Source organism: Glycine soja, chromosome 19 (genome assembly GCF_004193775.1).
Source record: "Glycine soja cultivar W05 chromosome 19, ASM419377v2, whole genome shotgun sequence".
In the NCBI taxonomy this organism is placed as follows: domain Eukaryota; kingdom Viridiplantae; phylum Streptophyta; class Magnoliopsida; order Fabales; family Fabaceae; genus Glycine; species Glycine soja.
In genome coordinates this window covers 4,911,324-4,983,412 of record NC_041020.1, presented here as the reverse complement: position 1 = coordinate 4,983,412, position 72,089 = coordinate 4,911,324, and the positions used below count along the sequence as shown (strand labels likewise).

The following is a 72,089-nucleotide window of genomic DNA, read 5'->3' as shown; positions in this document are numbered from 1 at the left end:
TAGTCTTTGAAAAGTAAAGGAGCAGATGACCTTGATTGTCTTTGCAAGACAAAAGACTATGATAGTCTTTGAAATGATAATTGCGAGGACTTTGAGCCCCCTAAAAGATGAAAGACGGGGACTTTGAGTCCTATAAAAGATAAAAGTGAGGACTTTGAGTCCTATGAAAGATAAAGGCGAGGACTTCGAGTCTTGTGAGATAAAAGCAAGGACTTTGAGTCCTATGAAAGATAAAGGTGAGGACTTTGAGTCCTACGAAAGCATAAAAGCGAGGACTTTTGAGTCTTTTAAAACAAGCCAATAGGTACAAGTACCAAAGGGCTTAGCAAGAGGTTGAGTCTTTGAGAGGGCCTCTCATCCTAGACTCAAAAGACTAGATTTGGGAAATTGGTATAAAGAGAAATCTATCCACTTATAGCCTAGTATGAGCATGATGTTTGGGATGCAGATGCATGCAATCTTCATCTTGAAATGCTAGTAATGACAAAAGGTTTTGAATCATGAAAAATGTGTAATGCTCATGACATTCTTTCTTATTTTTGTGATTTTGATTTTGATTTGATTTTTTTTGCTTTTTGTGGAAAACACAGATTGATTGTCTTTTTTTTTTTTGAAAGATGTGATAACTCATGCAACCTCATCCTATCTTTTTGCAAATCTCTTTGGGGACTCCTTCAAAGTGTATGTTCTGTTTGATTTAGCCACTTGAAAATTTTAGAGTGACGACAATGGAGCCATTTGACCTTTAATCAATAAATTAAAATACTAATCCTAGGGTTTTCCCCTATCTTTAATTTTTTTTTAAAAACTTCGACTGCTCTGCACAACAAGAAAACACAAGGCTTTGGGACCAATCGCATGCTCCATTGAAGGATGGCAATGGATTGTTACACTTTGATATACGACCAAGTGAAACTTTCTTGATTTAAGGTCATAGAGTGATGCCAAGGGTCTGTCGATCCCATCGAAACTTGATGACATAGGTTGATCCCCAAAGAATTTATACAACATAGACCACCCTTGGATTCAAAAGGAATCCTAAGGAGTCCGCATGAGCGACTAACATCAGATGTACCCTACTATCACAATGGTCTTTGGGTATTTTCCATGAGCTCCTGGCCGAATGAGTTTTCTTCTCAAGTGTGCAAGTGCTAACCTCAGGGGATTCTCTTTTTCTTTTTGTATATTTTTTTAACAATCACAACCGTGCGTGGGTTCCATTCCAGAATCCAAACTCAAAAGCGAAATTAGTCATTCCTCGATCCACATGGGCTTTATTGGGCTTTTAACATGGTCAAGGGTAAGAGGGCTATGAAAGAAAGGATTAGAGAGGCTCAAAGAGTGTTTAAGGGTTATATTGAGTAAGAACCCTAAGAGCCTTGCTTGTATTTTATTCATTTCAACTTTTGAGTTGGGCTCTACTCCTTTTGTCTTATACATTAATCTTTCATTGGACTTATGTGGCTTTCTTGTAAAATTTGGAGATCTTTTGTCTCTCTTTTTCTTCACTCACCTTTGGCGGATTTTATTTTCTTTTTCTTTTCATTGTTGCCCAACTTCATGCAAGAGTTGTTTGCATTGCCCTTCTCGCCGGTTTTAGCGGTGATTCCTACTCAGGGTTCCTATTTTGTTTTTGTTGTTTTTTAGAAAACGAATATGCTTTGGCTCAGAGGGGGTAGTAAGGGATAAATTAGTGTTTGGGAAGTTGAAACATGGCCATGTGTCATTTCAAATCTTGACTTAGATCCTCTTGTACTTTGGATTTTGGGACAAAACCTTGATAATACGCCCCTGATTGTTGTTTTTATTTTTATTTTTTTATTACCCTAATTGTTGCCTAGGTCGTTGATCGAGGCCGTACCCGAATCAAATAAACATTACAAATGCAGTATCTAGGAAGTGATCCTTGGTCGTCTCCCAACAAGCAATGGTCAACCAAACGTTCATAACAGATAGTAATAAAACAGTAACGAGTTGGGGGAGGGGGGGGAGGGGGTTGTTTGTTTTTGTAAATTAAACAGCAAGCAAATTTGAATTAGAAAATAACAGAATTAAAACATGTTGTTTCCCCCTGATTCACAAGAAAGTCTCTTATCATAGGTTACGAGAATTTATCCTTAATCAGTTCAACCACTTAATCCAACCCTAAATTAAATTACTAAGCAAAATTTAACATAAGGCTGTAATTATGTGATTAAGCAACACATACACCAATTAATCATGAACGAAATTGATCATTAAGCATGAACGTGAATTAAGCGCAGAGACAATTAATCAAGCACTAAGCATGCTAATAGCAACAAATCATAATAATTGGTGAAGAGGAAAAACTGATCAGAATTCAATAGTAATAACAAAACCTCAAAGAGAGTTGTGCTTGATCCTCAAGAGAAAACAATGCTGGAGACTTAGCCTTCCATTAATCAATAGAAAACGAAATTGCAATTGAAGCAAAAATGAAATTGCAGAAAATGAATTTTATTCTACGTGTACAGTGTGCATGAACAGTAAAAACTGGAATTCTAAAATCCTAGAATTATTCTCTCTTCCAAAAAACTCTCAAAACTAAAACCTTGGTGTTGTTATATAGATTCTCAGCCCCCAAAGCTTACAAATTTGTTTTAAGTCCAAGCCCATAAATAAAATAATATCTGGACAAGATAAGATAAGATTGGATGAAATAAAATCTAGATAAGATAAGATTTGATAAACTAAAATTGTCTGCTCTCTTCAAGTCCAAGCCCAATTCCGGATTCAAGCCCAATTGCTTATAATTCTCCTGAAATTAAATTAAAAACACAAAATTAGTCAAATAGGCCCAAATGATAAAACAACATAATTAATTTGACAATTAAGGTTAATCAGTAATTAAAATGGTGACAAAAAGGGTTAAGAAATAGGAGAAAATAATGACTCATCAAATCCCCCCACACTTAGCATTTTGCACTCCTGGGCAAAAGTAAAGCAAGGAACAAATCAAGAGACATTAAAGAGAAACAAACAAACACAAAAACAATTACATATTTCTCAATGAATCTCAAGGAATGGAAGGAATGAGCAACATCCAACACGTAGAGAGTTAAAGAATCAAGACAGTCATGAAAATCATCCAAGCATCTCAAACATGGCAAGATAGTCAATCAGCTCAAAAATGAAAAGTGATAAAGCCTCATAAGATATGCACTCTATCTCTCAAGTGTCTAGGCTATTGTTTACTCTCAGAGCACCCATGAAAACAAACACCACGTAGACTTGGCAAGACTCTAAAATTGACAACCACATCACAAACACATGCACATGAGGATCAAAAGGTCTTTTAAGGTTGTAATGGGGCCAAGGATAGCGTAGAGGAAAGTATGGGATAAGTGGCTAAAACCCAAAGGAACTCTGAGCAATGAGGAATAAGAGGGAAGTAAGAAAAAGTAGTAAACCCCAAAAACAAAATTAAAAATTAAGTATAAAAAGTAAACCCGAAACAAAGTCAACCAAGTCCTCAAACCAATCTAAGTCTTCAACCCAAGACCTCATGTATTCAACTTCATTCTTTTTCTGTGTTTTTTTTTTTTGCATTTTTATTTTATTTTTTTTAACGTGAACAGTAGCAATTGAAAGCATCTGAAAAATAAAGCAAAAATTAGGCAATATATGTATATACATCAAGCATGGCCAAAATACATCATCAAGCATGGCCAACAAAAACATATCATCCAATGAAACATACCCGCCCACACTTATTCCCAAAACAATTCCAAAGCTCCAAAATTACTTAAGGGTAGGGTGAGATCATGGTTTTTCACTTAAGGCTTGTAATGAGCTTCAAAACAAAGAAAGGGGAACATAGGCTCAAAGGGGCTATCAAAGGAATTAATTCAAGGTAGGCTCCTTTGGCTAGAGGCTTATAAGAACATAATGCCTAAATCATCTCCCAACATGCATGTGAAGCAAGAAGTATCAACAAGAGTCAAGCCAAGGCTATTGTGCAAGCAATCAATGGGGCAAAACACACCGAATAAAATAGATGATGATGGCTCAAATTCTCACCAAGGGTAAATCTATCACTTTCAATTTGAACTTTCAAAATTAACTTGACATGTAGAGAAAAACAAGGATTTCAATTCACAAAATGCCAAGAAACTCCTATTTCAAAAACAATTACCCATTACTTGTACATAACCTAAAATTCAAAGAGAAACATGCAATGTTGTACATAAAACATAAAACTAAAATAACAAAATTAACCTAGAAAACCTAACAAAATTAAACTAGAAAACCCCAAATAAAGAACAATCTCCCCCCCACACTTAAACAACACATTGTCCTCAATATAGCACAATCATAAGATCAAGAGCAATCAAAACAATCAATAAATTTGGACAAGTGCAATAAAAGTAAAGAAGGAGAAAGAAAACGAAAATTGCCTAAGTCATGGCGAAATAGAAATAGGGTGAAGTAAGGAGGTCTCCTCCACTACTACATCCACCAAGGAGGGATTTGGGAGGAATGGTTTCAGTCGGTGTCCATTGATCTTGAAGCTCTTATCTGTGGATTCACTTTTGATATCAACTGTACCATAAGGAAAAACATTAGTCACCACAAAAGGACCAATCCACTTTGACCTCAACTTACCACTCATGAGTCCGAGCCTAGAGTTATACAATAAAACTTTCTATCCAACCACGAAGTCCTTCTTAGCTATCAAGTTGTCATGGAACTTCTTGGTCTTCTCCTTGTAGAATTTGGAATTCTCATAGGCTTCTAAACGGATCTCATCTAGCTCACTTAGTTGCAACTTCCTTTCCTTTCCAGCCTGATCAATAGAGAAGTTGTAGGTCTTTACAGCCTAGTAGGCTTTGTGCTATATCTCTACAGGAAGATGACATGTCTTGCCAAAGACAACCCGATAAGGAGACATTCCTATGGGTGCTTTATTGGCAGTCCTATGCGCCCAAAGAGCATCACCAGCCTGGTGCTCCAATCTTTTCTATCCGGCTGCACAATCTTCTCCAAGATCCTTTTTATCTCCCTGTTTGAAATCTCAGCCTGCCCATTAGTTTGGGGTGGTAAGGTGTGGAAATTCTGTGCATGACCCCATACTTTTTGAGCAAGGCATACATGGATCTGTTACAAAAATGGGTGCCTTGATCACTAACAATGGCTCTAGGGACTCTAAACCTGGAAAACAGATTAGATCTAACAAAATCCACAACAACCTTAGCATCGTTAGTTCTGGTGGGTTTGGCTTCCACCCATTTTGAAACATAATCAACAGCAAAGAGAATATAAACAAAACCAAAAGAGATAGGGAAAGGCCTCATAAAATCTATACCCCAGACATCAAACACCTTACAGAACAACATGGGTTGTTGAGGCATTTGCTGTCTCCATGAAAGTGAGCCACCTACTCTCTGACAAGGCTCACAAGTGCTACAAATTCTCCACACATCCTTGAAGATGGCGGGCCAATAGAAACCGCAGTCAAACACCTTGCAAGTTGTCCTCTGTATGCCAAGATGGCCACCTGGTGCGAAAGAATGACAGAATTGCAGGACCGAGTCAATCTCATGCCCTGGTCACTACACAACTTCCACAAATAGGGGTCATCCCAAATATAATGCTTAGCATCGCTCTTAATTTTATCATTTTGAGCTTTATATGCTAAGGGAGGAAAAACAAAAGCAACCAAATAATTCACAATATTACCAAACCAAGGGGTGGGGAAGGAATCAGAAATACTATACAGAATGTACAAATGGTCATCCGAAAAATCATCCCAAATGGGTGAGTCCTCAAACGCACGCTCAATCTTACTCAGGTGGTCAACCACGAGGTTCTGCGCACTGCTCAGATCACGGATCTCCAAATCATACTCTTGGAGCCAAAGCATCCACCTGATCAATCTAGGCTTTGATTCAACCTTCTTCAACAGGTACTTCAGAGCTACATGGTCAGTATTAACAATAACACGAGTACCAAGTAAATATGAACAAAATTTCTCAAGAGCAAAAACTATCGCTAATAGCTCATTCTCTGTGGTAGTGTAATTTGCTTGAGCAGCATCCAAAGTTCTGGAAGCGTAGTAGATCACCCGAGGCAGCTTATCAATCTTTTGAGCAAGGACAGCCCCCAATGCGTAATTGGATGCATCGCACATTAGCTCAAATGGGGCTGTCCAATTAGGTGCCTGAATGATAGGAGTGGTAGTCACCGCACGCTTGAGGCAATCAAAAGCCTCCTTGCATCGATCATCAAAATCAAACTCCACCTCCTTTTGTAGCAGATTGGATAGTGAAAGGGCCACTTTGCTAAAATCCTTGATAAAGCGTCTATAAAACCCTGCATGACCAAGAAAAGAACGAACCTCTCGCACGCAAGAGGGGTAAGGCAGTTGTGAAATAACATCTATTTTTGCAGGGTCTACCTCTATGCCCCTACTGGAAATGATATGCCCTAAAACTATACCTTGTTCTACCATGAAGTGACATTTTTCAAAATTTAGCACAAGGTTAGTTTCAATGCATCTACTAAGAACTCTATCCAGACTATCCAAACATGTATCAAAAGAGGATCCATACACAGTAAAATCATCCATAAACACCTCTATGAAACTCTCTAAAAAAATCACTGAAAATGTTAAGCATACACCGCTGGAAGGTACCAGGGGCGTTGCATAGGCCAAAAGGCATCCTCCTATAGGCAAAAGTGCCAAAGGGACAGGTGAATGTGGTCTTTTCTTGATCCTCAAGAGTAATATGAATATGTAAATAACCAGAAAAACCATCAAGAAAACAGTAATGAGACTTACCTGCCAAGCAATCAAGCATTTGATCAATGAAAGGCAGGGGAAAATGATCTTTTATGGTTACCTGGTTCAGCCTCCTATAATCAATGCAGACTCGCCAACTGTGCTGCACTCTTGTGGGGATAAGCTCATCCTTTTCATTCTTAATCACCGTGAGGCCTGTCTTCTTAGGAACCACTTGGATTGGACTCACCCACTGGCTGTCAAAAATGGGGTAGATGATTCCAGCTTGTAAGAGCTTGGTCACTTCCTTTTTCACCACATCTAGAATGACAGGGTTGAGTCGCCGCTGTGGCTGCCTCACTAGCTTAGCTCCATCCTCTATGAGTATCCTATGCATGTAGGTAGATGGGCTAATACCAGGAATGTTTGCTAAAGTCTATCCAATGGCCTTCTTGTGCTTCTTGAGAACTAACAACAACTTCTCCTCTTGCTCAGTAGCAAGGGAGGCAGAGATGATCACTGGAAAATTTTCCTTGTCCTCCAAGTAAGCATATTTGAGGGTTGCTGGTAAAGGCTTCAACTATGGTGTGGGTGGTGGCTGAACAGTGGGAGGAACCAGGGTAGGAGAAGAAGAAGGTTCCTCAGCCTGTACCTCATAAAGCAAGTCAGAAGTATACGGACTTCCTGCAACATGGTTAGTTCATTCTGACTCTAAAAAATCAACATCAAGAGGTACAACACCAGACTCAAATTCAGATTCACTCTCAGCATAAAAGTCAGATACAGGATCAAATTCAAACTTAGATTCAGATTCAATGCATAAGGAATGAGAAGTATGCAGATCAGATAAAAATGGATGTTTCCTACCATGAAGAACAGAATCAAACATATAATCATCAACAATTTGATCAATTATCTCAGCATGAAAAACATAATGATCCTCAGATGGATGTTTCATGGCATCAAGAATGTTAAAGTGAACAATAATATCACCAAATTCCATAGACAATGTGCCAGCATAAACATCTATCTTGGTTCAGGCTATTTACATAAATGGTCTGCCTAAAATAATTGGAACTGAGCCATGGGAAAATCCCTCTTCCATATTAAGAACATAAAAATCAACAGGAAAAATAAGTTCACCAACCCGAACCAGCACATCCTCTATGAAACCTACAGGGTAAGCAACACTTCTATTTGCCAAATGAATCACCACATCTGTAGATTGCAAAGGTCCAAGAGATAAAGAATTGAAAATGGACAGAGGCATGACACTAACTGATGCTCCTAGATCTAGCATAGCATTCTCAAATTTACTGTTCCCAATAATGTAAGGTATACAGAAAGTACCTGGGTCCTTACATTTCTCAGGAATGTGAGGAACAGATTTACCTATCAATGCTGACACATTTCTGCCCATGCTAATCCTTTCATTGCCTTTGAGCTTCCTTTTATGGGTGCACAACTCCATTAGAAACTTGGCTTATCTTGGAATTCGCTTGATGGCATCTAGCAGAGGTATGTTCACCTCAACCTTCCTGAAGGTCTCCAAGATCTCCTTTTCCGTTTCTTCCATTTTTTTGTTTGGAATTGCTCTAGGTGGGAATGGAAGAGGGTTTGGAGGATGCTGTAAGTTAGAATTACTAGAAGAAGGTCCACCTGCATGAAAATTTTTTGAGGAAGCTTTCTCTTTTGTGCAACTATCTCATTATCTTTTGCAGGTGTAGAATGAGGCTTGACAGGTTCATGTGCAGGTGTTGCTACTGGTGGAAGCACTTGAATTTGGTTGTGAGACCTCAAGGTGATGGCACTCACATTTTTCGGATTCTGCACAGTTTGTGAAGGCAATTTGTCAGAATTTTGGGACTGAGCTTGGTTCAACTGAGTAGCCATCTGCCCCATCTGATTTGTCAGACTCTGAATAGAGGCTCCTATCTCTTGCTGAAATTGCATATTCTAGATGGCCATTTGCCTCACCAACTCTTCTAAGGAAGGTTGAGGAGGAGCCTCAGTTGCTTATTGTCTTTGTTGTGCCTACTGTTGTTGCTGCTGCTGTATTAAAGGAGGAACATATGGCTTGCTTGGACCAGCAACATTCTGGAAATGAGGGACAGGCTGTTGTTGTTGTGGAGGACTTGTCCATCTCAGATTTGGATGATTCCTCCAACCTAGATTGTATCTATTGCTTGAAAGGTCATAATTATTTTGTTGTTGTTGGTTTTGCCGCTACGGAGGTTTATCATAAATGTTTGCAGCATAAGCTTCAGGTTGCTCATTGACTCCATATTGTTGCAAAGAAGGACAAAGATCTGTATGGTGATCTGCAGAAGAACATAGACCACAAACTCTTGCAACAGGGGCAAATGCAGATTTCTGATTCATGGCAAGCTGAGTTACTAGGTTGACCCAGGCATCAAGTTTTCCCTCAAGCTTTTTACTTTCAGTAGATGAAGATGAATTTGTGGCCACCTCATGGATTCCTCTAAGGACAATAACATCATTTCTTGCACTGAATATTTGGGAGTTGGAAGTCATCTTCTCAATCAAATTCCTAGCCTCAGCAGGGGTCATATCACCAAGGGCTCCACCACAGGCAGCATCAATCATACTCCTACCCATGTTGCTAAGTCCCTTATAGAAATATTGAAGAAGGAGTTGCTCAGAAATCTGGTGGTGAGAACACCTTGCACATAATTTCTTGAATCTTTCCCAGTACTCATACAACCTCTCTCCATTAAGTTTCCTGATGCCTGAAATGTCTTTTTTGATGGCAGTGGTCCTAGATGCAGGGAAGAATTTCTCCAAGAACACCCTCTTAAGGTCATCCCAGCTGAAAATGGACTTGGGGGCAAGGTAGTATAGCCAATCTTTTGCCACTCCCTCCAGAGAATGAGGAAAAGCCTTTAGAAATATATGATCTTCTTGGACATCAGGGGGCTTCATGGTGGAACAAACAATATGGAACTCCTTAAGATGCTTATGAGGATCTTCACCTGCAAGACCATGCGACTTAGGCAACAAATGTATTAGTCCAGTCTTGAGAACATATGGAACACCCTCATTAGGATGTTGAATGCACAAGCTTTCATAAGTGAAATCAGGTGCAGCCATCTCCCTAAGAGTCCTCTCACGAGGTGGAGGTTAAGCCATGTTCTCAGTATGAAAATTAGTAGCTGAATGGTCAAAATCAGAATATTCAGAATCACCAGCAACAAAATACTCAGAATGCTCAAAATGCTCACAATGCTCAAAATGCATAGAATGATCAGAATGCACACTATGCTTAACTAATCTATGAAAGGTTCTATCTATTTCAGGACCAAAGGGTTGTAAATCTCCTGGATTGCCCCTAGTCATGCACTATATGCAGCAAATAATGTGTTTCTCAACAAGCACATAACAAGGGGGTAAAACTACAGCTATACTCAAATGATATCCAAATGAGCTGAAATTTTGTGATTAACACCCTAAAATGATAAAAAGATAGCACAAAAAATATTAAACAAAAATTCAAAGTCTAACTATGAAAAATACCTAAGCAAAGTTTAGAAAAATAGGAAATAATACTTGAAAAATAAAAAAAACTTAGTAAATGGCTGATTTTTGGAGTTTGGGAGACCCCAACCGGCTACGACAATATATCACAGTATGGGAAATTTTTTTCTACCCCAAATGTATATATAATAATAGTCATTCTAATACCCGGAACAAAAGTTATGACTGTTTTAAGTTTTGCTAAAAACAAGTTCGCAAAATTTTTGTCTCTCTCAAATACTGCCACACCAAGTGCTCCTGATATTTTTTACACAAAATATGGATCAAAATAAACTACCACCCAAAAAATCATCCAAAAATAACAACTCTAACTATCAAAACAAAAATCGCTAATTCCTAGTCGCTAATCACTATTCACAGCAAAATACAAAGCTGAAACAGTCGCAAGATCAATCGCTAAAAACAGTCGCTGAACAGGGGACACAACTAAAATGCAAAACAGAATGCTACACAAAACAAAACAACGAAACACTATTATGAACCTTTGGCTCACTGCTCCCCGGCAACGGCGCCAAATTTGATCGAGGTCGTACCCGAATTAAATAAACATTAAAAATGTAGTATCTAGGAAGTGATCCTAGGTCGTCTCCCAATGAGCAATGGTCAACCAAACATTCATAACAGATAGTAATAAAACAATAATGAATTGGGGGGGGGGGTTGTTTGTTTTTGTAAATTAAACAGCAAGCAAATTTGAATTAGAAAATAACAGAATTAAAACATGTTGTTTCCCCTTGATTCACAAGCAAGTCTCTTATCATAGGTTACAATAATTTATCCTTAATTAGTTCAACCACTTAATCCAACCCTAAATTAAATTACTAAGTGAAATTTATCATAAGGCTATCATTATGTGATTAAGCAACACATACACCAATTAATCATGAACGAAACTGATCATTAAGCATGAACGTGAGTTAGGTGCAGAGACAATTAATCAAGCACTAAGCATGCATGGATTAATAGCAACAAATACAAAATAATTGGTGAAGAAGAAAAAATGATCAGAATTCAATAGTAATAACAAAACCTCAAAGAGAGTTGTGCTTGATCCTCAAGAGAAAACAACGCTGGAGAAACGAAACTGCTGAAAATGAATTTTATTCTACGTTAACAGTGTGCATGAACAATAAAAACTGGAATTCTAAAATCCTAGAATTATTCTCTCTTCCAAAAAACTCCCAAAACTAAAACCTTGGTGCTGTTATATAGGTTCTCAGCCCCCAAAGCTTACAAATCTGTTTTAAGTCCAAGTCCATAAATAAAATAATATCTGGACAAGATAAGATAAGATTGAATGAAATAAAATCTAGATGAAATAAAATCTAGATAAGATAAGATTTGATAAACTAAAATTGTCTGCTCTCTTCAAGTCCAAGCCCAATTTCGGATTCAAGCCCAATTGCTTATAATTCTCCTTAAATTAAATTAAAAACACAAAATTAGTCAAACAAGCCCAAATGATAAAACTGCATAATTAATTTGACAATTAAGGTTAATCAATAATTAAATTGTTGACAAAAAGGGTTAAGAAATAGGAGAAAATAATGACTCATCAGCCGCCCTTTCAGGTTCTCGACCTATCGGGTAAGAACTTTTGATTTACCCCTAGGTTCGCTCGAGGCTCATGCATGGTGCCTCCCATTGCCCTAGTATAGGGCTCTGAGGTATCTATTGTTGTCCTTTTTCATGACCTTATAGTAAGGAAAAATGAAAGAAATTGTACAGGTTCTTGAAAATGAATTTTCAAGGACCATAAATATTTAAAGGATTTTCAATTGATAGATTAAGTCAAATGACTCTTGTTCTTGATAACTCACTTTTCTCTCAAAAGAAAAACTTTTAGGAATGATAAAATGAGGTCACATGAATGTCCATACTTTTTATTTGAAACACAATCAATCAAACATTTTTTTTTACATTTTACTCGTCATTTACGGCGCCCTCACTAAACGTATAGAGCGAGAAATTTCTGATTGAACAGACTTGGAAGTCAAACTCAGGAGCGTAGGTCACTTGAGAAAATAAACCAACGGCTTACATTCATATTCCAGTGGAAGTTAAATAAGCAAAGATGTAATCATGAGAGAATGAGAGACAAGGACCTCAAATTTATCCATATTATTAGCATTGTGACTGTTGTTTACAATAATGGCATAACTTGAAAATCCTAATGAGTCATTGGAGAAATATGGCAACAACCTTCACATTGCCCCATGCATAGTGTTGCTTCCCAATGTCAGAATTCACAAGCGATTACCCTCCTCAAATTTTAGCCAGCCTGCATCAATCAGATTTTGCACCTTATGTTTCAGGGTCATACAATGCTCAATGAAATGCCCCAGAACTCCTCCATGATAAGCACATGTTGTGTTTGAGTCGTGTCCTCGTAAAAATGGAGGTTGAGAAACATTGGATGGGGTTATGGATACCATTGCATTATTGAGTAGATATGAGAGTAAGTTAGCATAGGACACCAGAATTGGGGTGAATTCTACAAGCTTCTTTGCTAGAAAATTCCTTCCCTGGTTGGTGTTTTGGTTTATGTTAAGGGCGGTGTTTGGTATTGGATGTGTGATAGGTGAGCTTTGTGGCTGATTTGGGGTGGTCTTTGTTGATGATTGAGTGTTCTTGGTTGATAGGGTGGTGTTTGGTATTGAGAAAGGCTGATATTAGCGGAGTATTGATATTGTTGGGCTGGTGGAAAGTTTGGCCATGTAGGAATGACAATCATAGCATGGGTTCCTCCCTCCTTCTCATTCTCTCCATTTGTCCTAGTCTTCCCATTCATCAAAGCAAGATAATCAAGTTTTCCTCTTTTCAGACCCACTTCAATTCTTTTGCCGGTGAAAACTAAATTGACAAAGCTTGAAGGCATGTAACCCACCAACTTCTCATAGTAGAACACTGGTAATGTGTCTACTATCATTGTTTTCATCTCCTTCTCCATCATTGGGGGCACTACTTGAGCTGCTAGATCCCTCCACCTTTGGGCATATTCTTTGAACGACTCATGCTCCTTCTTGCACAAGTTCTGTAGTTGCATTCTATCCGGAGCCATATCAGAATTGTACTGATACTGCCTAATGAAAAAAATTATCAGGTCCTTCCAAGAATGGACATGGGAAGGTTCCACGTTAGTATACCAGGTGACAGTTGTCCCAGTAAGACTTTCATGGAAGAAATGCATCAACAGTTTCTCATCTTTCTCGTATGCCCCCATCTTCTGACAATACATTTTCTGGTGATTCTTGGGGCAAGTAGTCCCCTTGTACTTATCAAAGTCTGGCACTTTGAACTTTGGAGGATGACGATGTTAGGCACTAGGCACAACTCTGCCATGTCAGCGAAAGCATAATCTCTGCCTCCTTCAATGGCCTTCAACCTTTCCTCTATATGATCAAATTTTCCCCTTTCCACCATAGTAGGAGGGACTCTCCCCACTACGAAATGCAAGGGTTGTGGTTGTGGGTGATACTGAGGGCCCTCCAAAGTGTTTAGCAGGGGTACGCCACCAACTGCTTGCCCCTTAGTGGTGTATCTGAGGTGAGGTTTGAAGTCTGCTAGATTATGGTCTCGAGGTGTTTCACGTGTCTTCCACATGGGTTGAGAGACATGTGCGTGATCAAATTGAGGTTGTTGGCCCTCAATGGGCATGGGTGCAGAGTTGTTGACATTCTCATCGGGAGTATGTGCAATATTGGGTGGTGTGTAGTTGGGAGACAAGCCATATGGTGGGAAGGAATGCTTGTTCCGAACTTGCACAAAATGGGGGCCGCCCGTACTTCCTAATGCTTCTCCTCCCTGCCCTACCATATCCGAGATGGGAGGATTTACCGAATTGAGGCTCGATGGGTGAGTCGGGTCTACCTCAATGGTGGCACTCGCAGTGGCGACCGCAGCCGCATTGCTTTACATTATTTTCTTCATGCTCAACATGGCCTCCATCATGGCGACCATTTGGTCTTTCATGGCCTCCATGTCAGCCTCCATTTGTTCTTGCACCTCTTCTACCTCACTCATGACTCTAGCTCTGGCACGCGTTCGGTAAGGGCACCATAAAGTGCATTCTTTCCTTTTTATAAAAATGATTACAGTTCTGATTTCAAGGAAAGAATGCAATAAGCAATGCAACCAATGTGAAAAGCATGAATGTATATGAATGATGCATTGTTGAAGTATTGCGAATTTTACATTGGACATAGGGTTGAATCAATTCAGATTTTCATTAAAACAACATTGTTCGTCACATATTGTCAAAGTGAAACTGGAAATAAAACATGGATGTCAACAATCCTATTTTTTTTTTGTAAATTATTTAGCTCAATCGCGTGTTGGCAGTAGACAAAGAAACGATGTAACTCGATCCATCTTTTGCCCCAACTTTTGCAAGCTGGTTACTTCCATACTTGACCTTGACTTGATGAACCTTTCCTTAAAAGCATGTGCTTGGTTCAACCCCATAATCCCAGGAATAGAAATTTTGATCGTCAATACTTCGACAACATATCATAGAGATGAATGACTAGGGCATACTTATGCTATGCATGGCAAATGCAATTATGAGATTGACATGAGATGCCCTAAGAACCATCATTTCCTAGTTAACCATGCATTAGATACCATTGTTCACATGTTTTTCAAACATTTTTTAAGAGAAATGAGTGTATAATCCCAACATGGTTGGTTTATAGCCATCATCATGGTACCCAACACATGTAACTAAGAATGTGGTGTGAATCTTCATGCTTCATTGTGACCTTTTTTTTGTTCTTTGTTTTATTTTATTTTGCAGAGGAAAATGAAAGGATCATGCATAACATGCGAACGATGAAAATAAAATGCATGCAGTTTGTAGAACAAAAAGCATGTTAAATGAAGATGCATGTTAATGCAATGACTCAAGCAAAATGCAATGGATGACTATGAAAAATGCAGGAATGATATGCCCATTACAATGCTATGAAGAGATGTATGATGCAATCAAGGAACATGCCAGAGTAAGTTTCCTATGTGCCCCCCTAGTTTAGGAATCTAATGGAAAGGATCCAAAAGTCCACTTCTAGTGATAATTCCCAATTGTGGTTTCATGTAACCTTACTGGCTTCTAGAGATATCATCCTCTTAGGTAATACATTATGGTGATAGGGACTATCAGCAACAATGCATCACAAAAAGAAGAAAACTCTAGATGAGGCATCACTATTATCAAGCGAGTCCGAGACCCAGCATGACCACAGATCGACCTCCACTCCTTATGGCTCACATAGACCCGGGTATAGGGCCTAATATCTCAATGTGTGTGCGAGGTGTAGGTACCATGTGTGCGTAGAAAAAATATTTCTAACTATGAATGTAGTTGATAGACAAACACACACTAAACACAACAACATAGCAAAGTTTATATACAAATATGGACAAAACAAAAGAGAAAAGGGAAAATAAGTAAAGAAGTCATGATAAAAGCATTGCACACTGATTGAATGGCCTAACTCTCTAACAAGTCCCCAGTAGAGTCACCAACTGTTGCAACCTACCCTTCGACGGGAGGGCGAGCGAGACTCAATGATGCATCTTCCAAGAAAGGAAAACACGAGGGAGTCACCACCAACATTTATTCGAGAAAAATGTTAGAAAAACCAAAAAGGGGGGTCTATGAATTTTAAGAATAAGGCTTTGGGAGTTGTTTATGTGCGGGGAAGGTATTAGCATCCCACGTGTTTGTCACAAGGGATGGCATCCTTTAATCAAATGTGCAAAATCATGACTTCAATATTTGTTTATTTTTCCCTTTTATGTTTTATTGTCTTTTGGGGTCGACAAGAGCATGGTTCTTGCTCCTACGTATCCTCAAGTGCGGTGAGGAACTCAGACCCACGTAGTTCTTAAAAAGCAAGAAACTTACGCGTAGGGTTGATTTTAAACTTTTGAAAGTTTCATTTTAACCAATAAAAGTGAAAGAGACCATTAAGGCATTGGACCTTTGAACAGATTCAAGCAATTTTTATGGATAAAAGCTTGTTTATGTGTTGATTTTAACTTTGGTTTCGCTTATTTACTTTCAAACTCATTAAAAGATGACTTGCAAAGTAAATGACCGATTGAATCTTTATTTTACATTGATAAACCGAGGTTATGACACAAATGATCGATTGAAACTTTATTTTACAATGATTAAGTGAGATTACAGCTCAAACGATCGGTTGAAATCGCCTTACACAAAGAAGTGAGATCACTAATGGTATAAGAATAAGATGAAGATATGAAAAGCAACAAGAGGGACCCCTAAGGGTGCATAAATTGAATTCAAAGCTTCAAAATAAAAACTAACCGGTCAATGAACGAAGAATGAATTGAGAACGGTGAAGAACAAAAGTAGGAATTGATCATGGAAGCGATTCGGAAGTGCCTCAACCTCATTTTTTCTTCTTCTTTCTCCTTCATCTCACTAATTTCACTAAAATCCTCTCATATATGATGTTGAACCCTTTACCTTGCACAGCAGCTCGCTCAGGCGAGCTGGTTACTTTAGCCCTAAGCTTTCTAGTGGGCCCAGGGGTTGAAAATGCCCCAAAAGTGACCCTTTTGCCCTCTTTTAGGGTATTTTGCACATTTCCTTCCGAAACATCGAAAAACCTTACGGATTGCATGACAATTGGTGTTAAGCAGCTCAATTCAGCTGGCTAGAATCCAAATGTTTGCAAATGATCGTCCTCGGATGAAATTAGGGTATGACACCATGAACTTCCTTGGGAGCTGAGTACATGTCCGCCATTGCCTTGGCTTTGGCTAACAGTCTTGAAAGGTCTTGACTTCCAGTCTAGTGAAAACAAACCTATCCATCCACATCATAGCTTCTCTGTGTAATGAATCTATCACTCTCTCCCTCGCTTCCCTTTCCGCTTCCAGAGCCGATGCTTTTGCATGCTCATCCTCTAGTCTTTGCTCGTGGCTATCAGCTAGATTTAGCTTCTCTTTATACTGGTCAATGATTGTCCGCATGTTCTCTTTCGTCCTACTCAACTGTTCGGTCAAGATCCTTTTCGACCTTTGATAAGCCTTTAACTTATCCTCTAATATCATACATTCCACCCTCAACTCGTCCCTTCGGCCCTCCAAAGCTTGAGTTCGTTGTTGCTGCCCCATAAAGCCCCTCGAAACTTGTTTCACCCCTATTCTTCTTTTCGAGCCCTCTTCGTTTCCCATTCTAATGCTTTGACCGTGGCCATGTTGACGCCCCTCAACTTGTCACACTCTTTTCTGACCCTAATGGCTATTGTCTTGAACTTTTCCTTGACCACTCATGTTCTTTCAAGTTCCACTTTCAAGGCTTGCACTTCTTTGCTCTCCTCCGACGCCACTATCAAGCGATTCCCCACAACTTAGCCTTAATGCGATGTCTAGGATGCCTGCTTTCAAAATGTTTTGTGGCTATGGAACTATTAACCATCACAAGGTCAGAATACTGGTGGATGGTGGCAACACTTATAACTTTGTCCAATTATGAGTTGCTAGCTTTCTCAACCTTCATACATCACTCACTGATGCAGGTTATGGTGGGCAATGGCGGGATTCTGAATTGCCGTTGCATTTGTCCGCAACTCCTTCTCTCTGTTTAGAATCACCAATTTTGCATGGACCTATATGCTTTGGACCTTAGTGAAGCTGACATAGTCTTAGGTTTCCAATGGATGAAGAAGTTAGGCCCTATGGTTACTGATTATACCACCCTCATCACGTGTTTTTCACACGCAAGCTGACAGATCCATTTACATGCAGACGTCCTGATTCGTCCCATTAATAGCTCAGCCCAGAAGCTCAGGAGGTTAGCACATACACACAACATCTTTGCCATGTTCCAGTCATCCCTCTTACTCAAACCGAGCTAACTTACTTCATCTTCCTCCTCAGCCCCTGTTCATCCTGTCCTCCTTAGAATTAAATGACGTGCTTGTCCACAAGTCCCTCTCTCCATTCAGAATCACCAATTCTAGGTGGACCTATATGCTTTGGACCTTAGCGGAGCTGACATAGTCCTAGGTGTCCAATGGTTGAAGCAGTTAGGCCTTGTGGTTACTAATTACACCACCCTCATCATGTGTTTTTCACGTGTGGGCCAACAGGTCCACTTGCATGTAGACATCCTGATTCGTCCCATTAACTTCTCAGGCCAACAGCTCAGGAGCTTAGCACACACATACAACATCTCTGCCATATTCCAGTTATCCATCTTACTCAAACCGGCCCAACCCACTTTGTCTTCCTCCTTGGCCCCTGCTCACCTGTCCTCCTTAAAATGAAATCACCTCCTCTACTGTTTTGACCACCTCTTCCAGGAACCCACTGAATTACCCCAACCACATTCCATCTCTTACCAAATTCATCTTCTCCCTCAGTCAAACCCAGTTAATGTTTGTCCATATAGATATCCGTGCTCCCAAAAGGCAGAGCTCGAGAAGCAAGTGGCCACTATGCTTGAAGCCAGTTTAATACTACTAAGCCAGAGTCCTTTCTCTTCTCCGATTTTGTTGGTAAAGAAGAAAAATGGCAGCTAGCACTGTTGCGTGGAATATAGAGCCCTGAATGCGGTAATAGTCAAGGACTGTTTTCCCATGCCCACGATCGATGAACTTCTTCATGACCTGGGAAATGCTTCATGGTTTTCAAAGCTTAACCTCCTCCAAGGCTTCCACCAGATATGCATGGCCACAAAGGATGTTCCTAAAACCACTTTTCAAACTCATCACGGGCATTACAAATACAAGGTAATGTCATTCAGACTGTGCAATGCACCGACAACATTTTAGGACATCATGAATGAATTGTTGAAGCCATTCCTTCTCAAATTTGTTGTTGTGGTTTTTGAAAAGTGTTTGTTTGCCCGAGAAACACTCTAATATTTGAGCCATATTGTTTCAATTGCAAGCATGGTTTCAGACCCTACCAAAATCAACATCATGCATATGATTGGCCCTTACCTACAACCACCACAAAGTTGAGGGGTTTCCTAGGCTTAACAGGGTTCTACCAATGTTTCATCCATCATTATGCTTCCATCGCCAGCTCGCTAACCTCCCATCTCTGAAAAGACCAATTTTCAAGTGGTCTCATGAGGCACGATAGGCGTTTGAAAATTTTAAGAGGGCCATGACAGAAGCCTCGGTGTTTATGTCATCAGACTTTAACTTACCTTTCACTCTAGAGACGAATGCTTTACAAATTGTAATGGGCGCTGTCCTCCAACAAAAATCCCACCCAATTTCTTATTTCAGTAAGGTTTTCTGTCTTCAATTATAGAGAGCATCCATATACATTCGGGAACTGCATGTTATCACCTTGGCAGTGCATAAATGGAGGCATTACTGCTTGGGCCATCAATTCATCATTTTAACAGACCACAAAATCCTTAAGGATTTGATTTCACAGGTAATTCAAACACTGAAGCAACAATCATATCTCTCTAAATTACTGGGCTATGATTATTTGATTCAGTATCGCCCTGGCTTTGGTAACATCGCGAAAGATGCCCTTTCACGCATACTTTCCCCAGAAGGCCAATGTTTTACGCTCTCGATGCCCAATTTTTTCATCCTAGACCAACTCAATCAATCTCGACATACCAACCAAGAATTCCTAGATCTCCAGCAACAAATTTTAGACAATCCTGCAGCTTACCAGGACTTTACAATATAGCAGGAATTCATTTTCTATCGTCACAAAATTTGGCTCCCATCTAGTCACCCTTTCATTTCCATTCTTCTAGTCGAATTCCACCTTACCCCATTAGGTTGACATTTGGGCATCACCAAAACACTCTGTTGCCTCCAAGACAACTTCTGGTTTGACATGAGGGCCGATGCCTGAAAATTCATTTCCCAATGTCTTATATGTTAGTAGGTGAAATATGTGAGGGTTGTCAGTGCATGTGAGGGTTAGGTACGGTATTGCTCCACATCTCTAAAATCGTGCATATGTTGGCTATTATTATTGAAGTACATTGAAATTAACAACTTCAAAGCATGCAACAACTACATAATAAAGACAGAGAAAAACTTAAACGCAATACAACAACAAAATATATTAAATTATTCATTCTAATTTCAGCGAATTGTCTCCATGTCGGCCCAACTTAGGTCATTAACTTCAGTAGGTGATAATGAATTATGAACATCAACTTTAAGTTTCATACATATTACACTTGTCATATTAAAAAATGTATGAAACATGCACAAAACACCTTCTTCGTCAATAATTTGAATTGCCCTATATTGAACTTGACCATTGAATTCATATATAGGACAATGATACCAAAGTACAGTAATTATAGGTGTAACATCATTATCTATAATTGATGATTGAGTTGCGGTGATAATGCTTGGCAGCGTCATTATTGGATTCAAGAGTAATGATTTTGTCTTGTCGCCTCTGAAAACTGCATTTGCACTTGAACTTTGAATGATTTCACCATTGATATAAACGTACGCGTAAATTGGCTTTGACCTCATTTTGCTTGCTCTCTCTTGTTTGCTCTCACAATTTGATTTGACGCAACTATGCAAAGTCTTTGATGATATGGTGCATTTATATATACAATCAATGAGGGGTCCATGATTCACATGAATTATAATCTCGAGCGTGACACTAGCACAATCATGTTAACGTGTTTTCAAATATCGAGGCCTTACAATGAGATAAAGTGTAATGTCGAGCCCATGCGGATTGTTGAGAACCACGCTAATGCAGTAAACATACGCATGTGAGTGAATAGTGTGCAACACCACATATTAATGGGGTTCTCGGTGCATGTGAGGGTCAGGTACAACACTGTTTCCGCATCTTTGAAATCATGCATGCGTAGGCTATTATTATTGAAGTAAATTGGAAAAAACAACTTCAAAGCATGGAACAAATACAAATACATAGTAAAGACTCACAAAAACTTAAATTTAATACCACAACAAAATATAATAAATTATTCATTCTAATTTCAGGGAATTGTGCAGCCTCTGCTCCATTGATTCAATAGTAACGATTTTGTCTTGTCACCATTGATATAAACGTATGCACAAACCTTTGGTGATATGGTACATTTATATATACAATCAATCACGAGTCCATGGTTCACGTGAATGGGAATCTCGATGCGTGACACTAGCACAGTCATGTTAACGTGCTTTCGAATCTCGAGGCCTTACAATGAGACAAATTATAAATGTGCTTTGGAATCTCGAGGCCTTACAATGAGATAAAGTGTATTGTGCTTTGGAATCTCAACACAATTTATATGATAAATAGATGGAAGGTGCATAGTAATACCACATTTTCATCACCCAACTTCAAATTTTATATCACTTTTACTCGATTTACCATTTGACATCGCTGTCATGGCTCATAAACCTCTATTGCATCATCAACATGTTCACCGTTCACGTACCACAATTAATGACTTAATCACTTCATATTAACAGAAAATACTTGAACCAGAACCCCAAATTATACCATTATTATTGTCTACTAAGTTCCAACATATTGCCTTAATCAAACAGTGCAAAATTGATCCTGAATTGATCACTACATTGGTTGAACGATGGAGGCCTGAAACACACACCTTTCACCTGCCATGGGGTGAGTGCACCATTACACTCGAAGATGTTTCACTACATCTAGGAATTAGAGTCGATGGTTGTGTTGTGACTGGACCCAACTTCTTACATTGGGATGATTTATGCGACAAGTTACTAGGGGAGGTCCCTCTAGGAAATGCACGTAAGGGAGCTGCACTGAAGTTGACATGGTTGCTGAGCATCTTGTGCTCACCATTGCCTGAAGAACCAACAATAAACCAACTACAATGCAGGTGTAGAGCTTACATAATGTACATGATTGGTGATGCTTTAATTCTTGATAAATCTGGAAATAGAGTTCATCTAATGTATTTGAACAACATAAAAAAATATAGTTGGGGTTTGACTTGTTTAGCAAACATGTACATAGAACTATGTCGGGCATCATCAGAGGTTGGTAAAGTTATAGGTGGTTGTGCCATACTATTGCAATCATGGGCTTGGTACCGCATGCCTTTTATTGCACCAAGAGTCTCACGACCTCAAACAACTTATCCACTGGCTAAAAGGTTATTTACATATAGAGAAATCTAAATTTTTAATTTCAATGACGTGTATTATAACATTACAATAAATATTGGTTTTGTATGTTTTACATTTCAGATGGAAAGGTGGTAGATTAGAATATAAGGCTGCACCTCATGGTGACTTAGTCGGATATAGATCTCGTATAGATCATATGGAGAGCCATGGGGTATAATACTATCATGAGCTGCACCATCAATATGTACATATTAACATTTACTAATATTGCATCATTAACATATATTTCATGATGCAATCCTACCCTGCAAGGGCATTGGATAAAAGACTCCAAGTAGATTGGGCCAGAGATCCAAGGGAAGGCCCTATGGTTCTCATGAGCCTTAGGGTAGATTTCGAGCCCATAGGCTAAGTATGAGCCCACTTATCTTTGTAAATATTAGAATAGGTTTTTCCTGCGTTTGGGCCTTGTATTTTGGCCATTCTAGTAGTATATGGTTTTAGCCTTGTATTTTGAGGCATTTTGAGTAGTCTTTGTAGTAAGGACTTTTTTTGTATTTTCATGTTTTTTGGCATAGGGGTGAGCTTAGCTATTATAAGGGGTGTGTAGCTAAGCTCTAGCTTCTCATCTCAAGGAGGTGAGCTTAGCTATTAGAGTGGTATGTGTAGCTAAGCTCTAGCTTCTTTAGGAATCTTCTTAAGGAAGCTTCTCAAGGAGGTGAGCTTAGTTATGAGAGGGGTGTGTGGCTAAGCTCTAGCTTCTCAAGGAAGTTTTCTGAAGCTTCTCAAGAAAGTTTTCTTAAGAAAGTTTCTCAAGGAAGCTACCTAATCTATAAATAAAAGCATGTGTAACACTTGTTGTAACTTTGATGAATGAAAGTCTTATGAGATACACTTCAAAGTTCCATTTCTCTCCCTCTTTTATTCCTTCAATTTCGTGCTCCCCCTTTCTCTCTTTCTTTTCCTCCATTAAAGCATCATCTTCAAGCTTCTTATCCAAGGCAATTCTTGGTGGTGAAGCTCCTTCTTCCTTGGCTTATTCCCTAGTGGATGGTGCCTCCCCTCTCCTCTTCTCCTTTGCCTTCCGCTGCATCTCCATGGTGTAAAATCACCATTGAAGGACCTCATTGAAGCTCAAAGATCCAGCCTCCATAGAAGCCCTACAAGCAAGTTTTCATCAAGTGGTAATCAGAACACAAGAGCTTCAAGTAGGTGCTCCTTAAACCTCCATTAATTTTTTTTGCTTTTCCTTCTCTTCCATTGTTGTTTCTTCATTTTTTTCTCCATGTATCTCCTCACATGTCTTGTGCTAAATGTTGTTAACATGATTCTTTAGAGTTTCCACCGATTAAACTTGCTATATAAGCTAGATTTGATTTTCTATGGTTCAAATTTCTTGTTCTTGAACCATGAATTGTGTTGAGTTTAGGTTCCTTTGAGTTTTGTCTTGTTATTTTTTGTGGCTGAAACCTAAACCATAAAATTCTTACAAAAATATTACAAGAAAGCCATTGGATGGACTCTAGCAGACATTCCTAGTATTAGCCCATCTACCTGCATGCATAGGATACTTTTAAAGGATGGAGCTAAGCCAGTGAGGCAGCCACAGCGGCGAATCAACCCCGTCATTCTAGACGTGGTGAAAAAGGAAGTGACCAAGCTGTTACAAGTTGGAATCATCTACCCCATATCTGACAGCCAATGGGTGAGTCCAGTCCAAGTGGTTCCTAAGAAGACAGGCCTCACAGTGATCAAGAATGAAAAGGATGAGCTTATCCCCAAAAGAGTGCAGAACAGCTGGCGAGTCTACATTGATTATCGGAGGTTGAATCAGGGTTTTATAGGCGCTTTATCAAGGATTTTAGCAAAGTGGCCTTCCCACTATCCAATCTGCTGCAAAAGGAGGTGGAGTTTGATTTTGGTGACTAATGCAAAGAGGTTTTTGATTGCCTCAAGCGTGCGGTGACTACCACCCCTATCATTCAGGCACCTGATTGGACAACACCATTTGAGCTAATGTGCAATGCATCCAATTACGCATTGGGGGCTGTAATTGCTCAAAAGATTGATAAGATGCCTCGGATGATCTACTACGCTTCCAAAACTTTGGATGTTGCTCAAGCAAATTACACTACCACAGAGAATGAGCTATTAGCGATAGTTTTTGCTCTTGAAAAATTTCGTTCATATTTGCTTGGTACTCGTGTTATTGTTTATACTGACCATGCAGCTCTGAAGTACCTGTTGAAGAAGGCTGAATCAAAGCCTAGATTGATCAGGTGGATGCTTTGGCTCCAAGAGTTTGATTTGGAGATCCGTGATCGGAGTGGCACACAGAACCTCGTGGCTGACCAGGATTGAGCGTGCGTCTGAGGACTCACCCATTCAGGATGATTTTCCGGATGACCATTTGTACATTTTGTATAGTATTTCTGATTCCTTCCCTGCTCCATGGTTTGCTAATATTGTGAATTATTTGGTTGCTTCTGTTTTTCCTCCCTTAGCATCTAAAGCTCAAAATGATAAAATTAAGAGCGATGCTAAGCATTATATTTGGGATGACCTCTATTTGTGGAAGTTGTGTAGTGACCAAGTTATTAGGAGATGCATTCCAGACCATGAGATTGACTCAGTCCTACAATTCTGTCATTCTTCCGCACCAGGTGGCCATCTTGGCATACAGAGGACAGCTCGCAAGGTGCTTGACTACGGTTTCTATTGGCCCACCATCTTCAAGGATGCGTAGAGAATCTGTAGCACTTGTGAGCCTTGTCAGAGAGCAGGCGGCTCACCTTCATGGAGATAGCAAATGCCTCAACAACCCATGTTATTCTATGAGGTGTTTGATGTTTGGGGTATAGATTTTATGGGGCCTTTCCCTGTCTCTTTTGGTTTTGTTTATATTTTCCTTGCTGTTGATTATGTTTCAAAATGGGTGGAAGCCAAACCCATCAGAACTAACGATGCTAAGGTTGTTGTGGATTTTGTTAGATTTAATATGTTTTGCAGGTTTGGTATCCCTAGAGCCATCGTTAGTGATCAAGGCACCCATTTTTGTAACAAATCCATGTATGCCTTGCTCAAAAAGTATGGGGTCGTGCATAGAATTTACACACCTTACCACCCCCAAACTAATAGGCAAGCTGAGATTTCAAACACGGAGATAAAAAGGATCTTGGAGAAGACTGTGCAGCCGAACAGAAAAGATGGGAGCACCAGGCTAGATGATGCTCTTTGGGCGCATAGGATTGCCTACAAAGCACCCAAGTATATTTTGATTATCAAAATTTTTATAAATCATTGATTCATCTGGTATCTAATATATATAAATTCGTTTACAAGTTTACTAGATTGAAAATGTTGAATTTTTGAGGAAGCTCATTTTTCAACACTCCAGGAAAGTCATAGTCCAAATTGACAACACTCTGCAATTTGCACACGTCTCTACAAAATTAAATGTCTCACCAACAAAACTAACATGAAATGGATAACTCAAAATCTCCTTTTTCACTCTGAAATTATAATGGACGTCTATTGCATCAGTTACCATGGAAAAAGAAACATTGGATTCATAGAAGCCTTTAGCAAGAACACAATTCTAATCTTATGAGATTCCAATACACATCAACGGGGAAAAATGCTCATACAACTATAAATAACACAAAACACCCTCAATAAAAAAGCATAATTTCATACAACATTCCTTCACAAACCAAATTCAATTTTATTACTATGTCATTTTTGGGAGAAACAAGCAGCTAGACCATTGCTAACTCGAGATTAATGTTCATTTTTTCAAATAGAACAATCACTCACAACCAAACAAGTGTTTATTTTCAAAGTCCCACTCCAACACCAATGTGAGTTTCTAATGTCTGTTCTTTTGATACACTCAAGAGTAGAATGCACAACACCCTTCAGCTAATCAACGATCAATTAGTGGATGAAATCTACTACCAATAACCATTCATAGATGCAGGTCAGCAATTTTTTTTTCAATCTCTACAATTGAAAAATGATGATAATGTTTACACAATGTTAATGTGCAATGAGCAATACTCATGTGTTTGCCCTATAGAATTATTATGTACCATCAATAGAATATCAAATGGTATACTCAACCTGCTTCAATCCATTATCACTCCTACTCATGATGCAATTATGTATTACAACGACAAGTGGAACATACCATGCCAAGGTGGGTTTTTGGGTTACTCCTTCACTGGAACAAATCCAATAAGATTTGACATTCCTTCAAGATGTAGCATGGACAAGCTCAAGGATTTAATCAAGCAAGTTGCACCTATGGGGGTTCCCCTTATAGAATTCACAAATCACGATTGGTCAGACGATTGTTCTTTCGACAACCAGGTCATACTAAGTATTCAGAAAATTTAATTGAATATGAAATAATAGAATTAAATAATGATGACGACGTGCTAAAGGTGTCAGTACAATCCAACTATTGAAAACGATTCTGCTCAATAGAAATTTTAACTATTTTTAGCAAACCAGTAATCAAAATGGAAGAAGACATGTCTCTTGCACAACATCTTTTAGACTATCATTGGTTTCGTCATATTTGTGTTGTAATTGTATTTTTAGTACATTTCGTTATTCTCGTTTATCATCTTAGTCACCGTACTATTTAATTTTATGTGTATCAAACTATCAATTATTTATTCACTATGTTTTTTAATTTGTTTCAATATTACTAACTAATATTCTCATTTTTTAATTAACATACATAACAAAACAAAAATTCCAACACATATATTTAGCAAACGAAATATATACATAGTAAGTAAACAATTACACTATAATTTTCTCAATTTTTTTATTTTCCTTTCTCTATATAAAAAATTTGAAAAAATTATTTTCCTTTTTTTATTTAGCAAACAATTACTAACTAATACTCTTAAAAATTATAAAAATTATTTTGATAAAAAATTTGAAAAAATAATTATTTTTAAAAATTTTAATTTTTTTAATAAAGTAAATATATTATTAGACAATTTTAATAATTTTCATAATATTAAAAGTTTTGATTTTTTGATAAAAAAATAATTATTTTAAAATATTAATATAATTAAAATAATAATATTAAAAATTTTATTTTTTTTTCAATTTTAATAATTATTTTAAAAAATAATAATTTTAATAATATTAAAATTATTATTTTAAAAAGTTTTAATTTTTAAAAACAAAATATTATAAAGTACATGCATACTCATCCGTTATTGTACACCACAAGAAAAAGCCACTTTGACACCATATCCACTTCAAGGCCATATCAACCCATTGTTTAGATTAGCAAAGCTGCTTCATATGAGAGGCTTTCTCATAACCTTCATCTGAGATGAGTAACTCTACAGAGAGAAAGCCACATGCACTGTTGACACCATTACCACTTCAAGGCCATATCAACCCATTGTTGAGATTAGCAAAGCTGCTTCATCTGAGAGGCTTTCACATAACCTTTGTCCACACTGAATACAACATTAAACGCTTGCTCAACTCAAGGGGTCCTAAAGCCCTTGATGGCCTTCAAGACTTTCATTTTGAGACCATACCAGATAGTCTTCCCCCCACATATGGTGATGGTGATGTCACTGAAGACGCAGTGTCTCTTGCTAAATCAGTGAGAGAGAAGATGCTCGTACCCTTTCGCGATCTTCTTGCTCGTCTTCATGATTCTTCCACTGCTGGCCTTGTACCTCCAGTTACTTGCTTGGTTTCTGATTGTTGGATGTTTTTTACTATACAAGCTGCTGAAGAACTTTCACTTCCTATTGCTCTATTTTCACCGATCAGTGCTTGTTCCTTAATGTTTGTTTTGCACTACCGTTCTCTTTTTGATAAGGGTCTCCTACCACTCAAAGGTATCAATTTAATCTCTCCCTCTCTATAATTAAGTATATGTGAAATAAGTAATCATATATAATCCATAACGATGAATCGATATTATATGTTAATGCATAACAAATTATGCGTGTGTTGGAATATTGACCATTGATTTTCCCATCACAGACTAAGCTTTACTTAATTTATAGAAATCAAATCCAAGAAATTTCATCGTGAATCACAGTATCTATTAGGTAAGAGCAATCAAATGCTTAATATACATCGAAATAATAATTGAAGGTATCAAAGTCCTTGTTAATGTTATTTTGATGTTTTCGATCTTAATGTTATATCTAGTTGTTGTTACTAATGGATACATGCTAATGCAGAAATTGCTGGTTTGTATATTACGTATGTGTATGATATATGGAACTTAATTGTAGCAATTGTATTTTGTAATTATGACTGCAGATAAGAGTTATTTGACAAATGGGTATTTGGACACAAAAGTGGACTGGATACCAGGAATGAAAAACTTTAAACTGAAGGACTTGCCTGAGATTATATGGACCATAGATCCAAATGACTTCATGTTAAAATTTCTCATTGAAGTAGGAGATAATATGCAAAGAAGCTCTGCTATTATTTTAAATACTTTTGCTGAACTTGAGAGTGATGTATTGAATGGTCTCACCTCTATGTTCCCTTCTCTTTACCCCATTGGCCCTCTCCCTTCATTTTTAAACCAAAGTCCACAGAACCACTTGGCTTCTCTAGGTTCCAATCTTTGGAAGGAAGATACTGAGTATCTTGAATGGCTTAAATCCAAGGAACCAAAGTCTGTTGTTTATGTGAACTTTGGTAGCATCACAGTTATGTCTCCAGAGCAACTTTTGGAGTTTGCTTGGGGTTTGGCCAACAGCAAGAGACCCTTTTTGTGGATCATTAGGCCTGACCTTGTCGTGGGTGGCTCAATGATTTTATCATCTGAGTTTGTCAATGAAACTTTAGATAGAGGCCTAATAGCAAGCTGGTGTCCACAAGAGGAAGTGCTGAACCACCCTTCAATTGGTGGATTCTTGACTCATTGTGGATGGAACTCAACAATTGAAGGCATTTGTGCTGGCGTGCCAATGCTGTGTTGGCCATTTTTTGCTGATCAGCCAATAAACTGTAGACACATTTGCAAAGAATGGGGCATTGGGATTGAAATTAACACCAATGCGAAGAGAGAGGAGGTGGAGAAACAGGTCAATGAATTGATGGAGGGAGAGATAGGAAAGAAGATGAGGCAAAAGGTCATGGAATTGAAGAAGAAGGCAGAGGAGGGCACCAAACTAGGTGGTCTTTCACACATTAACTTGGAGAAAGTGATTTGGGAAGTGCTGCTTAAAAAAAATTAGATTAAAGTGCTATTTTTTCCCCGCCAAGAAGTACTGTGATAGTTCATTGATTTTCTGCTCTTGAATTTGTTGCTTAGTTAAGCAAAAATAAGTTTCCGTTGGAAGTGGTTGTTATATTTTAAACATATAAGTTATCATTGTGTTTATGTTCATGCAATGATGCAGCTTATGATATCTCTATTGCAAACCAGGTTGAGACCACGGGTATGCTTGATGCTGACTAACAGTGGTGGTGAATGGTGATCCAAGATCCTAAGTCAGTGATTATATAACATTAATTGTATGAACTGTTGCTTTTATCGTCATGATAACCATGAGTTTATATTTGAAATTTTTTATAAGAAAAATATTAAAATATTTGAGTAACATTATCTTATTACAATATAGTTAAGATAAATATTATGAATTTGAGTATAAAAGTTGAGAGTTTACAATGTTATATTTATATCAGTAATTTAAATAAAGTTAAATTGATCTATGTGTATTCATATATATTTTTATAAATTTTTAATTTGGTACCTAAATTTTTTATCTTTTAATTAATTCATTGTACTTTTTTGTCAATTGGATCCTCAACTCTAGTTGTCATCATAAAAAATTAATCCCAAACATCCCATTAGAGGTGCCGAAAATGGACTGATGTTTTTGTAGGGTTATAAGCACACGAGTGCGAGTCCTCTCCTTATTATTCATCAAGTGTAAGAAACATTCTTACATAGGTATAAAAATTCATAGAATTTAACAATTATAAGGCTAGAATTTGTTTTAGCTTAACTTCTAATAAATTAATCAATTTTATGTTTTTTTAAAGAATTTTTTTTGCATTATTTTCTTAATAAAATAATAACTTAACATTTTTTTTATCTATGATAAATTTGTAAATTTTATCTTTCTTCCCAAACATTTTTAAGGAAGGCTGAAAAGTAGCACCGGCCTAGATGCACTAGTGCTACTCTCACATGTGATTGTGAAGCATAGATAAATGAAAAAGTTGGAAATAGCTGTATAATAGCTATAGTCTACTTTCTTCATTTCTTGACCATTTTTCTCATGTATCTCTATATCGCAATATCAATATTTTTGACAACCAACGAAGAAGCTGTAAACATGTGAAACTTTGCACCATCGCGATAAACAAAAGACAAGTTTGTTGCAGTGAAAGAGACCCCTTTGCATAGTAGCAAAAGACTTCACAACCCGCACCTGTCTAATCCAAGGAGCTACATAGGTCGGATACAGTTCTAAAAATAACATGTTACGGGTTGGTCTGCGGATTGAGTTTTTTTTAGCTCGAATATTGTAACCTGACCACATATATTGACATTCTTGTTTGAATGAATATGATTACTTTGATTAATAAAACTGTGCTTCTAACATAAAGAAAACAAAATTTCTACTATTTTTAGAACAAGCTAGATACAAATATTTGTCCCCAAAAAATATATATTATCAAGTGACAAACAGAAGAGAGACTAAAACAAAAAAAAAAAAGTTATCTAAAAAGAAAACAATATATATAATAAAGAAAAGAAAAAATACAAAAAAAGAGTAAAAATAAGTTAAAGAAAATGAAAAATACATATGTTTATGACTAATTTATTTGCCCATATATAGTAAGAAGTGGATGCATATTCTTTAGCTTATCTCAACCTCCTCCGACACTCTTCACACCACAAGAAAAATTAGTGATGAGTTACACTGCAGAGAGAGAAAGCCACATGCAGTTTTAATCCCATATCCAGCTCAAGGTTGTTGGTAGTTGATTAGATGATAGTTGATAGTTTTAGAGAATTGTTTTAGAAAGAAGGCTATGTTATTGATTTATTGGATAATCAATTACAACATACCAATTGCCTATTTATAGGCTCAAGTCACCAACCTCTCAATGGTGGTGAATGTTTCTACATTACTTTAGGTCTTTCTAGAGTTTTCATGATAGATTAATATCATGATAGTTCTATATTCTTCTATCTTATACATACACTTATAGTTCTAGATTGTTTTACCATATTCATACACACTATAGTTCTAGGATATTCTATCATTTTCATACATATTATATTTAAGAATATTCTAGAAATTTGTAGTAATTTCAACACTCCTCATTGATGCAAATTTCTGTGACTCCGAGCATAGCTCGTAATTCTTCAAATCTTGGTCTCGGCAACGCCTTCGTGAATATGTCTGTAATTTGATCTTCTGTTCTGCAGTAGTCGAGTTTGATCTCTTTAGTTGCTTCAGCTTCTCAGATAAAGTGATACTTGATTGCTATGTGTTTTGTTCTGTTGTGCTGAGTTGGATTCTTTGCCATTGCAATTGCTGATTTGTTGTCGTAGTTGATTGTAGTAGGCTCATCTTGTTTTTCTCCCATGTCTTCAAGTATCGTACGAAGCCATATAGCTTGACTCATTGCTTCAGCAGCTGCCACGTACTCTACTTCTGCTGTTGATTATGCTACTGTAACTTGCTTCTTCGACGCCCAAGAGAACATTTCCGATCCTTGTGAGAAAGCATAGCCAGAGGTACTCTTCATGTCATCTGCTGAACCTGCCTAATCACTATCGGTGTAGCCAAGTAATTCTGAGTTGGTTTCGGTAGTATACCATATACCAAACTCTTTTGTTCCTTGTAGATACTTCAAAATTCTTTTTCTTGCTCCAAAGTGTATTTGACTTGGGCTTTGCATGAATATTGATAGAAGACTTGTAGCATACATTATGTTAGGCCGTGTAGCTGTCAAATATAGGAGACTTCCAATTAGACTTCGGTATTTGGATGCATCAGCTTCTGGTGCTCCATCATTCTTCTGTAGTTTCTCATTTGTTATGAGTGGAGTAGCAACAGGTTTGCAACCATACATCTTGAATTTCTTAAGTAAGTCTTCTGTGTATTTCTTTTGCGAGATGAATATCCCTTTATTTCTCTGACTTACCTCTATGCCGAGGATGTAACTCATCAAACCAAGGTCGGTCATCTCAAAGGTCTTCATCATGTCTTCTTTAAACTCCATCATCATCTTAGTATTGTTTCCCGTGTAGATAAGATCATCTACATATAGAGAGAGTAAGATAGTGTACTGACCTTGAGACTTGATGTAAAGTGTAGGCTCACTCTTGCTCCTCCTGAATCCTCGATCCATGAAATACTGATTGATTCTGCTATACCATGCTCGAGGTGCTTGCTTCAAACCGTAGAGTGCTTTTCTTAGTCTTAACACTTTGCTTTCTTTGCCTTCAGACACGAATCCTTGTGGCTGCTCCACATAGATCTCTTCTTCAAGTACGCCGTTAAGGAAGGCGGATTTGACATCTAGTTGATGGATATTCCATCCTTTTTGTGACGCAATAGCTATTAGAGCTCTTATGGTATCAAGACGAGCTATTGGTGCAAATGTCTCATTGTAGTCAATTCCGGGTTGCTGTGAGTAACCCTTAGTTACTAGCCTCGCCTTGTGCTTCTGTATGGTGCCATCAGGGTTGAGCTTTGTCTTATAGACCCACTTAACCCCAATGATATCTTTTCCATGGGGACAATTTACTAACTCCCATGTGTTGTTTTTCTCGATCATCTGTATCTCTTCTTCGATTGCCTTGACCCATATTTCCTGCTTTGACACTTCTTCAAAGCTTCCAGGTTCAAGTATGGCCAAGTTACAGGTTTCATATATGTCCACCAAAGATCTTACTTGTCTTGGAGTAGACTCTGGTGATGATAGTTCTTGATCTTGCTGTTGTGGTGGAGGTGAAGATGGTTCACCTGGGTCTTCTTCCTCAGCTTCTTCTTGAGGTAGTTGAGCGGGTATAAGAACGTTCTTCTCCACTTTAATTTTCTTCATCCCAATTCCAAGAAGCATACTCATCAACTTCAACATCTCGACTGATGATGAGTTTCTTAGTTTGCAAGTTGTAGACATAGTAGCCCTTAGAGATATTGCTATATCCAAGGAAGATACCTCGTATAGTCTTATCTTCAAGCTTGTGCCTCTTCACGTCTGGAATATGAATGTAGCATATAGATCCAAAGACCCTTAGGTGCTTTGCTGATGGCTTTTTCCCGTTCCAAGCTTCAATTGGAGTCTTGTCTTTTACAGACTTAGTTGGACATCTGTTGAGTATGTAAACAACAGTGTAGACTGCTTCAGCCCAGAATGTGTTAAGTAGTCCCTTCTCCTTGAGCATCGATCTAGTCATTTCCATAATTGTGCAATTCTTTCTCTCAGACACTCCATTTTGTTGAGGAGAATACGCGACTGTAAGTTGTCGCTCAATGCCTTCATCCTCACAAAATCTTTCAAACTCGCGAGAGGTGTACTCTTTGCCGCGATCACTTCTTAGTACTTTTATCCATTTTCCACTTTGATTTTCAGCAAGGGCCTTGAACTTTTTGAATACTCCAAAGACTTCTGATTTTTCTTTTAGAAAATATACCCATGTCATTCTAGAGAAGTCATCAATGAAGAGTATGAAGAACCTGTTGTTCTCATGTGATGGCATCCTCATTGGTCCACAGACGTCCGTATGTATCGGCTCCAATAGATCTTTCGCTCTCCATGCTCCGCTTGTTGAGAAAGGAAATCGGTGTTGCTTACCAAGGAGACATCCTTCATACACTTCATTGTTCTCTTTTATGCTTGGAAGATCTCTTATCATGTTCTTCTCATGTAACAACTTCAATGCATGTGTGTTGAAGTGGCCAAATCTTTGATGCCATAGCCATGAATCATCAACTTGTACCTTCATGGCAATGTTTGTTGCATATTTTAAATTTAGAGGGAAGCTTCTATTGCTCTTATTCATCTTTACTTGGGCTATCTCAGACCTTTTATTTTTGTTGTCTAAGATTTTGCATATACCTCCTTCAAAGTGAAGTGTGTAGCCTCTCTCCATCATTTGGCCAATGCTTAGAAGATTTTCTTTTAGGCTGGGAACTAGTAAGACATCATGGATGAGTCGCATACCTTTATCTGTCTCCACAATGACAGTGCCTTTGCCTTTTTATTCAACCACACTTCCATTTCCCAGTCGAACTTTGACTTTGGCAGACTCATCAATGCTTTTGAAAATAGTCTCATCCTTGGCCATGTGATTGCTACATCCACTATCCAAGTACCAGCTTCCTCCCTTTTCTTTTATTGAGACTTGAGTGGCATAGAACATACATTGTTCTTGATCATGCTCCTTTGCGATATTAGCTTGATGCCTATTTTTGTTGCGACAATTTTTCTCTACGTGCCCGAACTTCTTGCAATGGTTGCATTGTGGCATATTATGGAACCAACAATTTTTCTCTGCGTGGCCTTGCCTTTTGCATATATTGCATGGGGGATTTTTTATCTATTTTGTTCTTAAAGAAATTCCTAGAACCTTCTTTTCTTCTGGAAGTTTCTCAATAATTTTTCTTTCCTCCATTTTCTTTGTTTTGGGGCTGAAATTTAAACTTTGACTGGAAGGCATTTTCAAGTGTATCTTCTTTATGCCTATACAGTCTTTTCTCATATGCTTCAAGAGAGCCCACAAGTTCTGTCTCCGATAGAGTGGACAGATCTTTAGTTTCCTCAATCATTGTCACAATTGGGTCAAACTTTTAGGGCATAGTAATTAGAATTTTCTCAACAATTTTCTTGTCAAGAATATCTTCCCCAAAAGCTCTCATTTGATTAACTATTTCTTTAACTTTAGAATAGTAATCTTTAACTGTCTTAGACTCCTTCATCTTCAATAGTTCAAAATCTCTTCTTAGAGATTGAAGTTTAACGACAGGTACCTTAACACTTCCTTGAAACTCCTCCTACAATGTGTTCCACGCTTCTTTGGCAGTCGTAGCTCCCATAATTCTTGGGAAAATTGGATCAGTCACCGCTTGTTGTAAGGTGAACAACGCCTTTGAATTTTTCTGTTTATTTTTCTTCAACTCTTTTTCTTGAGATGCATAAAGAGCTGAAGTATCCGCGAGAATGGTGAAGCCTTCTTCTAGTATGTCCCATAAATCGATGAAAAATATGTTTTCATTTTAACACACCAGACATCATAATTTTCACCATTGAAGATAGGGACAGAAATAGTTGACGATTGAGTAGTGTTATCCATAACTTAGAAAAACTATTATTGGAGTAGGTTAATAGTACAAAGGAAATTTTTGAAGTAGTTGCGAGGATTTTGGAATGGTAGGTAGGTAATATAACTACGCCCAATGTATGACCGAACGTAGCTCTGATACCACTGTTGGTAATTGATTAGATGATAGTTGATAGTTGATAGTTTAAGAAAGAAGACTATGTCATTGATTTCTTGGATAATAAATTACAACATACCAATTGCCTATTTATAGGCTCATGTCACCAATCTCTCAATGGTGGTGAGTGTTTCTACATTACTTTAGGTCTTTCTAGAGTTTTCATGATAGATTAGTATCATGATAGTTCTAGATTCTTCTATCTTATACATACACTTATAGTTTTAGATTGTTCTACCATATTCATACACACTATAGTTCTAGGATATTCTACCATTTTCATACATATTATATTTAAGAATATTCTAGAAATTTGTAGCAATTTCAACAAAGGCCATATCAATCCATTGTTCAGAATAGCAAAGTTGCTTCATCTTAGAGGCTTTCACATAACCTTTGTAAACACTGAATACAACCACAAATGCTTGCTCAACTCAAGGGGTCCTAAAGCACTTGAAGGCCTTCAAGATTTTCATTTTGAGACTATTCCAGATGGTCTTCCCCTCACAGATGAAGATGCTGATGTTACTCAAGACATAGTGTCCCTTTGTAAATCAGTGAGAGAGAACATGCTCATACCCTTTCATGAACTTCTTGCTAGACTTCATGATTCTGACACTGCTGGCCTTATTCCTCCAGTTACGTGCTTGGTTTCTGATGTTGGCATGGCTTTTACTATACACGCTGCTGAAGAACTTGCACTCCCTATTGTTTTGTTTCCATCAGCCAGTGCTGGTTCCTTATTGTCTTGTTTGCACCTCCGTGCTCTTATTGATAAAGGTCTTATACCACTAAAAGGTATCAATTTAAGTTCTTTCTACATGCATGAACATGAGTAATATTCAGATTCGCTACTCTAAACTGAGGAACTCATTTTAGAGGGCAAAGTAATTAAGTAATCTTAATTGTTGATGAACAAATCTACTATCGGTGATACATGTGAATGCTGACAAATCATGCATATGTTGGAATCTGAATTATTGATTTTCACATTGAAAATGCAATCACTACTTTACCTTTGTTTAGTTTAGAGGATTCAAATTCAAGTAACTCTAGCGTGAATCATTGAATCCATTAGCTAAGACCAATCAAAAGCTTAATATACATTGAAATAAAAAAAGACTTATGATTACTTATTTGGTCCAACTTTTTTTGTTTTTCGAAAAGCTTAATTTTTTTAAAGGTTGAGTCTTTAATTTTTTGAAAAATGATACAATTTGATCATTTTCGTCCAAATTGACATGACACTGTAGAGTTTATGATAGGACAAAAGGACACAATTACGCCTTTTTTTTAAAATTAAGATACCAAATGGAACTGTTGTGAAAATTAAGAAAACAAATCAAATCATTTATTGATAGTGGGACGAAATTGAACAAAATAATTAGTTTGACCAAATAAGCAATTAAGCCAATAATAATTGAAGGTAACAATGTTCATGCAAAAGTTTCTTTTATGTTAATTTATATATATGTTTTACTGATTGTAACTAGATGACATGCTAATACAGAAATTGCTCTTTTGTGTATTATATGTATGTATTCATTTTGGAACTTGGCTATTGACATTCTTAATTATGACTACAGATGAGAGTTACTTGACAAATGTGTATTGGAAACAAAAGTTGACTGGTATGAAAACTTTAGACTGAAGGACCTGATTGACATTATAAGGACAACAGATCCAAATGACTTTATGGTAGAATTTTTCATTGAAGTGACAGATAATGTGCACAGAGGCTCTGCTATTGTTATAAATACTTCTCATGAACTTGAGAGTGATGCATTGAATGCTCTCTCATCTATGTTTCCCTTCTCTTTACCCCATTGGGCCTCTCCCATCATCATTTTTAAATCAAATTCCACAGAACCACTTGGAATCTTTAGGTTCCAATCTTTGGAAGGAAAACACGGAGGGCCATGGATGGCTTGAATCTGAGGAACCAAAGTCTGTTCACTCTGTTGTTTATGTGAATTTTGGTAGCATCACGGTTTTGTCTCCTGAGCAACTTTTAGAGTTTGCTCGGGGTTTGGCCAACAGCAAAAGGCCCTTTTGTGGATCATTAGGCCGGGCCTTGTCATTGGCGGTGCAGTGATTTCGCCATCTGAGTTTCTCAATGGAACCTGAGAGAGATGGAACTCAACAATTGGTGGATTCTTGACTCATTGTGGATGGAACTCAACAATTGAAAGCATTTGTGCCGGTGTGCCAATGTTGTGTTTGCCATTTTTTGGTGATCATCCAACAAACTGTAGATATATTTGCAATGAATTGGGGAATTGGGATTGAAATTGATACGAATGTGAAGAGAGAGGAGGTGGAGAAAATGGTAAATGAATTGATAGTGGGATAGAAAGTAAACAAGATGAGGATAAAAGTAATGGAGTTGAAGAAAAAGGTTGAGGAGGACACCAAACCTAGTGGTTCTTCATACATGAACTTGGATAAAGTGATTAATGAGATATTCCTCAAACAAAATTAGATGAATTTGCTATTCTTTTTTCGGAAATGTTGTACTGTGATAATTCATTGGTTTTCTTCTCTTGAATTTGGTTTTTTGTGAAGCAAAAATGATGCATCGGTTAGCAGTGATTGTTATATTTAACACAAAAAGCTACCTATTACAATGTATTAATGAATGGCAGCTAAGAAAAAGTTTAATAAATAATAAAGATCAAACAGTCTTCTGATACAATGATCCAGCTTCTGACATCTCTAGATAGCAAAATCAGGTGGAGGTCACCGCTAAGCTGATTCTGACTGTGTTGCAATGTATTACGTTTTGCTTGTATCATTATTGTAGTTAGGGTTTAACTACAATAATTTTTCATTTGTAGCTAAGATTTATGAAATTAAAAGAATGCTTAAGCACAAGTTCTTTTTATCTGTATTGAAGAGTATGAAACAATATAAAGTGCTAATACATATTCCTTGACACATTTTTATTGTCACGTATTGATTAAAATTTATATGTAACCTAATAAATTGGGATTGACCATCTTATTCACTTGGTCTCACATAAATACGAAATATCTACTAATATTAGTGTTGAATAATGTGCAGCAGTATTAATGTTAGTCTTGGAAATGATGTTCATGTACCTAGAGAATTATATGTATCTAAAAAATATGTACCTAGGTAATGAGAGTTCATGTACTAGTGAATACATGTTCTCTATAAAGTTTCATTGCTCACTATAAATATGTGAACTCACTAATTGCATCATCAACTCAAGTTAAACCAAAGTTGAAATAAAGTCAGAATTATTCAGGCTCAAATAATCTTCCTCTTATTCTATTTTCTTTGAGTTTTCACCTCTAGAATACCTCCAATAGAGTGGTATTAGAGTTGCAGATCCTTACAGCAAAAAGTAAAATAAAATAAAGGAGAAGAGACGAGAAGGAGGAGATTGAAAGTGAAGAGCCATGACTTCCTCAAGCAATGTTTCTACAAGCATCGGTTCAATCTACAACAATGTCCAAGTTCCTTTATTTGAAGGAGAAAATTATGATATTTGGGCAGTAAAAATGGAGACTTTGTTCACTTCTCTGGATGTCTTGGAGCTTGTCAAAGAAGGGTATGAAGAACTAGCAGCCACAACAGAAGCTACAGTCACACAACGTGAAGAATTGAAGAAGAAAAAAATCACAGATGTTGGAGTTCTAGGTATGATTCAAATAGGAGTCTCAATAGCCAAATTTCCAAGAATTATAAGAGCAAAACCAGTAAAGCAAGCATGGGAAATTTTGCAGCAAGAGGAGATTTAAAGGTGAGAACAATTAAACTTCAATCTTTAAAGAAATATTTTGAGAATGAAAAAAATAAAAGAAAATGAAAGTTTGAATGAGTATTTTAATAGACTCTCTAAATTGGTGAATCAAATGAAGTTTCATGGGGATACAATAGATGATCACAGAATTGTTGATAAAATTCTAATTAGCTAGATTGAAAAAAATTGATTCAATGGTGGCTATTATAGAAGAAACCAAAGACTTATCATCTATGTCTTTTCAAGGGTTGATGGGGTCACTTAGATCTTATGAGCAAAGGTTGTTACGACGCATTGAAAAGTCAATTGAAAGTGCATTTCAATCCAAACTCACTATTGAACCCAATTATGATAAATCTTTAACCCAAAATAAAAGTAGTTTTTCTAGAGGTGATAGCTTTGGATTTGGAAGAGGCTGAGGAAGAGGTTGAAACTCCCATGGAAGAGGAATAGGCACCTATGGAGGATCAAATAAATGGTGTGGAATTTGCAAAAGGAGTTCTCATGAAGAGAAAGATTGTCGGAACAAAGACAAGCGACAATGTCACAATTGTAAAAAGTTTGGGCACATGCAAAAGGATTGTTTTTTTGGCAACCAGTAACACATTTCATTTGCAAAAGCAGAAAATAGTGTAGGCAATCTTTTCTTTCTTTGTCAAAAAGCAACTGAAGAATATAAAAATGTGTGGCATCTGGACAACGGTTGCAACAACCATATGACAAGAGATAAAGATGCTTTCATTAACATGAAATCTTCATTTGGCTCAAAGGTCAAATTGGACAATGGGGAATATATTGAAGTTGAAGGCAAAGGCAGCATTGGAGTTGCAACAAAGCAAGGGGGTAAAGTTATTCGTGATACTCTTTATGTACCTAAATTAGATGAAAAATTGTTAAGCATTGGACTACTTTTAGAGCATGGCTATTCTCTTCAATTTGAGAATCGGGAGTGCATAATTTTTTATTTAAGAAATTTAAAGCTTTTGTTGAGAAACAAAGTGACATGTCTAATATAAAAGTCTTGAGAAGTGACAGGGGAAAGGAGTATACCTCCAATGAATTTGATAAATTTTGTGAAGAAGAAAGTATCGAGAGACAGCTGACTATTGGCTATAACCTTAGCAAAACGGTGTATCTGAACGGAAGAATGAAACTGTGATGGAAATAGCTAAGTCCATGTTGTTTGAGAAAGGAATACCAAAGAATTTTGGCCTGAGGCTGTTAATACAATCGTGTACCGGCTAAATAGATGCCCAACAAATTTGGTATGGAACATGACACCATTTGAAGCATGGAGAGGAAGAAAGCCTTCAAAGAACCACCATCACCATGCTATAATTGCATCATCAACTCAAACTAAGCCAAAGTTGAAATAAAATCAGAGAACTATTCAGTCCCAAATAATATTCTTTTTTTTTTTGAGTTTTCACCTCTAGAGTACCACCAACAATTAGAAAGTGTATATCAGGGTGTGTTGTTAGCAATTTTGTGAATATATTTGAATCTAGTTTGTTGGAAGTTGATTAGATCCAATTCAACAAGGATTCTCCGATCTGAGCCTTTGTGTTTATGCTTTTTGGTGTTATTGTTTTTTGGTCCTGTTTTCTTCTGTAGTGTTTTACAATTCTATTAAATATCAACATCAATTACATCAATATAAAACTTCAATTCCGATTAAAAAATATCACTAAAATTACTTGTAAATTGTATCTAAGTTTTATGCAAACAAATATTCTATTTATTCCTTTTAAAAAGTACATGTTGTTCGTTACTGTATCTGAGCATCCTCTAACACTCTTCACACCTCATGAAAAATTCGAGATGAGTTAGTCTCAAGAGAAAAAACCTCATTCAATGTTGACCCATGTCCAACTCTGCCATTGCTGGTGTTATACCTCCGGTTAGTTGTTTGGTTTCTAATTGTGCCATGCCTTTTACTATACAAGATGCTGAAGAACTTTCACTCCCTATTGTTTTGTTTTCAACCAAAAGTGTTTGCTCCTTATTGTTTGGTTTGCATTTCCAATCTCTTGTCAATAAAGGTCTCATACCAGTCAAAGGTATTGGTTTAATTTCTTTCTTTAATAAAGGGCATGTGTTAGTGCTGGTCTTCGAGACCCAGTGAGTCTCCACGAAGAATAGCTTGAGACGAAGAGAGAGAGAGAGAGAGAGAGAGAGATAGAAGGGATGAGAAAGAGTGTTTGTTATTGCTTATGTCCATCAATGTGAATTACATCCTTTATAGTTGGTTACAATTGGCATTGTGTGTAACTACCCTAACGGTATCCTAACTGCTAGGTGGTAGTTCGTTGAAGCTTCTGCTAGGTAGTTGTTCATTGAAGCTTCATGCATGGCCCTAGGTCTGCAACACGTAATCCCTCAGTCGTGTGGGGATGTTAATTTTCCTTTTGGGCTTTGCTGATTGCAACTCTCTCCTGCTATCTTCACTATTGGGTGTATCATTCCCGCTGCCTTCGAAGAGCACCTCGTCCTCAAGGTGATGAAGGCTCTTAAGGACCGTCCATTCTTCCCACAAAGCTTCATCGGGGTGTAGGTCCTTCCAATGCACCAACACCAGCTCCTTTGGGCCTGCTTCTGTCAGGACTGTCTTGTGGCCCAAAATGGCTAATGGAACGAGGACTGGTTGGTTATCCACGGCCGAGGGCGGCAAGGGTGTAGCTTGTGTTGAAGCTGGAGGTCCTATGAAGGGTTTTAAAAGGTCGTAGTTTGTACGCAACTGGACAAAGGTATTGGTTTTAATGAAAGATTGGGTGTATGCGTGAATCTTCCGGTAACGCGAGTTTGTACGCAACTGGACCCAACCTTTCTATTATTCGAAATGGTTCGAAAAAACATTTGGCGAGCTTCGAGTCAGTGGAACCCTTCATCGTTGTTTGCTTATATGGTCGTAGTTTAACTAAGACCCAGTCTTTGATATTGAAGCTGTGATCTCGGCGATGTTCATCTGCTATGTTCTTCATGCGTGCCTGAGCCTTCAGCAATTTTTGTTTAAGTAACGCGATGACTTCTTCTCTTTGACTAAGCCATTCGTCTACAGCTTCTATCTTCGCAGAACCTTCTACATAGCGAGGATAATTGGGAGGTTTCCGTCCAAAGGTGACTTCGAATGGAGTTAACCCAATGGTTGAGTGAACGGAGGTGTTGTACAACCACTCCGCCCACAGCAGGAAGCGTCCCCACGTCGAAGGTTTGCGATGGACGAAGGCGCATAGATATTGCTCCACCACTTGATTGGCTACCTACGTCTGGCCATCCATCTAAGGATGGTAGGCGGAGCTTATCCTGAGCTTGGTGCCACTCAAGGAAAATAACGTTTGCCAGAATTTACTGGTGAAGAGTGGATCCCTATCCGACACGATGCTTCTGGGAAATCTATGGATCTTTCCCACCATCTCCATGAAGAGCTGGGCAACTCCTTGTGCTGTGTGTTGCGTTGGCAACATGCCAAGGTGAATCCCTTTTGAGAATCGATCTACTACTACGAAGATGCAGGTGTGTCCCTTGTACGTCGGCAGCCCTTCAATGAAATCCATTGATAGGTCTTCCCACGGCTGAGATGGAACCGGCAGAGGGCAGAGCAACCCTCTTGGCTTTGCAGTTTCATATTTGACAAGTTGACAATCTGTGCATTCAACAACAAATTTGCGTGTGTCCGCGACCATGTTTTTCCATGTGAAGTTCTCCGATAAGCGATTCAGAGTCTTCTTGAAGCCCATGTGGCCTCCTGTGGGTGTCTGGTGAAACTCCGTCATCAAGGCTTTGATGAAGGAACAGTTTTCGGGTAACCATATGCGGCCACGGTGAAGGATGAAGTGGGACGTTGTCGTGTGCTCAGGGAAGTCTAATGGTGATGATCGTATCTTCTCTCAAAGGGAGATGAATTGCTCGTGTGACTAAAGCTCCTTATATAAATCTTCTAAAAACAAGAAGTGGGGTGTTGATAGAATGAAGAAGGAGGCAGTATGAGGTTTTGTAACTCTTGATAGGGCATCTGCAACTACATTAGTTTGTCCTGAACGATATCGTATCGAGTAGTCGTACCCTAGCAATCTTGACAAGTAGCGATGCTGCTCAGGTGTTTGAACTGCTTGGGTCATCAATTCCTTCAAGCTTTGGTGATCTGTGAGGATTTCGAAATGGTGACCTAGGAGGTACTGTCACCACTTCTTGATGGCGTTCGTGATTGCGGCAAGCTCGCGTATGTATGCCGACGATCGTGTAAGATTAGGACAGAATTGTTTACTAAAAAAAGCTATTGGGTGCCCCCCTGCGATAATACTGCCCCCATGCCGGAGCCTGATGCATCTGTCTCGACGACGAATGGTTTTGAGAAGTCTGGTAACGCCAAGACCGGAGCATTTGTGACTGCGTTTTTCAGGTCCTGGAAGGCTGTTGATGCTTCAGGTGACCACGTAAATCCTTCCTTTGTTAGAAGGCTCGAGAGAGGAGCTACCATAGCAGCATATCCCTTGATGAATCTGTGATAGAAGCCTGTAAGTCCCAGGAATCCCCGGAGGCTACGAGCAGTGCGCGGTGGCGGCCATTGTTGAACTGCTTGGATCTTGTCTGGTACTGGTTGAACACCCTTCCCAGATACAATGTGACCCAAGTACTCTATTTGGCGTTGCGCGAATGAGCATTTGGATAGCTTTAGTGTGAACTTACCCTCCATTAACACCCGAAAAGCTGTTTCCAGATGAAGCACGTGCTCACGCACTGATTGACTGTATATTAGAATGTCATCGAAGAAGATGACAATATACTTGCGTAAGTATGGCTGAAATAAACGATTCATTGTGGCTTGAAAGGATGAAGGGGCGTTGCAAAGCCCAAATGGCATCACACGAAACTCGTAATGGCCATTATGTGTTCTGAATGCAGTTTTCGCGATATCCGTTTCCTTCATCAGGATTTGATGATAACCCTGCATCAAGTCTAGTTTAGAAAACCAAGTTGCTCCTCCCAATTCATCTAACAGTTCATCCACCGTCGGGATGGGGAAGCGGTCTCGAATTATGATGGCATTAAGAGCTTTGTAATCTATGCAAAATCGCCATGTACCATCGCGCTTCTTAACTAGTAAAACTAGAGAAGAGAAAGGGCTTGAGCTATGTTGGATATGTCCCTGGCTTAACATGGTTGCTACCTGATTCTCAATTTCTTGTTTTTGTGAGTAGGGGTATCGGTAAGGATGCGTGTTGACAGGTGTTGAATTGGGTAATAGGTTGATTGTATGGTCAGTGGGTCTCGATGGGGGTAACGTGTTGGAAGGTTTGAAGAGTGGAGCATATTTAGTGAGGAGTTGATTAATTTCTGGGATTTGGCAAGGTGAAGGTAAGGTTGTAGTGCTGTTGGGTTCTAATCGGATATGGAAATAGGAGCTAGTGTTACCTGTATGTACAAGACGACGCAATTGGGAGGGGGAGATTTGCTCCATGTTCTTATCGCGTTCTCCGGTGAGCTCGATCAGTTTTCCGGCATAGATGAATTTCATCGTGAGGGACGTATAATCAGTAAGCACGGGCCCTAACGACTTGAGCCACTGCACTCCAAGGACCACGTCCGCACCGCAGATTGGGAGGACGTGAAAATCTACTGTGAATTCATGGTCTTGGATGTTTACCGGAACATCTGGGCAAAGCTGGTGACGCTGCAGTTCTTCTCCGTTTCTCACAGTCACCTTGAGAGGAGAAGTATTCTGAGGAGACAACCCTAAAGTGGTAAGCAAGGCTAGTTGGAGGAAGTTATGTGTACTTCCTCCATCAATTAATATGCGGACCTTATGATTTCCAATGACTCCGATGACACGTAGTGTTTCAGGAGCCCCATGACCGGAAAGAGCAAGATGACTAATTTGAGCTAGTGGTTCCTCGGCACCGGAAACTGCTGATACTGGTTCCTGACTTCCTTCATCGTCATCTGTAACAAACAAGAATAACGAAGGGGTACACTTGTGTCCCCGTGAGAACTTTTCATCACAATTAAAGCACAATCATTTCTCACGGCGGAGGGCCAATTCTACCGACGACAATCGTTTAAAAGGAATCGCAGAAGATGAGGGTTTAATAGTTGCTTGAAGCAGCGAAGGTTCCAGCGACATGGTGGGTGACGAGGGTTGCGGGGAAGGAAGTTTCGCGATTCGCGTGTTCAGGCGACGTCCATCCATGAGTTTCTCCTCATGCAACCTTGCAAAAGAGACCGCTTGCGTTAAAGACTGAGGTTGCATTACCTGAACCTCCCTACGAATGGTCGGACTGAGTCCTAAAACAAAACAGCTGAGTACAAACGGTGCCGGAAGCCCGATGACACGGTTGGCCAAGGATTCAAACTCAACGAGGTACTCCGCTACCGATGACTGTTGCGTTAGCTTGCACAACATGCCAGTGGGGTCTTCGTACGTGGAAGAGGAGAATCGCATGTGTAAGACGTGGAGGAACGCTGGCCATGATGCCAGCTGTCCATTCCGGTACATCCATTGAAACCTTGCTAACGCCTTCCCTTCCATGTAGAACGAAGCAATCGTGAGACTTTCATGCTCCGGTGTCGCGTGGTATTCAAAGAATTGCCAAATTTTGAATATCCACCCCGCTGGATCCATCCCGTCAAAGCGTGGAACCTCTAGCTTTAAACGATGCACCGAACTCCTGCTAGTTGCTGGCGTCGCCGTGAACGCTTGCGAGGGTCCCTGAGGCGTCTGAGAAGTTTCTAGCAAGGTCATTCTTTGGAGAAGCTCATCAAATCTAGAAGATATCGATGTTGAAAGCTTTGCGAAAGCATCCTCCCATCGCTCCGTGCTTGTTTTCGAACGAGTTCCTTCTGCCATAGACACAACAATGAAAGCACCAGTGTTAGTGCTGGTCTTCGAGACCCAGTGAGTCTCCACGAAGAATAGCTTGAGACGAAGAGAGAGAGAGAGAGAGAGAGAGAGATAGAAGGGATGAGAAAGAGTGTTTGTTATTGCTTATGTCCATCAATGTGAATTACATCCTTTATAGTTGGTTACAATTGGCATTGTGTGTAACTACCCTAACGGTATCCTAACTGCTAGGTGGTAGTTCGTTGAAGCTTCTGCTAGGTAGTTGTTCATTGAAGCTTCATGCATGGCCCTAGGTCTGCAACACGTAATCCCTCAGTCGTGTGGGGATGTTAATTTTCCTTTTGGGCTTTGCTGATTGCAACTCTCTCCTGCTATCTTTACTATTGGGTGTATCAACATGAACATGAGTGTAATTCAAACCAGCTTCTCTGAATTGAGCAAATTTAGAAGAAAAAAGTAAATAATCTTAATCGTTGATGAGAAACTTATCTATCCATATTTGGTGCACGAGTCATAGTTGTAAATCATAAGCCTTTAGAGAAGCGAAATCTGCATAATTCTACTATGAGTCGTAGTTTCCATTATTTAAGACCAATCATAAGCCAAATATACATTGAAGTAATAATACAAGGTAACAAAGTTGTAGCAAAAGTTATGTTGATGTTATCCTAATTTTTTTTTCTAGTTGTAACTAATGAATACAAGCTAATGTAGATATTGCTCATTTGTATATATGATATATGCGTATTGATATATCAAACTTGGAGTTATTGGCTTTTGTAATTATGAATGCAGATAAGAGTTATTTGACAAATGGGTATATGGACCAAAAAGTGGACTGGATTCCTGGTATGGAACTGCAGCCTGACTGTTGATAATTGCCCTTTTTAGCTTCTTTCCAGGATATTTGTAGGGCAATTATTCATTCATTAATTCAATTTCTTTTAGGGCTTGTATTTTCCTTTTTCTGCAATCTTTGTATAGAAAGTCGAATAGGTCTAGTTAGTTTTAGATTTAGCAATTTCTTTCTTTTGGTCTATTTGTGTGAAAAGAGGAGGATACCTGGGAAGAAATGAGCTAGTGGTTATTGAAAGAGAAGAAATATTTGATGAAGCAGTGGCGCTTAAGCGTAGGCACATACACGCTTAATTGCCAAATTCCTGCATGATCCAGTTGTGGGAAGTTTTCCTCGTTTAAGGACTGTCCTTGCTACGCTTTAGCTACCATCACTGGAAGTCAGCCTCAACTACGCTTGAGCATAACTTCTCTCACGCTGAAGCTTCAATTCCAGGAAGTAGTTAAAGTCCATTCTTGTACACGCTTAAGGGTGGACTCATCCATGCTTAAGTGCCAATTTCCCTGACAGATGACTAAAATTTGCAAACCACACATAAGGAAAAGTGGGGTGCGCCAGACCTAATCTTTGCGTGGTGACATAATCATTTTGGGGAGTAGCTAAGCTCTTCTTCTACATTTTCTCACTTTTTTTCTCCTCACAAGGGGAGAGTAGAATACCAATGCTCAACCAGCAAACTGACGCATGGGATCATAAACTCATAATCATCCATAGAATTAACAATTACATGGACAAAGTTCATCTGTTTGGAAGTTTAGACCTGAGGAAGAGGTTGAGAATCTCAGGAGAGATAAGAATTTGCTCATGCAATGAGAACTTGTGGCAACATTAATAGGAAACTGATAACCAACTGCAAACAATGGTTTTGTGCCTTTAGGGAATGCAACAATGTGTGTTTAATAACTAACCAGATAAAAAAATAGGGCTAGAAATTATTCATCACTTGTGTGGATTTTTTTAGAAACCTATTATACATAGTGATAGCATTACTACAAAAATCAAATTCAACGACGCAAGTTCAACAACGATCCTTCGAAAACATTGTTATCTTTAAAAGAATGATATTTTTGTAAATATAATAAATATTTTAATGGCGGTTTTTAAGAAAACCGTCTTTGTACAATTAAAATGATAAAACAAGGACGATCTTGATCTATGACCGGCGTGAATATCAAATATTCAAAGACGATCATTTTGAAAAATCGCCTTTGAATGAAAACGAATTTTATTTTATTTTTTATTTTAATGCGCGCTCTACTCTACTACCGAAGGTTCTAGAAAGAGTAGATAGGAAGAGGAAAAGCCTCCTACCCCCTCCCTCTCCCTCTCCCTCTCAGTGTATCTGAGTAATAACACGGTCCCTCTCCCTCTCCCTCTCCCTCTCCATCCCATCACAAAGAAAACAATGATTCACATTATTAGCATCATCAAACCAGAATAATTGAATCTGAAGTTGAAGCTGCAGTGAAACCAACCAGAATAATTGACGCATCATCAATTAGATCAAGCTGTTAGAAATGAATGATGAGGACGGGCTTCCGATGATGAGGATGATCGTGGCCACGTAGAAGGAAAGCATGGATTCGAGTCTGTTTGGGAAAGGGAGGTAAGTTCATGATAAAGCTTTGTGAAACAGTAACCATCTTCAAAACTAACCTGTATCATCTTCTTTGTCTTTCGTTTGTCTCTCTTCTTTCCCCTCTTTGGAGGGTTTTTCTTTTTCTTTTTTCCCTTTTTTATTTTTCCTTTATTTTGATTTTTTCTTTCTCTTGTTTTTCAGTTTTGCTTCCATCTCCTTTGAATCCCCATTTATTCTTCTTCTTCTGCAACCCTAACCCTAGAATTGAAGATGTAGCCACAGAGGTTAAGGCAGCAAGCCATGATGCAACCATCTCTCCACCACGAGGAGGGTGGATAATTTTACTTTTAGGAACTCTTTTTTTTTTGTCTTCTTACATTTTTATTTTGCAAATAGAGCCTATCTTGAGTGGAAATCTGCCACCTGGCTTTGATTCGAGTTCATGCCGCAGTGTGAGTGTTAATAGACATTTTATTTTCATTTTTTTAAAAATTAACTTATTCGACTGTTCTTTGTTTATTTTGATTTAGTCATTTTTTTTCTTCAAGTTTAGCTTCATTAAGACACTTGTTGACTTCCTTGTCTCTAAGATAATCCTTAGTTAGAAATATTTTAATTTTATTTGTTGGTCTCCGTTTTGCTTTGTGTATTTCATTTTGAAAATAACTGATAGTCTTTTGAAAATATTAATTGTTACTATGTAGTTCTCTTTTCTAAGATGATAATCTTTTCAAAATTCTAACAAGTGATAGTCTCTTGTCCATACACAGTGAGTCATTCTGAATCTCTGATTTGGAAAAGGAAGGAAGAAGAATCATTGCACGCCAGTGGACTTCCATACACACTGAGGATGGGCTTTCATCCTTGGAAATCATGTTCTATAACAGCTTTTTATCTCTTCCATTTTTTATGTTTCTCATCATAGCCACTGGGGAATTCCCAAATTCTTTATCTGTATTATTTGCAAAGGTCAGAATCTTAACCTGGTTCTTGGTATTGAAATTGATTCATGATTACACTACCATGAATTGGATTTTTGGACATTTTAAATCTTTTTTCCTTTTATATACTCTTATCAAATAAATTCAATTGTTTCAAAAGGAACTGCTAAAAGCCTCAGTGATAGTATAGTTAATCCCAAACAGCAAATATGTTAGTTATGTACTCATTCATTTCCTTATGATTGTTATTCTCTTCTTCTAACCGATATTGTCTGCTAAGTAGTTTTGTGCAAATTTTCTATGTATTGGTCCATTGTAAAATATTATTCAGAATCTAGCAGATTCATTTCTTGCAAAACAATCATGACCTGGGGGATTTGTAGATAACTTTGAGATTGTTAGGATTGGGCATGTAACAAAAAATCAAGGAAAAAGAGCATGGGGGTTGTACTTGTGAGGCTGAGATCACTTGATATGTTCATTAGAAATATGAATAGTTGCATGCATTGCCTTGAAGAAAAGTGTTGTTCTCTGTTTCAGTTAAGCTTGTATTACTTGGTTTAATTTTCTTCTTCTACTAAGACAGTGGGTTATATGAAGCTGAATATTAGATTTAAAAGTTATTATGGAATTGTTAATGCTTGTGATTTTGACTTATAGTTACTGCATATATGTGTTTATGTTATTGTAGAATGGTTGATATTGAAGTTCAAACTCAATCACAAGTGATACAAGCTGATAGTGAGGGTGAGGCTGATCCTACTTATTCACCTTCATATTTAAGTGGGGATGACGATATATACTTGGATGATGAGACTCTAGCATCGTTTATGTCTAAAAAAAAAGCAAAGGCAAGTGTGCAACCTCCAAGTGATGAAGATAATGAGCAGTCAGACAAAGATTCGTGGCACTCAGAGGAGTTGAAGAGCCCAATTAGTACAGATGATGAGGATGATGAGAAGGTTGTTTTCCCAATTTTTAATCCAAATTCAACATTTGGTCAAGTTCACCTAGAGTTGGGGATGGAATTTGAAAACCTTGACTTGTTTAAGGATGCACTTAGAGACTACACAATTCACCTAGGAAGGGAATTTGTTTGGAAGAAGAATGATCGTGAAAGGGTTAGAGCGAAGTGTAAGGAACAAGAGTGTAAGTGGGAGATTTTTTGTTCTTGGAACAAAGGTGAAAATGTTTCTAAGTCAAAACTTTCAATAGTGAACACTCATGCGCTAGAGTTTTCAAAAACAAAACAGCAAAGAAAAAGTGGATCTCTAAGAAGCTTGAGGCAAAGATTAGGCAGCAGCCAACAATCACATATATACAAGTCTTTGATTACTTAAAGGAGGAATTTGGAGTGCAAATTAACGACACCAAGCTATTTAGGTCATTAAAAGAAGCAAGACAGTTGGTGGAAGGTGATGTTAACCAACAATACGCAAAGATTTGGGACTATGCTCATGAGTTACTTAGGAGTAACCCGGGGTCAACAACTAAGATTGATTGTATTCCTATTCCCAATGCTCCACCTCAGTTTCAACGTTTCTATGTATGTCTAGAAGCTTGTAAGTTAGGTTTCAAGGTTGGGTGTAGACCATTCATTGGTCTAGATGGTTGTTTTTTAAAGGGTTATTATGGGGGACAACTACTAGTTGCTGTTGGACAACATGCAAACAACCATAACTACTGTATTGCTTATGCAATTGTGGATGCTGAGAATAAAGACAACTGGAGATGGTTTCTCACACTACTGAGGCAAGATTTGGGAGATTGTAGGCAGCATGGGTGGAATTTTATGAGTGACATGCAGAAGGTACGTGTTTTAGTTTATTGTACTATTATGATTTTTTATATGTTCTTTGAAGGACCAAACTGACAGTAAGTGAAATCTTTCAGGGACTAATTGCTGCTGTTCATGAAGTATTCCCAAATGCACCTCATAGGTACTATGCTATGCATTTGTGGAGGAATTTCATTAAGCAATACAAAGACTTGGAATTGAGGGGTGTAGTGTGGAAATGTGCAAGGGCAACCACACCTGCTCAATTCAATGCTGTGATGGAGAGGTTAAAGGTGAAAAATGAGAAGGCTTGGCATTATTTAGGTAAGTGGCCTAAGGAGGCTTGGACCAAAGCATATTTCAGCACTGAGTGCAAGACCGATAACATTACCAACAATGTGTGTGAAGGATTTAATGCAAGCATCTTGAAGTATAGGGCGAAGCCCATTTTGTCATTGGCGGAGGAGATTAGATGTTACATCATGAGGACAATGTCTAGTAACAAATTGAAGTTATTGAATAGACAAGGTCCACTATGCCCAATCCAACACTCTAGGTTGGACAAGTTGAAGATTGAAAGTAACAAATGGACACCACACTGGACAGGAGATGGGAAATATGAAGTACATTGCAACTGGAGGTCGCATGTAAAGGTTGACGTGGAGGCACAAACATGCACCTGTAGATTCTGGGAGCTTACAGGTTAATATTATGCTAATATTCTTACTTTGGATGAATTAGGAATATTATATCACTTGTGTCTACTATCTTGGAATTATTCTATATACAATAATTATTTTTTGCCTACTGTCTTAGGAATATTATATCACTATATACAATAATTATATCACAATAATTTTAAATACATGAACAATAATTTTATATACATAAAAGATTCTGCCCTTCCCTTGTTTTTGACATTAGGTATGCCATGTGAACATGCCATTGCATGCATTGCACATCAGGTAAGAAAATCTGAGGATTTTTGTCATGGGTGGCTGACAATGGGATCATACAATGCCACATATGAGCATTTCATCAAACCAACACAAGGTGAGGAATATTGGGAACCAACTTCATATGATAGACCAACACCTGCACCAATTAAGAGGCGCCCAGGGAGACCTAAGAAACAGAGAAGGAAGGACACTACTGAGAACCCTTCACAAACTACAAAGTTAAAGAGATCATACCCAATCATAACTTGCCAGAGATATGGTCATCAAGGTCACAACACAAATGGATGTTTCTATCCAGGTGTTTCACGCAGACCACCCAATTGGATTCCACTACCACCCGATGAGGATGTTACACCACTTATGGTTTCGTGTCCCATGCCAAGTAGTCAGCTTGTGATGATGACATTCATGCCAACTCCTAGACTTCCCCCAAGCGGACATGGTCAGAATCAAGGTTGAAGAAATTTGAAGACTAGTTATGAAGTTGTAATAGAGTAATTAGGATATGTTTTGAACCACTTATGCAATTATGCATATCTTTTGAAGACTAGTTATGAAGTTGTAATAAAGTAATTATGATATGTTTTGAACCACTTATGCAATTATGCATATCTTTTGAACAAATTATGAAGTTGTAATAGAGTAATTAGGATATGTTTTGAACCACTTATGCAATTATGCATATGTTTTGAACAATTTATGTATTGAAATATTCTGGTTAAATTTCTGGTAAAATTTTGGTTAAACTGTAGGGACTATATTTCCTAGTTAAGTTTCTAGTGAGGTTGGTAAAATTCTGGTTAAATTGCAGGGACTATTTTGATTTCATGTGTAACTTTCAGGGACTAAGTGGACAGTAAGTGACAACTTACAGGGACTAAAACAATATAAACGTATATCTTTCAGGGACTAAAATGACAGTTACGCATTGATTTTCTGGAACCAATTATACAATTATGCAACATTGTTTTTTGACAGATTATGCCCTTATGCAGAACTGAATCTTATGCAATTTTTCAACAAAATGAACATACTAAGACAACAAAATAGCATTCCTTAGATTAGCATTACATCAAATTGATTAAAAGCATTCAAGTAGATAACAACATGAACACACTAAGACTCAAATTACATCATTACACTTAATATATATATTCCTAGTACTTGTGAATACATACAAACACCACCATTGACAACAATTGGATTAAGAACATTCCATAGACAATTGTTCTAAACATCTTCATTTCAATCCCCATACAATCAAGCTTTGAGTTAACTTGAGCCTTCCACATTGTCTTATCTTCCTCTCTTCCAAATTGTCTTCTTTGTTCCATGGAAAATGTCCCAAGTGAATCATCAACTCCAAGTGCTTCGATCAATTGATCAACCCAAATAAAGTACCCACAATATCCAACTTCATCCTGAAAAGCCCCAAATAGAAACCCTAAATCAAAACCCCCAATGTGAAATCAAAACCCTAAATCAATAAATGTGAAATAGACATACCTTATTAATTGAACAAGTGAAAGACGCCCTTCCTCTGTTAATATTTGTTCCAGCAATACGCCTAACAGCCCTTCTACCACAACCACAAAAAAGAACAACTTGTGATGAAACTCTTGTTCGAGATGATGATGCATTGCTCCTCTGCGACATTGTTGATAGTAAGAGAGAACGAAATGGTGCGATTTTTGAGGTCTATTGAGATGATTAGAAGTGCAAATATGGAGAAGGAGGAGGAGGAGAAGAGGGCATAGGTTCTGTTTAAGGGTTATGTTAAAGAAGAAGAAGAAAAGGATGAGGATATATGAGGGTTTTTTACTTTCGTTTTGGTCCCTCATTTCATTAAAATAAACGAAATTAGAAATAAAAAATCCACATAATCATGTCTGTGTGGCACTTAACGAGCCACATCAGCGATAACTGACGGTGTTAACTACTCCATTCACGGCAGGGACTAACGTGACTAACAGATTGCACTTTCAGGGACTATTTTGCAATTTATCTCGATTCAGGGACCAAAATGACTATTTATCCTTGACCTTATGGAACATTTTTCTTCTTTTTCTTGCTTTTTTTAAATAAAAAATTGCTGCTAAATTTTTCTTTATAACTACCTACCTTTGGCTTTATTATTTTCCTTGTCCTGTGATTTGGCCGAATGGTGTTATATATATATATATACATATATATATATATATATATATATATATATATATATATAGAGAGAGAGAGAGAGAGAGAATAGCAAAGATGGTGTATAGAGGATACTGGCATGTGAATACCCCTGCTCATGGCACATTAGTAAAGCTAAGAATCAATTGCTTTTTCTTTTTTTTTTCTTCCATTCGACAGGCCAATGATTTCTTTAATTGCCAATTGTCATAATGACACAATGTTGCCAAGCATATACTGCAACTCTGCAAGGCAAGCATACGTACGTATGACTATGTATTAAAAAATAATTAGAAATATGTTTAAAAGGAAACTTCCAGGTTTTAATTCTTGTTCAACTAGTAAAAGTAGAAAAAATAGGTTATGAATTGAGCTTAAATTTATTAACTTTTACAAGTAAATATTTTAAATGGCACCAATTTTTTATTAGTATGACAAAAATGAAACACAATTTAGGAATAGATAATTTAAATCTATCTTAGTCCTTTGAGCTGGAGAATTTTTTAATGCTTCTTAGGTTTACAAGAGCTGACAAAGTGTTATATTGATATTGTTCAGTGTTCACATAAGCACTCAAGAGAATTAAATTAAAATAAGAACAAAGTGGGAAAAAGAAACAAAACACCTCCCTTTATAATAGTTGTAGTAATGACATTGCTAGCAAGCTTCTTTATATTTATTATTTTATTTGGTCTTTGTTCATATTATACCTACTTGGATCTCTTATAGTTCTGCCATATATGCTTTCTCATCCTCATTTTGTAATCTATTTATTATCCTTGTGCTCATATATATATACACATACAAAGCTTTCATTATAATTTCTGTTTGTAGAAACTTTGTTGCAGTATGTTTTGTCTGTAAGCTTGTATCTTATTTCAATGGTTGTGTTATTCTAATGTTCCTCAATAATGTTAGATGAATTCAATTTACAAAGAAATTCTCTTGTGCAGACTGAAATTTTATATTTGTGGAAGTGGAAGTCTCTGTCAATTTAATTGTATTCCTATCATAATCCTATGTCTTTCTTTAATTTCGCTGTTTCTTTTTTCTCAGATTGTACATGAGCCTCTTCTATATATGTATATTGTTTTGTTTCCAGGTGACACTCTTTCTAATATGGGGCTTTACTTGCTGCAAGGTCAAAACCTATCGTTTCACTTTCATGGTTGAATACTCACTTTTTTCATTTTTTTCCTCATATTAGTAGTCAAATTTATGTATACAATTATTATTTAAATGGATTAAATACATTTTGATAATAATTGTTAATATTTTTACTTAATTTTATTTTTTCTGATGGGATATCAATCAGAACAAATAAAAATAATTAAATTTTTTTATTCAACGACGGTGCTTATTTAAGCACGTCTTTGAATGGTACGCCTTCTAAGATGGTGCTTACATCAGCACGTCTTAAAAGGTCAGCATTCAAAGATGGTGCTTACATCAGCACCGTCTTAGAAGGTCAGCATTCTAAGACAGTGCTAACATCAACACGTCTTAGAAGGTCAGCATTCAAAGGTGGTGCTTACATCAGCACCATCTTTAAAAGGTATGATTCTAAGACGTGTTGATGTCAGCACCGTCTTTGAAAGTTGCGACCTCTAAGACAGTGTCGCTTTAGGATGGTCGTTGAAAACTGCGACTTCTAAGACGGTCATTGTTGCATCGTCTTTGAAGGTTTCGACATTCCAGGACGTTGGAATCTATGACAGTCATCCACCGTCGTTGTAGGTCGCATTCGACCGTCATAGAATAGCATTTTTGTAGTAGTGTAGGAAAGTGAGGAGTAAATGCAAATATTGTTTGAAAAATTATGTGGGCAGTGACAATAAGAATGAGACTTCAAACTTACAACGTCATATGGGAAAATGTGATGTATATTTGAAGACATGTTCTAATAGTGATGCTGGAAATATTATTCTTGATCATGCTGGGAGATTAAGAACTAAAAAAATTGCTCAAAGTGTGGTATATGAGATGATATCTATGTTGATTATTGAACATGATCTTTCATTCTCTTTTGTTGAACATAGAAGGTTCAAAGAGTTATTACAATATTTGCATCCTGGTGTGAAGGTACCCTCTAGGTGAGTTGCTACCATGAATGTAAACAAATTTGTATGATTTTGAAAAGAAAAAAATGAAATGCATGTTGTCTAAGTCCCTAGTAGAATAAGTCTGACATATGATGTGTGGGTATCTTGTACTTCTGAGGGTTATATTTCTTTAACTACACATTATGTTGATGCAAATTGGAAGCTAAATAGTAAAATGCTTAATTTTTCTCATTTTCCTCCTCCACACTCGGGACGTGAGATGGCTAAAGTTATATATTGTTTTTTTGGAAGAATGGGGATCAAGCAAAAAAAAATTTCATTAACTTTGGATAATGCTTCTCCTAATGATAAAATGCAAGACTATTTGAAGGAAAAACTTCTTTTGCATAATAATGGTTTAGTAAGTGGTGGTGAATTTTTTCATATCCAATCTTGTGCTCACATTTTAAACCTTATTGTTCAAAAGGGGTTGGAAGTAGCTGATCTTGCTATAAACAAGATTAGAGAAAACATTAAGTATGTTAAAGGATTAGAGGGTAGAATGAAAACTTTTAAAGCTTGAGTTGCAAAAGTTGGTGGTATTCATACAAAGATGGGTTTACGCTTAGATGTCATTACTGGGTGGAATTCTAATTTTCTGATGCTCGAGAGTGCCCTTGTATATCGATGTGCTTTTTGTTGTCTTGCATTTGATGATAAGAGCTATTCAAGTTGTCCTACTAATGAAGAATGGGAGATAAGACAAAAAATGTGTGATTTTCTGCGTCTTTTCTTTCAAATCACAGAGTTGGTATTTGGTGCCTCTTACGCAACATCTAATTTGTATTTCATGCAAGTGTGGAAAATTAAATATATGTTTGTTGCTTCAAAATTTGAGTAATGAAGATAAGTTAATTAGAACCATGGTAATTGATATGAAAACAAGGTTTGACAAATATTGGAGTGATTATAGTGATTTGCTTTATTTTGGGTGCATTCTAGATTCACGCTTTAAAATCAAACTTTTAAAGTATTGTTATTCAAAATTTGGTCATGATCCAATATATTTTCAAGCAAAGTTGAAATTTGTGGAGCACAAGTTGTATACTCTATATATTGAGTATGTTCAAATGTATTTCAAAGAAACAACAAGTAATGTTGATTTAAGTCAAGGTTCCTCACAAGAGACTATGACTACCACTAGTACTAGTAGTATTGCTCAAGTTGATGTTATGGATGTAAGTCAAGGTTTCACTTAATTTTTTTAACTATCAATCATTTATTCTTGTTTACTTTGACTAACTATTTTTTATTTTTGTGGAATTAACGTAGGAATTTATACATTTGAAGATGAAGATATGTCACTGTTGGACAGTGACTCAATAACTTAAGAGGAGGGGGTGAATTATGTTTCAAAATTTTCCCACTAAAAAACTTAAAGTCCCTTTTAAATGATAGACTTAGAATGAAGAAGAAGAAGAAGAAGAAGCAATCAATTTAACAATGTTTTTTTAAATGCCCAAGACAAAGTAAACTGCAGTAAAATAACTGAGATAAGGGAAGAGAGAAATGCAAACTTGATTTATAATGGTTCGGCCACTTCTCGTGCCTACGTCTAGTCCTCAAAGCAACCCACTTGATATTTTCACTAACTTTGTAAAAAAAAAAACCTTTTTACAACTTCTGAACACCCAAGGAATCTCTTTCCCTTGTGTTTAGGAAACTCACAATTCAAGAGACAACCAGTCTCTTAATTACAACTTTTTGAGATGAACAGAAAGATTTCTCTTCTTTAGAGTGGATAATACAATTTGATGTTCCTTGATGAATTTTCAATAGATTTGCAAGTGTTTTCCCAAGAGTTGTTCAGAGAACATTTGACAATGAAGTTCTATTAGAATATCTTTCTCTTGCTTTTTGAAGTCAAACAGACATATATATAGGCACTTTGTGTCTTTTCAAAATGGTTTGAAGAGATATGTTTTTTCAAAAAGTTTTTTCTGAAATTTTTCACTAGTAATTGATTACAGGTTTCTAGTAACCGATTACACTATTATGTTTTGAAGGGTCATGACTTTTCAAATTGAATTTTAAGAGTTCCATTGCTGGTAATCGATTACACATCAATGGTAATCGATTACACATTCAAATTTCAAATTTCAAACCCTTTTAAGAAGCTGATTTGCAAACTTGTCTTCGTGTAATCGATCACATTGTCTGGTAATTGATTACTAGAGCCTTGACATGTTGGAAACAATGTGTTTTGAGACAAAAGATGATCTTGAATGAATCTTGAAGCAATGCTTGTTTGTTGAAGCAACCTTGTCTTAATCTTGAAGCAATACTTGACCTTTGAATCAACCTTGTTTGATTCTTCTTTGACATCATCAAAATCATGTATTCATACATTCACATTCTTCCTCTTTTTGATGATGACAATCATTATCAAGTGAATTCTTTTCGATATCATCAAAACCTGCATGATTCATATTCTCCCCCATTTTGATGATGACACTCATTATCAAACAAATTTTTTTTGACATCATCAAAACCTGCATGATTTACAGTCACAAGTGGGTAAATCTCATCTGGATACATATTTGGAAGAGGCAAATCTTTCAAATAAATATCATCCCAATCTTGATGTTTTGCAATATTGGAAGGACAATGAAGCTCGGTTTCCGGATCTTTCATTGTTGGCTTGTGATATTTTAAGCATCCAAATTACAATTGTGGCTTTTGAATCGACATTTAGTATTGGCTCACGGGTGCTTAACAAATACCGAACTAAGCTTCTTGCCAACAACATGCAAGCCTTGATATGTACTAAAAATTGGTTGGTAGGATTTGATGTGCAAGGTAAATAATGTAAAATAATTGTTTTGTCTTTTAATCACTTAACTTGAGTTGATTCTAATATTTATTGTGTTTTCAGTTTTAGGAAAACAAAAATGAAGAAGTGGAGATGGAGAAGACTCAAGCTATTTCAAATATGAAATCATTTGTTGTTTGAGATATTTAAGTTTCATATTTTAGATTTATTGTTTGAATTTTCTTTTGTTAAGACATTATTTATTTTATTGATGTAATTGATTAATTGTTAACATTTTATTTACATTTTTGTTGAACTTAATTTGATTGTGTTGCATTTTTGTTGAAATTGTAATTTTTTTAAAACTAGACCTGTGGACCAGCCTGTTTGACTCGCAGGTCCGCAGTGCGGGGCCAAATCAATTTATTAGGTGTGTGTAACAGGGGAAATGCTAGGTTCACCCAGCAATTTTAGTGAATGGGCCATTTTGCCCTTTAAGTAAAAAATTTAAAAAGGCGCTCCTCTTCCCAGAAGACCACTTCCTGCTTCTTTACTTCTTCCAATTCCTGTTGCTCCTCCGTGACACTGCGAGCCAAGCTTCTTCTTCTTCTCCGCGAACGAGCCTTCGAGGTTAGTCTCCCTAACTCCCCATTGCTTTTAATATCCAGTATTGATTCAGCAGTGGAACCTTAGGATAGTAACCTTAGGGTAGTGGAACCTTAGGGTAGAAGACGAGAGGAGAAGACGCCGAAAAAAATGGGGAAAGGGGGCTCACGGCGGAGGCTTCCGGAAGACCCGTTAGGGGTTCTTCCGGAACTTTCGAAAGAAGCTGTTCCGAAAACATTCCGGAAGAAGTGTTCTTCCGGAAGCAACCAAACGTCTTCCGGAAGTCTCCCAGAACACCTATTCCGGAAACTTTTCAGAAGAAGTAGTTCTTCCGGATGACCTTTGAGATTTTCGGAAAGTTTTTTTTTTAAAAAAAAAAAATTGTTTTGTTTTTTTTAATGAATTATTATTATATTTTTTTGATTATTTTGTTTTTGAGATTTTATGAAAAAATAAGGTTTGGGTTTTTGATGTCATGTTTTTTTTTATAATTTAAATTGTGTATTTTTACTAAATATTAATTTTTAAATTATTTATTTTTTTGTTTATAAAAGAAGTTGTGTCTATTTTTTGTTTATTGTTTATTTTTTAAAATTAGTGTTTTTTGTTTATAAATGAAGTTGTTTATTTTTATAAATAAAGTTGTGTGTGTTTTGGAAATTTTTTAAAAATACTAATTTTTTTTTATAAATGATATAAATGAAGTTGTTTATTTTATTATAAATGAAGTAATTTTTTTCAAAATAAAGTTGTGGATGTTTACTAATTAATTATTTTTACATTAGTTGTGTTTTTTTATAAATGAAGTTGTTTATTTTTTTTAAATTAAGGTGTGGATATTTTTTAATTAATTAATTTTACATTAGTTGTGTTTTTTTTAAAATGAAGTTGTTTATTTTTTTTAAAATTAACTTGTGGATGTTTACTAATTAATTATTTTGACATTAGTTGTGTTTTTTTTATAAATGAAGTTGTTTATTTTTTAAAAAAATTAAGTTGTGGATGTTTACTAATTAATTATTTTTACATTAGTTGTGTTTTTTTTATAAATGAAGTTTTTTTTTAAATTAAGTTGTGGATGTTTAGTAATTAATTATTTTTATATTAGTTGTGCTTTTTTTATAAATGAAGTTGTTTATTTTTTTTTAAATTAATTTGTGGATGTTTACTAAATAATTTAGTTGTGTTTTTTTTATAAATGAAGTTTTTTAATTTTTTTTAAAATTAAGTTGTGGATGTTTAGTAATTAATTTTTTTTTTACATTAGTTGTGTTTTTTTATAAATTAAGTTGTTTAATTTTTTTTTTAAATTATGTTGTGTATGTTTTAAAATAATTTGATTTAAATTAGTCTTATTTGTTTATAAATAAACTTGTTTTATTTTTATAAAGAAAGTTGTGTATATTTTGACCGAAAAAAATACGTGTTCGACATGATTTGCAGATCATGGCTAGAACACGAGGTTTAGGTCGTGCCATAGGTAGACTTGTAGGCAGAGATAGACATGATGACCATGATGCAGCTGATGTTCCCGAGAGGCGTAGGCCTACTGCCTCAGCCTGTAGGCAACGGGTTCATCAGATGACTGCGGATGCACATGATTTGGCTGAGGACATTGCGGACATGACTGACGATGTCCCTGATCTGGCTGCAGAGGCACTTGAGATGCGTGTGGACAGACAGGGTGTTGATGGTGTTGAGGGGTCAGATGCTGATGATGCTGCTGAGGGATTCCCTGGTGGGCCACGTGACCCGTCAGTGCTGACATCATTTGCGGACCACGTTACACATGTTGTTTGGAGTGGACAGGTATTTTAATTTGTTAATTATTTATCATTGTTGATTTATCTGTTTGTCATTAATTTTTTTTTAATAATTGTATAATTTGTACTTCAAATCAGGAACATCCTGATTTGAAGTTGGTGTCACATGGGAGGAAGGTGACACTGATTGGGAGGCCAGTGCCTGAGATTGAAGGACTGGTTGCTGCCACAGGATTAAGTCCACTGATCGATTGTTTAGTTATTACTGGCGATCCTGGACTGATATCCGCATTCGTGGAGAGGTGGCACGGTGAGACCAGCATCTTCCACCTTCCGATTGGAGAGTTGACGATCACATTGGATGATGTGTCGTCACTCCTTGATTTGTCCATCACTGGCGCATTGCACAGTTTTCATGCGCTTTCTACAAAGGAGGCGAGATTTTTGCTGACAGAGTTGCTTGAGGTGTCTGCCGAGGAGGCTAGAGCCGAGACAACACTGACACGTGGGGCATATGTACGACTAAGATGGGTTTGAGACATTTATGAGATGAGATGTCAAGCCCGGTAGTGGATTGTAGTAGCTCGCGCTTATCTGCTGCACCTGGTCGGTTGCACTCTTTTTGCTAATAACAGTGCAACATACGTGCATGTGGTTCACCTAGACGCTTTTCGGGACCTCGCTCAGAGTGATGGTTATGCTTGGGGAGTTGCCGCGCTGGTTCATATCTATGACTAGTTAGATGAGGCTTCTAGGACCACCACACGACAGCTTGCGAGGTACTTGACGCTATTACAGGTAAATTTTGTGTTTTTTAATATGTTACGTTCGATTATGATTTAAACATGTTTTTATGTTATGCTAACCTCATTTTTTGTGTAGTGCTGGATCTATGAGTACTTCCCTAGTTTGCACCAGTGCGTGACAGATGATACATACCAGGAGACGTCCCCACGTGCTTCTCGGTGGTTGACGTCGATGGCGCACATGAAGGGAATCACAGGAGCACCTTACAGGGCACATTGTGATGCTTTGACCGTCACAGATGTGTCCTGGTTGCCGTACACGGAGCATCGGGGGGTTAGGGCCTTTGAGTTGATTTTATCATTCCAGGGTCAACTGAGATGGGGTCCTATGGTGGTCACAGCTCGACCAGAGAGGGTGATACGACAGTTTGGTTACATCTAGAGCATCCCTCCGCCGCCTGTTAGTGCTCGATTGTCACACGATGATATAGATGACAAGTGGATGCATTTTGCGGAGCACGTACTACCTGCGGGTGAGCTTTGTCTAGTGCCTGGGCAGGTATCTGCGGATTACATGGAGTGATTTTTCTGCATATCTCACACATTCATGATACCGACCCAGGCAGGTGACCAGCTGAGAGATGCACCAGCTGTAGACCCTGAGGAGTACATACAGCCGCCCAGCCCCCAGGATCCAGTGGCATTTGACCCCCCTCCACATGTGGTAAGATTTTTTGCGCGTTTAATGTTTGATGAGTTGTTATTTATTTTAAATTTTATAATAAATGTTTTTAATGACTGTGACAGGATGATTACAACGGATATGAGGCAATTGCACAGAGGTTGGAGCGTGTGCTCAACCTTAGGATGGTCACTGCAGGCACAGAGTTATATGAGATTGTGCAAGACTGCCTGACGATCGCCAGAAGGGGAGCTAGTGCTGATGGAAGTGTCAGGGCTCGTCAAAGACGCCGCACGGAGCATTGATTATTGTATTTATTTTTTGTCTTGTAGTTGACATGAATATTTGTAATTATTACAATTTTTTGTTTAATATGGTTGATTTGTTTTGCACAGTTTATTATTTTATGATATTAACTGACGTATGGATTCTGATTCTGATTGTGGTCCTTAAGCAAAGTTTTCGAGTGTTTTAAATTTATTTTAAAAAAAGTGAACCTAAAATCATGAGTTTTTTTCGTAAGAATTACATTAAAAATAAATGTTTTTAAAATCATTCATAATTCATAATTCATAATTATGTGTTAGTAAGATTTTTAAAGTGATTATCATATATAATAAATTATGATTCGATCATAATTTACACTATTAATATATAATTTTTGTTTATATAAAAAATAATAAGCTCATACCAAAAACAAAATATTAAAAAAAAATACATGACAATGAAATCGCCATATAAGATACTACAAAGATCACTTTAAAAAAAATTCATGTTTAAGTACCCATTTTTGGAGTTTTTTCCGTGGGTGTGCGAGTGCCATAAGCCAATGGAGGGCCGCTATTTCTCATGTTTGGACATCAAAGAACCCAAAAAAAAATATTCCCATTCCCTGGTTCCGTCAAATACCACCTAAAAACAAAGTCAGAAAATCCAAAAAAATAGGAAAGAGACCCTTTTTCATGTTCAAGTACCCATGTTTGGGATTTTTTTCCATGGGTGTGTCAGTGCCATGAGACAATGGAGGGCTGCTATTTCTCATGTTTGGACATCAAAGAACCCAAAAATATTATTCCCGTTCCCCGGTTCCGTCAAATAACACCTAAAAACAAAGCCAGAAAATCCAAAAAAATAGGAATCTGACCCTTCTAACAATTAATTTTTTGGACCATTGAAACAACACAATCAACTTTATTATGAGAATTAAACACGCCGTAAATAGATAAAGGTTACATCAACGAAAAAACAAAAAAATAAACGTCGCATTCAGTTGTTTAGCGATGTCCCAGTGACCTCATCTTCAATTGTCACAACATATTTAGCAAAGACAGCTAAAATTTCTATTGGTCCATATTTTTTCCAGTAGTTAGATTGTACTAACACCTTCAGCAGTTCTTCGTTGGTCCTCAGCTCATTTATATCATATTTTATAAGCGTATCTGAATACTCAAGGTGAGCTGGTTGGCGGAAAAACAATCGTCTTACCGTTTGTGATTCGTGAATTCCAAGAGGGGGAATCCCTTTAGGTGCAACTTGCTTTATTAAATTCTTCAGTTCATCGATGGTACATGTTGAAGGAATTTGAAATTTCTTAGGATTTTTTCCTGTGAACGCGCATCTAACAAATTTGTTCTGCGGTGGCATGTTCCATTTCCCATTGTAATACAGGATCGCGTCATGAGTACGGGGCATAATGCGTTCAAGTAAGTTTATTATTCCATCTGGTGTTCTTCCAACGGTGCATAATAACTCAATCGGACCAACACAAGAAAATTGATCATTACACATTAACCTTGAGTTGACAATCGTCTGACTGCTAGTTTCTCCTAAAAATGCCATACTTTGTGTATCAATTGGGAGACTATTTGAAAGCAAGATAATGTGTGATTTATTAGTCGTGTCTGCTATATATATAGATGGTTGTGACCGAGCGATTGCTTAACTTTGTTTACAAAAAAATAGACACGCGTGAACATGTTTCGTGTTTATATTTCCTTCAGAATGTGTAGTCAAGTCAGTCAATGTGTTGTCGCGCTCAAACTTTAATACGCATGCATGTCATTATGTGTTGTCAATTATGACAATGATGTATGCTACACGCGTAAATGATTTTTGTTGGACCAACAATTTTCTTGCTTAACCAAACGAGTACTTAATAATATTAATTGGTTAGTAATGGGTTACAACAAATTATATCGCATAATGAATACAATTACATAAACAATGCATGTTTAGTCTTCATTTAGGTCGACATAGTGTCTTTTGAATGACATCAAGCTTGTGTAATATTGCTGCATTCTACTAATATATGGAATTGTCCACTGCTTTACCTGAGAATAACAATTGTTTGACCACAACAATGCTGGAGGCGGTAAGGGACAATGGTCTTTCAAATAAACTTGTTGTACATGAACAAAGATTTTATCATGCGGTGACCGTGTCAAATGAACCAGCGAAGTCATTGCATAATTGTTATACTAAATATATTCAATGTACCTGAACAAAATGATTTCCAAACACGTGACCGACACATATCATGCGGTGCCCAGAAGAATCAGGTGGTGGTTGACTTCTAAGAGGAAAAAATGTCATGCTTTGTTGTCGGGACAACGATACAAGGATTACGGTATACCGTGATGCAATCACGTATCCCATCTTCGTTATATCCATCCACTTGTCCACACTAACCTGAATCAACCAAACATACACATGTAAGTAATTTAAAGTTTGTTATTAAAAAAATTAACCTAAAAACATACCTTCAAAAACCCATCAACAAGTAGGCTCAACTTTAATTGTTCAAATCTCTCTGTGCCACCGAAGAGGTTCATGTACTCATGCGACCACCTGCCAAGTTCTTTAATCAATTCATTACGCACTAAGGACTATGAATCTTCCCCCATACCTAATAAAGTGGCAATGGACCAATATCCACAGTTACCGTCCGCTTTCACATCCACAACGTCACGAATGAAACCTTGAATGAATGGCACAAATTGATCCAACATCGGGATGATCCTTGTTGGCTGAGGTGGTTCAGAACATGATGCACTACGTTTGACTGGAGAGTTGCTGCTTTGAACAGAATGAAAAGCATCAACATACTCCCAGTAAGACTGATCACGCTTTGTGGATCTTTGACTTCTTTTCATCTGTTTCTTCGGTGCACCTTTAGTGTTGACCTTTGATGGAGGAGGGCACATAGAGTTATGATCAGGGTATGCAATTTCTCGGAGTTTACACTTCAGAGTTACTTTGCCAGACACATCAAGTTCATCAAACATTTTAGATATGGCCTCTATCTCTTCCTTGATGCTGACTTCTGTCTCACATAACTCTTGGTATGAAAAGTAAAGTCTCCTCCAGAACATATGGACTGACTCCAATGGGATGCTGCCAGCAGTATACCTAGAAAGCTCACATGCACAAGGAAGACCATGCGTGCTTCTCATCACACAACCACAAGAAGAGGGATTTTTGCTGAGATAACATAGACGGTCAACCTCAGAAGCAATCTGATTTAAAGTGTCCCTTGAAACCATCCCAACAAGCCTCTTGTATAAGGTTTTTTTATATACATGCCCAACCACATGCGTACTGGTTTCAAAGGATGCTTTAATTTCGACGTGTTGCAACGTGATCATGTTGTTCATGGCATCCCAAACACTACATAGGTCTCCAATGCTATTTTGTAGTACTCTTTTGAGAGCCCAATGAGCTGATTCAACCCTACATTTAAAATACACAACAAACATCAAAATATACAACAATTAAATACCATTTATTACTAATCCTTACTAACAAATAAAATCAGTTTTTAATACCTGTTTGTTGTTGTGTTGCCTAGGTGCATGACCTTATTCGTCCATGCTGTAATAAATTTTTCCTTGTGGGGGATAATCCATGTGTCGTTAACATAGTCAGTGAACATCGGCCAAGGCGAACAAGCAACTTGAAACTTCTGAAGTGACTCATGGAACTAGTGTTCGGACGGACAATCAACCAAAGTACCCCAGTTATCCATTACATAGTCTCACGCATTTTTTTCACCGATTAAAGATTTGCACTTCGCCTTCACATTCTTATCCATATGAAACCTGCACAACAAATTTGTAGACTCGGGGAACACAGTTTTCACTGCATTCATCAGTGCTAGGTCTCTGTCGGTGACAATAACAACAGGGAGGCGATCGTTTCTTTAAAATAGGCCTCGAAATCGTTCCAAAGCCCATACAATATTATTAACACGCTCAGCCTCCAGATATGCAAACCCAGCAGAGAATGTCATCGCCGTTGGTGTCACTCCAACAAAGTCAAGTAGTGGGAGTCTGTACCTATTTGTTTTGTAGGTACTGTCTATAAAAAACACCAGATGACCTGCATTGCATAACTTTACTGCATCTGGGTGACACCAAAACAGATCACGCACCACAACTTCATCCTTCAATCTATGTCAATGAATGTATTGATCACGTTAGAGAAGCTTCATCAGATGCTGCATTTCGGTATCAGCTCCTCTTATTGAAGTACGATATGCACTTCTTGCATTGTAAATTTGCTTTATCGTGGTGCAACTGTTGGCATTGTGTTCCTTCAACATTAGCAAGATGTTTTTTGGTTTCACCATCGACTTTGTCATATCAGTAATAATTTTATTTTCGTCCTTAGTCAATCGCCCAGCGTATGGATGTCTAACTAAGGACTTGGCCAATTCATGATTGTAAATCCCACAGATCAACTTCACCATCCAACCTTCCCCTCCATCCACTGGTTTCCCACGAAGCCTGAAGGGACAACCACATTTCCTACTCTCAGTGTCTTTTCTAACGAATTCTTTATTCCTTCACTTGTACGTACCACTCCTTTCACACCCAATTAAGACAAATGAACTTCTTCCTCTGTCATCGGTCTCTGTGTTAGACCTCATAATCACTGCAACAAATCCATTTTCATGGGCAACTGTTCGAGCCCATTGCAAAACATCATCTCGAGTACCAAATACCTACAACGCAACCCAAACATATTAATTTTTATACAAAACATCAATTCAACCAAATGACTCAAATTATCTATGATTACCTGAGACGTATTAGAAGCATTTGAACAATCCACATGTGGTTCATTCACCCCACATTCTTCTTCATTATCATAATCATAATCCATATGAACTTCTTGTGACATCGCATGTAAATGTAAACTTACATGGATGGGCTCGCCGGGTCCGCTATCAATGTGAACTTACGTGGATGGGCCTTACACAGAGTGGGCCGACTCGCTTACCCACCTCTAGTTGCTTAGGATTCATTCGTAAAATTCTCACCAATGTTTACACACACTCTTTCTTTTTTCAATGGGGAGTTTCAATTCACAAATGGGGTTTTTCAATGATCCTTCTGATCTCTTTCGATAAGAGTGACGTTTTTGAAAGACTGATGTCTGCGGAATCAAGAAAATTGAGATGTCTGTAAATGAGGGTTTTCAGTGGGGCTCTAATCCCTTCACTTTCAATGGGGTATCACAGAAACGCGGAATGAAGAAAGTTGCCTCCGATCTCTTCCTATATGCAGATGGAGGTAGGTTTTCACTCTTTCATTTCTGAAATCATGCTCTTGCTTAAATAAAATAATATTGTATGTTGGAACTACTAAGTACACCAGATATGCATGCTCCTGAAAACGTTGATAGAAGACGTGGTGCAGTTTTGACTTTGCAAGAATTGCTCAGGCTGGGTATTGATGTTGAAGCTTCATGCCAAGTACATGACTGAGCTTCCTTTCTAAGCCAAGCATTTGATAGTTTGCTAGCCAAAGAGTTAGTTGATTTTCTTCCTTGGGATAACTTGCTGTGATGGGAAAGAATAAGAAGATTATTGAATCACAGAATCTAAGGGCAGTAATTGATTCTAATTGTTTCTATGGAGTTTTTAAAGCTCATATGACAATTGGGTTTTCCAGCAAGCAAAAAGAGTTGGTAATACTTTTCTCTTAATCTTTTAGGCATATTTTTTTTGATAACTTTTAGGCGTATTTTAATGCTCCTGTTATAGTCCATATTTCATAATTACTTTTTTTCTTGCCATACATTCTCAAACTGTGGCTTTCTGAACAATTATCAATTGATTTAAGGTTGTTTCATACTTTGCAGTTGTTGATTTGGCTATGCTCATTGTTGTTGTCCGACTTCCAGTAGGCTGTTTTCCACCATTACTTTCTGAAATTCTACTACATATGTCAATTGATGCTCCAGCCATTGCTATGGCTAAATTCCACCATGTACTTGTATTTGTTATGGCAAAATTTCACCTTCTTGATTTGATTTGTAATTATGTGTCCAACTCTATTTGTTTTTTTCTTCAATTTTAACCTTTGGAACCACACTCAACATGAGTAAAGTATTTGTTTTCACTAACATGTGGGGAGGCAAACTAAGTAGGAAGTATAGTGATCAAATTCAATTCTGCTGACAAGAAATTGAAGCTATTCGTCAATCTAAAGACCTGAATATTTCCTCCAACTATCCTGAAGTGAATAAGATGCTCAATTTGTTGATAGCTCAAGAAGAAACTTACTGGAAACAAAGGGCCATGATTTTCTGGTTGAAAGATGACGATGTTAACTCCAAATTCTTCCACTCCTCTGCTAATGCTAGAACGGCCTCCAGTATGATCCACTCCCTAAAACAGGATGATGGTATTATTGTTTTCAATTAAAAAAAAAGAATCTCTTATTTCAATTCCTTATTTCAAGCTGAGAACAACTGTACTTCTTATCTTTTAGTCATTAATAGTATACCTCATTTTGTTTCTCCTTAAGGCAATGCCTCTCTGTTGGCCTCTTTTACTTCGGAAGATTTTAGAATTTCACTTTTCAGTATGAACTCAGACAAGTCCCTTGGCCGTGATTGTTTGAATCTTGCTTTTTACAAAATATTATCGTACCTGTGTGGATCTAAGGTCTATCATTCTGGTATCACTTGGCTTGAAACTGGCTTCTTCCCCATTGAGGCAAATGCAACAACAATTGTTCTCATCCCTAAAATCTGTAACCCTATATATATATGAAAGATTTTCATCCAATTTCCCATTGCAACATTCTCTACAAAATCATCTTTAAAGTTCTTGCTAACAGCCTTAAACCTATTCTCCCCCACTGCATCTCCCTTGAGCAATTAGCTTTTGTTGATGATCGTGCAATCCTGGACAATGTTATATTGGCCTGCAAAATTCTCCATCACATAAGATTCAGGAAAACAGGGAAACAGGGGAAAATCGCCTTAAAAATTGACATTAGCAAATCTTTTGACATAGTGGATTGAAATTATTTGTTGTTTGTCATGGAGAAAATGAGATTTCATGAAAAATGGATAGGATGGATGAAACTCTATCTTCAAACTACCCATTATTCTATTATGGTCAACAGTGAAAATTTGGAAAATATTTCAAGGACAGGACTTAGACAGGATGATTCACTGTCATCCTTTTCATTCTTTGAACATAAGGGTGTTTTGTGCTTCTTAAAAAATATGAGTTTAGATGAAATATTCATGGAGTGAAAGTATGTAGAGGTACCCCGACCCTCACACCTCTTTTATTTGCTAACAATTGTTTTTTATTTTTATTTTGAAGGACAAATGAAGAGGAAACAACTCTCCTTAAACATAATCTTGACATGTATGAGATAACATTTGGACAATTAATTAATTTCTAGAAATCAAAAATTCTATTCAGCTCCAATACATCTCAAAACAATAGGCAATTCATCTCATCCTTTTTAAGAGTGACAACAACCATTGGAATAGGAAAATATCTGGGGCTACCATCGGTCATAGGGAGAAGGAAAAGAGCTATCTTTGGGTTCCTCAAGGAAGTTCATCTCTAAAGCAGGTAAAGAAATTTTTTTAAAGTCACTAGCACAGTCTATATCATCATATTGCATGGGTGTTTTTCTTCTTTCTTCTACACTTCAAGAGGAACTAAAGAAAATAATTGGTGGGAAAGCAACAACAATCAAGAGAATGGAATCCATTGGTTCAATTGGGAGAAATTATCAATAAAAAAACAATTTGGAGGGGTAGGATTTCGACACCTTCAAGCTTTTAACCTTGTCATGTTAGAAAAGCAAGGTTGGAGATTACAAACCAACCATGATACTATAGTTTCTCAAGTGCTCAAAGAAAAATATTATTCGTCATGGAATTTTTGGATGCTCAACTTAGCCATAATCCAAGCTTTATATGGTGTAGTATCCATGTTTCACATATAATAGTGGTGATTGAAGGCTTGAAATGGAAGATAGGCAATGGTAACTCTATAAAGGTATGGTCCCAACCTTAGCTAAACTCATGAAAATTGTCACATAACTTCTACCAATTCCCATAATTATATCATTAATTATGTTAATGTTTTTAATTTTTGTTATGTATTTCACTCAGTAAACATTAAAATAACACACCGACAAAATTCATGTTGTTTACGATTTATTTGCCATATTAATACACCAAAACTATTTTTTCCTTGTAAAAAAAACACTATTTTTTCAAACAAATATTTAATTAATTTTTCTTATAAAATTTAATGCTAATATATATTTTTATATCCTTAAATAGTTGCACTTATGATCATGCATCATCCATAATATCCTAGCATTGTTTATCTCCTAAACTT

General features: G+C 37.3%; 1 protein-coding gene and 1 pseudogene across 1 annotated transcript; both read left to right on the top strand.

Annotated features, from left to right (window-relative positions):
• The first annotated feature begins 27,679 nt into the window (after positions 1 to 27,679).
• On the top strand, positions 27,680 to 29,956 carry LOC114400578 (7-deoxyloganetin glucosyltransferase-like). The gene is made up of 2 exons (XM_028363093.1): positions 27,680 to 28,286; positions 28,720 to 29,956. The coding sequence occupies exons 1-2, from the start codon at positions 27,764 to 27,766 to the stop codon at positions 29,649 to 29,651; spliced, it is 1,455 nt and encodes a 484-aa protein (XP_028218894.1). The 5' UTR covers positions 27,680 to 27,763; the 3' UTR covers positions 29,652 to 29,956.
• On the top strand, positions 29,808 to 38,364 carry LOC114398504 (annotated as a pseudogene).
• The last annotated feature ends 33,725 nt before the right edge of the window (positions 38,365 to 72,089 follow it).

Bases quoted from the DNA above. Each gene is read 5' to 3' on its own strand.
- LOC114400578 (XM_028363093.1), top strand. From the start codon at position 27,764: ATGAGTAACTCTACAGAGAGAAAGCCACATGCACTGTTGACACCATTA. The intron at 28,287-28,719 runs GTATCAATTTAA...TTATGACTGCAG, and splicing joins GGGTCTCCTACCACTCAAAG to ATAAGAGTTATTTGACAAAT.